At 41.3% G+C, this 72089-nt stretch overlaps 1 protein-coding gene and 1 pseudogene across 1 annotated transcript; both read right to left on the bottom strand.

Annotated features, from left to right (window-relative positions):
* Positions 1-16791: 16791 nt before the first annotated feature.
* Positions 16792-17971, bottom strand: LOC117507725 (annotated as a pseudogene).
* Positions 17972-30703: 12732 nt separating this feature from the next.
* LOC117507724 (odorant receptor 131-2-like) lies at positions 30704-70402 on the bottom strand. The gene is made up of 2 exons (XM_034167537.1): positions 69989-70402; positions 30704-31471 (listed from the first exon to the last, which is right to left on the bottom strand). The coding sequence occupies exons 1-2, from the start codon at positions 70400-70402 to the stop codon at positions 30704-30706; spliced, it is 1182 nt and encodes a 393-aa protein (XP_034023428.1).
* Between the last annotated feature and the right edge of the window lie 1687 nt (positions 70403-72089).

The following is a 72089-nucleotide window of genomic DNA, read 5'->3' as shown; positions in this document are numbered from 1 at the left end:
CCTTCCTTTTCTCTCAAAAATTCTTGAAAGGGTAGTTGTAAAACAGCTAACTGATCATCTGCAGAGGAATGGTCTATTTGAAGAGTTTCAGTCAGGTTTTAGAATTCATCATAGTACAGAAACAGCATTAGTGAAGGTTACAAATGATCTTCTTATGGCCTCGGACAGTGGACTCATCTCTGTGCTTGTTCTGTTAGACCTCAGTGCTGCTTTTGATACTGTTGACCATAAAATTTTATTACAGAGATTAGAGCATGCCATAGGTATTAAAGGCACTGCGCTGCGGTGGTTTGAATCATATTTGTCTAATAGATTACAATTTGTTCATGTAAACGGGGAATCTTCTTCACAGACTAAAGTTAATTATGGAGTTCCACAAGGTTCTGTGCTAGGACCAATTTTATTCACTTTATACATGCTTCCCTTAGGCAGTATTATTAGACGGTATTGCTTAAATTTTCATTGTTATGCAGATGATACCCAGCTTTATCTATCCATGAAGCCAGAGGACACACACCAATTAGCTAAACTGCAGGATTGTCTTACAGACATAAAGACATGGATGACCTCTAATTTCCTGCTTTTAAACTCAGATAAAACTGAAGTTATTGTACCTGGCCCCACAAATCTTAGAAACATGGTGTCTAACCAGATCCTTACTCTGGATGGCATTACCCTGACCTCTAGTAATACTGTGAGAAATCCTGGAGTCATTTTGATCAGGATATGTCATTCAAAGCGCATATTAAACAAATATGTAGGACTGCTTTTTTACATTTACGCAATATCTCTAAAATCAGAAAGGTCTTGTCTCAGAGTGATGCTGAAAAACTAATTCATGCATTTATTTCCTCTAGGCTGGACTATTGTAATTCATTATTATCAGGTTGTCCTAAAAGTTCCCTAAAAAGCCTTCAGTTAATTCAAAATGCTGCAGCTAGAGTACTGACGGGGACTAGAAGGAGAGAGCATATCTCACCCATATTGGCCTCTCTTCATTGGCTTCCTGTTAATTCTAGAATAGAATTTAAAATTCTTCTTCTTACTTATAAGTTTTTGAATAATCAGGTCCCATCTTATCTTAGGGACCTCATAGTACCATATCACCCCAATAGAGCGCTTCGCTCTCAGACTGCAGGCTTACTTGTAGTTCCTAGGGTTTGTAAGAGTAGAATGGGAGGCAGAGCCTTCAGCTTTCAGGCTCCTCTCCTGTGGAACCAGCTCCCAATTCAGATCAGGGAGACAGACACCCTCTCTACTTTTAAGATTAGGCTTAAAACTTTCCTTTTTGCTAAAGCTTATAGTTAGGGCTGGATCAGGTGACCCTGAACCATCCCTTAGTTATGCTGCTATAGACGTAGACTGCTGGGGGGTTCCCATGATGCACTGTTTCTTTCTCTTTTTGCTCTGTATGCACCACTCTGCATTTAATCATTAGTGATCGATCTCTGCTCCCCTCCACAGCATGTCTTTTTCCTGGTTCTCTCCCTCAGCCCCAACCAGTCCCAGCAGAAGACTGCCCCTCCCTGAGCCTGGTTCTGCTGGAGGTTTCTTCCTGCTAAAAGGGAGTTTTTCCTTCCCACTGTAGCCAAGTGCTTGCTCACAGGGGGTCGTTTTGACCGTTGGGGTTTTACATAATTATTGTATGGCCTTGCCTTACAATATAAAGCGCCTTGGGGCAACTGTTTGTTGTGATTTGGTGCTATATAAAAAAATTGATTGATTGATTGATTCGGGTTTTTTGTTTTTCACCGCTGTCATCCCTGAATATGTCAATCGTGAATCACTTTTGTGCGGATTAAAGTTATTAACTGGGACTCCTGTCAGGTTGCGAGAAAGAAACGAGAATCGGCCTCTGTTCTGTTCACACAGCTCCAAACGCTGCGCGGCTCTCTGCCGAGTCATGGTGGAATGATAGAGTCCAGTCGGAATTAATAAATTCAAAGCGAAACCCCGTTTAAATCAAATGAGACCTCTTTCCAAACATTGTAACATAAACAAACTGCAATCAATCAAAACGTTTTTTTTTTCCTCCCAAAATGAGACCTCCTGCGCAGATGTGGAGCTGAGCTCAGCTCAGAGGTATGGAGAGACATTCATGCCAAACTGTCTGAAAGGAAGTGCTTTTGACAAAAATTACAGATTTTATTTATTTTTATTTATGTCCAGAGATCAGGGCTCCAGTGACGAATTTAAAATGTTGTTGACAGAAAACCTGTAAAGTGTTATATGGCTGGGGGGGCCTGGCTGCCTTTTTGTTTCTGTCTTTTGTTTTTCCTTCCAGGTGGCTTGCATTTGGGACTGAGTGGCTGTGTTGCTGAGGTTATCAGGACCTCACCCTGATCACCTGCGGCTCGTCAGGACTCACAGCTGAGGTGCATCTATATGGATTGGAACATGGTGGCATTTAAGACTGGAGTATACAGTGAGTATTTGCCAGAGACTCGACCTTGTGACCAGACGGGTGAGATCGTCGTCTCGGGAGCCATCTCATCATCAGTGGATGCAGAGAACGTCCAGGGTTTGATGCACAGTCTGTGAAAGAGGAGGGGGTGAGGTCTCACGCTCGTCAGCACACTTCCTGAGGTACGTTAGATTTTGTGACTAACATTTATACAGTCAGTAAATGTGGTGTCCCTCACACCTTTATTATATTGAGCTGTATGTTAGTCATGTATCGGCTTCCACTGCAGTGGAGTTATGTGAACTGGATGTTCCATGCCTGCAGGTTGGGAAGCTGATTAGTAATCAAGCTAGGAAGTGTTTGCTGTTTGTACACCTTTAAGTGTTTTCTCTGTGTGTAGAGTGTGGACTCATAATGGTTCCTTCTTTCACAGACTCGGTTTGTTGCGGCCACCTGGGGGGTGTCGGCGGGGTCCTTGGGTCCGAACAGCTTCTGGCTCCGGACCGTTAGCGCTGCTGGGAGCGCACCACGCCAGACCGCACTTTCTGTTATTTTTGTATCACTGTTATGTATTAAATTCAGTTAGCCTTTGTACCGTGCTCTGCTTATTTCATACTGGGTCCTTCAAATGCTGGTCGGTTCTCCGAGCTGCGTCCGACACATAACATAAAGCCTACATTTAGGATACAGAAAATTCACAAGAGGTATCAATAAGTGATTGGATCATTAAGCGGAATCGATATCGATATAATCTTATAATCCCATCCCTTTTCGTGATCAGCGGCCAAGAATGTATACTTAGTGACATTTGTGACTTGTCGTCGTTATGTGTAAATGCAGCATTACAAGTTTTGGATCTTTCCTGGTGTCAGGAGCTCAGCCAAAGTAGGGCCAAAGTCTTGACATTTTGCTGAAATGTTGATGGTTAGTGGCTTTTTTTCCCCAACTTGTAAAATGTAACCATTTTAAGTTTTTGAACTGGGTCCCTGCGTGATTTTTGTTTTGTCCCAATGCATTTCAGCTGGAGGTTGAACATTCAAGCCTCGCAGTAAGGGTTTTTTTATTATTATTTTTATTTTATTTGAGTTACAGTGTTTATGAAGTGTCGTGTGTTGCCCAAAAAAGTAAAAATTAAAAAGCAAAACACTCAGTGTGAGTCTGAGCAAAACACAGAAGGAAGAGTGGACTTATTCCAGAGACTGTCAGTGTGGCTGTGAGGGCAGTGCTGAGCCTCTCACTGAGCAGAGAGAGGCAGCCAACGGCCGCCCCGTGAATAGCCACTCCCCACGTAGGGCAGAGAGCAGGCAACAGGTGAAACAGTGTTTTTAAAAGATAGACAAACACACTGCTTCGCTTTAAACCCGCAGTAAGCTATTTCAGATGATCAGCATGGACTGTTTTTCTCAATCATCTCAATCATCAATCATTTGAGTTCATTAGGTTGCTCTGCTGCTTTAACGAGCATTTTGCTGCTCCTCTGTGCTAACGACAAGCCGAGCTAATTTGCTAACATAGCGTGAACAGTTAAGTGTGAAAGCCGAGAGGGATGCATGACAGCAGCTGTTGTGAAAGTGTAGGTACACGGACCCACAACAGGGGGCGCAATGAACGGACAATGGAGAAAGGTGAATAACAAGTTTTACTGTTGTGAAAAGAGCACAACCAATACAACAATTAATAATTTGGAGTTTTAAGCCGAAATCTGCTGGTGTCGTGTGGGCAGGCTCGAAGGTAGGAGACGTCCGTCCTAGTCGAACCGGAACCACCCAGATCTCCTCTGCCACCGAACCCCAGAAGTACTGGAACCGCCAAGTCCCGAATCCCCAGGTGGCCACTGCCTCCGCTCGTCGGATCCGGTACTGGTGGCGGGAAAGAGCACAAACACACAGGTATGGATGCGACAGCACCCAGTAGACGGAGAGGGGAGAAGCCGCCTCCACCTCTTGTCACAATGAAGCAGGAAGGTGAGTACTTATCCAAGCAAGTAGCTTTCTGTAGTCAGCTGTCCTGAAAAGGTTTAACAAGGTTTATCAGAGTCTTACCTTAATCTCAAGGCGATATCTCGGCACTGAGGTGGAGACGCCGTTCTGCTGATATACCTCTGTGTTGAGTGGAACAGCTGTGTCCAGTGATGGGAGACAGCTGTCACCCTGGCTGCTCCCGTAAGGCGGCAGCGCCCTCTGGTGCCTGGAGCCCGCACTCCAGGCAGGGCGCCCTCTTGTGGTGGTGGGCCAGCAGTACCTCCTCTTCAGCGGCCCACACAACAGCAGCTCCACATTTATGGCAGTGAGGAGAAACTGACTGAAACAGAGACGCTACTTTAAAAATAGATATTTGAAAATTTTGAATCCATTTTGAATCATAAAAGATAAGAATCATGATTCTGATGTAACTCATTTATTTTTTTGTCCCCCCCTGACCCAAAATCAGTCGTGGGTTGCCAGGGTTTTATCCAATCAGATTTCCTCTGCTGTCTCTTAGTGACAGATCTCTGAGGCCCTCAGAATTTGAAGTGATTCCCTCTGCTGTTTAAAATGTATAGAAAATGAATATAAATATGTGGAATAACGTGTGACCTCATATATCCATAACAACACATGAGCAGGTTCTACACACTTCAAAACAGCCATTTTTGTGTTTTGAAGTCCAACTTGAGTGTAATGTGTGGGCGTTTTTCATCCTTGTGTTTTGTTGTGATGGGAACAAGAAATAAGGTGACATACTAAATTTTGGAGGCCGTTTGGAGAGAGAATGTTAATTTCATTCTGGCTTGGAGCTCCTGCAGATTTCGTCTCTGTTCACAGGCAGGAAGGACCATATTACTGTTGCACTTTTTCTATCCAGCAGATACTCAAAGTGCTTTACAATGATACCTGCCCTGTGCTCCCCCAGCCAAGGCCAACACCCATTTTTACAGCTGGGTGGACTTAGACATTTCAGATTTCAAGTTTCTTATCCAAAAACACAGATCAGTGGGATTCAAAACCTAGGTAGATATATTGGCAGGCCTTATCCACCTAACCCTTATCCACTAAGCTACCTGCTATACACCGGAGTTACTTACTGGAAGGGCAGCAGTTTTAAAGCACAGCCAACACTTTTAGCACCCAGTTGGTCTCCTCTCTAATTACAGATCCTAAATATAGATTTAATTTTTATTTAAAACAATACACTATGTAAAATTTACATGATGTGCAGCAGCCAGAGGTAGGCTACTGACATTCATTCAGATCTAGCTGTGCCTGTCTCACTATTTAACATTTAGCATTTAGCATGTAACTCCAGCCCCTACAGCAGCAGACCACAATTCTCACCGCAACATTATTGCTTCTTTTTGTCATGCTAGCTTGCAAAATTTCTCTGTCTTCTGGAAAATAACTACAACTTTCATATTTCACACAGTTAGATCTGTAGTGATTCCCCTTTCTTGACATTGCAGTTTTGCCTCATTAAAAAAGTGGGAAGGTAATGAGGATATTGACAAAACATTCATTTTTATCCCCCGCTGGTCAAAGGCCCCAAGGTGGGTTAATGTTGTGGTGATTGCCATCTCTCTGTCATCTCAAAAAGGGTATAATCATTCTGAAATCTCACAGTTTTAGGTGGAATTTTGTGAAACTTGGTACAAGTGCTTGTTATAGGTTGGTAATACGCTTATTATAATATCGTTCGAGTTGGGCCCATTTGACCAGAGTTATGGCCCTCAATTAACAAATCTAGACTCCGTCAGTTTCATGTGTGGGTGCGTACATTCTGAAATCAACTTCTCTCACATTTTCAGAAGGAATTTTGGGAATCTTAGTACAATTCCTTGTTATTGGTTGGTAATATCATATTATCATATTGTTCCAGTTGGGCTCATTTTACCAGAGTTATGGACCTTGATTAACAAAGCTCAACTCAGATTTCACTTTTAACAAGAGTTTTTGTCATGGAAAGCCGCCAGGGGACAAGTTGGGACATGCCTATCTTGGCTTTCAATGCTTACGAGCCCAGTGAGTATAAGAGAAATTGTGGAGAGCTGGGCATGTCCCAACTTGTCTCCTGGAACTCCGAAACGGAGGTGTTCCTTTGTCTCGCTCGATCAGTGAATCGGTCCTGACGCGCGAAGCCTCCGCGCGGCTTTCCATGACAAAATCTCTTGTTAAAAGTGAAATCTGACAGAAAATGGCTGATGTCCAGCTCTTGTGATAACCAGAGAAATTACTCACAATGGTCCCAGCTCCACACAGCCATCCATTTAGAAATGATGTGGTGTTTTCTGCCTCTCGATGGCGGCTCGGAGCGCGGCGCGCCGTGCGCCATTGTGGGGCGTCCTTAAAGCTGTAGTAACACTCCTTATTCTCTGTGAAGCCCGTAAAATTTTCACCAAAAGCCAGATAAATTTTTCAAATGGTTTCCAGCTGATTGTTTCTAACAGTTTCTGAAAAAATTCTGATGGAAAAAAAGCCCAAATCATTCCGCCATTTCCTCGCAATGAAACAACGACGAGAGGGCTGGACCACTCCTCCCACAAGGCGTGCTCACAGGCGAATGACGCAACCGACAGGCGTGGAAAAACTCATGCATGCGCACGAAGGTTCAAGCTTGGCTGACGTAAAAACATATGAATCAAATCCATATGGTTTTTGAAAAAAATAATAAGGTCGGATACTTTTCTAATAGACCTCGTATATATTTTAAAAATATAAAAATATATTTTGTCATCCATTACTTCATCCAATCAAATTATTTGTTTCTTCTACAACATTTTTATTGCATAGAAATTACATTTTCCGTTGTTGAGTTAGCCCCACCCCAAGTATACAGTCTCTGGACCCCTGACTAGAAGACACCCAAATCTTTGGTGTTTTGGGACCTGTCAGATTTAATTCATTTTCAGCAAAATTCAGCCACATCTTTGGTAAGTACATTAATGTTATGTCAAATAAGAGGTAAATGTACTAATTTTGGTTTATAGATGGATAGTATTTTGCCAAATTATACAATTTCCCTTCATATGGGAAGATGAGTTTTACATATGAGCTAACAAACATAGCTGATCTCATGCTAACACGCCTAGTCCATTAATGCTACTCTGCCACTAGAACTAAGGTTGTCAGATACAAATATTAAGGATTTTGTTGTTAATTTCCCATTTCCCATGATATTTAGATAAATGCAACATAAATTGTTCTGTGGAGCTGATTAATTTCATAAATTTACTTTTTTTTTTTACAGGTGGGCTTAAATGGTACATCCCTTCAAAATGCATGCAAACTACAGTGAGCAAAAACTATATTTCTGAATGTGTGCACAGTAGTAATTGCTGTAATGTTTGATGCAAACTATATTTAGGCTCCATGCATAGTTTTGTGAACATAGCTTACATTTTGAATGGAAAACATTGTCTTTTTTGAAGTGTTCTTTACGGTGGAACCATTTAAGCCCACCTCATGTGTTTCAATAGAGAATTTCTTCAACTACAAGTTAAATACATTTTTCTGTGCAAAAGTGTTTAAAAGTAGCCTAACAGTTCAATGTGTGACTTTAAATTACTGATCTACTTTACTAGATAGATCGATAGAGAGACAGACAGATATATAGATAGATACAATGAATTAATACTAAAATAATAAATTAAAATAATAAAAATGAATACATTTTAATATGTAAATATGAATGTAAAATTTTTTTGAAAGACATGTTCACTGTTATCTATGAAATATATTTGTCATGTTTTGATCCTGAGCGAGTCTTTGATTCTATTTTTCCCCCTTTCTTTTCATCGCTATCTGCTCCTGCTTTGTTTTATAAGTTGGTCATTTTCATCATGTGTTTATTCTATGTTCCATTTTTGCTTTGCCACTTTGTTTCTTTGTTTCTTTTATACTTTGGCCATAAGTTCAGTTACATTCTAGTTTTCTTCAGCGGGTTTGTGTTTGCATTATTGATCATTAGTTTATCACTAGTTTATTTTCTTATTTCTGTTATCAGTTATGTGGCCATGTCGGATTTTGTTTTCTGTTGTCATTATAGTCATTGTTTTTTCTATTGTTTGTTTAACCACTTGTTTCCTAGTCAGTTCCGGTGTAGTTTTGCTTTATTGTTTATTTCTCATTTACTCTGGTTAGTTCTCATGTCCATACCTGACCCGAAGTTCCTGTTCATAGCAGTATTATATTCTGTTTCGCTCTGTTCATAGTTCCCTGTATTTCGTCATGCCCATCTGATTATATTCTCACTTCACATTATTGCACCTGCCTCATGTCTTTGTCTCTCACCTTGTTCTGTCTGCCTTGTGTTTCGATTCACTCACACTCCCTGCACCTGCCCTAGTATCTTTGTTCCTTACATCACTCTCTTCCTCTCTGTTTTGCACTGTGTTTAATCTTTGACCACTAGACATGACCCCTTTCTAGATTGCTCCACACGTGCACCTTGTTAACACCACCTGTTCCTCGTTTCACACCCTGATTAGTCCACCAGCACTTTAACCCTCACAGTCTCACAATTCCCTGCCAGATTGTTGTCTTTGTACACTTTCCAGGACCCCTTCACTGTCCTGATTTTTGCCTTGCCGTGTTCCAATTTCTGCTCTGTACTCCTCAACTATGCCTCTTGCCTCTTCCCAGGTGTCTGTGTTTGCCCGTGCCACTGAACCCTGCTCGTCCATGACTGCGTATCTGCCGGACCGTTTGTACCTCTGCTTTGCTGACTGGTCATATGTGTACCGTACCAAAGCCTGGAATAAAGACCATGATTTCCCTCACACCCAAGCCTAGTCTGGGAGTCTGCCTCACGGGTCCAGCCGCCTCGATGCCGGGCCTCCACCCAGTTTGACAATATTGCTGTTTATTTTTAATTGAATTGCCTGAAGTGCCTGAAATGAAACTAAATTAATCAATTCAGTGTTCTGTGTTGTGTACTGTACTGTTTCTCATGTATGTCATTTGTTCAGATGATGATCTTGTTCAAAAGGGATTTAAAAAAAACATTTTCACTGGTAGTCAAACAACTCCGTAGTGGCAAGGCCCCGGGGGTGATGAGATCCATCCAGAAATGCTGAAGGCTCTGGGTGTGGAGGGATTGTCTTGGAGGAGACGTCTCTTCAACATTGCGCTGAAGTCTGGGACAGTGTCTAAGGATTGGCAAACTGGGGTGGTTGTCCCCATATTTGAGATATTCATGGACAGGATATCGAGGCAGAGTTGGGAGGAGGGGTTCCATATTGGCAGAGATTGGCCCGGAGAATCAGCGCAGCAGGGGCGGTATTGAATTCGCTCTACTGTACTGTTGTGACGAAAAGGGAGCTGAGCCAAAAGGTGAAACTCTCGATCTACTCTCATCTATGTTCATGAGGGTTGGGTCATGACCGAAAGAACGAGATTGTGGGTATAAGTGGCTGAAATGGGCTTCCTTATGAGGGTGGCTGGTGTCTCCTTGAGAGATAGGGGGAGAAGTTTGGTCATCTGTGGGGAGCTTGGAGTAGAGCCGCTGTTCCTTCGTGTTGAAAGGAGCCAGCTGAAGTGGTTTGTGCATCTGGTAAGCATGCCTCCTGGGCATCTTCCTAGGGAAGTGTTCCAGGCACGTTCACCCCCACGGAAGACCCAGGACTTGGTGGAGAGATTATATCTCCACACTGGCCTGGGAACGCCTTGGAATCCTTCAGTCAGAGGTGGTCATTGTGGCATGGGAGGGGGAAGTCCAGGGTCCCCTGTTAGAGCTGTTGCCCATGGGACCCAATCACAGATAAGCAGTTGAAGATGAGTAATGAGTGACATTTTCACTGTCATTTATATAATATATTGTAATAATTATGTTTTTATGCATTAATTATTGCAGTTAACAAGTTTATTTTATCAATTAATGATGTTATGGGCTTATTTGGAACACACTTGGGCTTAGGTACCATGTACCATTTAAGCCCATTCCAGACTTTTGACTTTTTCCCTAAAAATTTCTAAATTACATCTTTTGAATTGTACATCAACTAATTACGAAATTACTAATTACTAAAAAGCTGCGGAGGAGACCATCCTCTGGTGAAATGACCCGAGGTTCCAGCTCACCTGTTGTCTCTGCAAACTCACACCTGCTGCTACAGTTTTATTATTTGAAAAAGCTGTTTCCTTTGATATTTTAACATCAAATGAATGAATAAATAAATATGTTCATAAAGTCAGTGTTCAATCAACAAGACACTTGCACAGGTAGAAGCCCCGCCCCTATTGTGCATAATTTCAAATCATTCACAATCACTAGAATAGTCAAATTCATATTTTCGTAGTTACAAAATACTTCTGTATACCACTTCAACTTGAAGCTATATAACTGGGCATACAAAACATCCTCATATAAAATCAACAATAATGATAATAATAATTTCAGTTCTTGAAGCCAGTCCTTGAAGTGACTGTCCACATAAATCATGTGAGAAGACACACAGAAATGGTTGATTTTTTTTTGGTGGGCTTTTTTAGTAGTTTCTTTTGGCTTAAAGTAAGGCTGTAACAAAAATGAAAAAACGACTTTATTTTACAGAATTTCTTTACAAAATTTTTCAAAATACAGCAGTGTTCCAAAGGGTTATGAATTTAAAAAATTTCCAGGGAACAATGCCCCCGGCCTCCCCTTCAATACTCACACCTGTAGTGCTCACCGTGCGGCTGTGCCACACCGAGTTCTCCCCCATGGAGGGGAGGACATCTCATTTTGGGGGAAAAACAGTTTTGGTTGGTTATAGTTTGCTGGAACTTTTGGAAAGAGTTGTCATTTCATTTAAAACGGCAATTCACTTTGAAGTTATTGATTCCCTAATGATCAGTCTTTCCAGCTTTATTCGGCAGAGAGTCACAGCAAACCCTACAACACACACGGAGTGGAGAATATTATTATTATTATTAATATTATTACTTTTGTTAACAACCCCAATTCCAATGAAGTTGGACAAACTGCTAAACTTTATTGTGTTGTGCAAATATTTGCTCATTTTGAAATGGATGCCTGCAACGTGTTTCAAAAAAGCTGGGACAGCGGCATGTTTACCACTGTCTTACATCACCTTTCCTTTTAACAGTCAATAAGCTTTGGGAACTGAGGACACTAATTTTTGAAGCTTTGTAGGTGGAATTTCCCATTTTTGCTTGATGTACGACTTCAGTTGCTCAGCAGTCCGGGATCTCTGTTGTCATATTTTCAGCTTCATAATGCGCCACACATTTTCAATGAGCGACAGGTCTGGACTGCAGACAGGCCAGTCTAGTACCCGCACTCTTTTACTACAAAGCCACGCTGTTGTAACATGGGCAGAATGTGGCTTGGCATTGTCTTGCTGAAATAAGCAGGGACGTCCCTGAAAAAGACGTTGCTTGGATGGCAGCATGTGTTGCTCCAAAACCTGGATGTACCTTTCAGCATTGATGGTGTCATCGCAGATGTGTAAGTTGCCCATGCCATAGGCACTAACACACCCCCATACCATCACAGATGCTGGCTTTTGAACTTTGCGCTGGTAACAATCTGGATGGTCCTTTTTCTCCTTTGTCCGGAGGACACAATGTTCATGATTTTGAAAAACAATTTGAAATGTGGACTCACCAGCCCACAACACACTTTTCCACTTTGTGTCTGTTCATTTAAAATGAGCTCGGGCCCAGAGAAGGTGGCGGCGTTTCTGGATGTTGCTGATGTATGGCTTTTGCTTTTTAACTTGCACTTGTAGATGTAGCGACAAACTGTGGTAACTGACAATGGTTTTCTGAAGTGTTCCTGAGCCCACACGGTAAGATCCTTTACACAATGATGTTGGTTTTTAATGCAGTGCCGCCTGAGGGATCGAAGCTCACGGGCATTCACTGTTGGTTTTCAGCCTTGCCGCTTACGTGTAGAAAGTTCTCCAGATCTGATGAATCTTCTGATTATATTATGGACTATAAATGATGGAATCCCTAAAGTCCTTGCAATTGAACATTGATAAACATTGTTCTTAAACTGTTGGACTATTTTTTCATGCAGTTGTTAACAAAGTGGTGATCCTCGCCCCATCTTTGCTTGTGAACGGCTGAGCCTTTTGGGGATGCTCCTTTTATACCCCATCATGACACTCACAATTAGTGTCATCAGTTCCCAAACACTGAGTGTTGTTAAAAGGAAAGGTGATGTAACACAGTGGTAAACATACCACTGTCCCAGCTTTTTGAAACGTCTTCCAGGCATCCATTTCAAAATGTGCAAATATTTATAGTTTACAGTTTGAACATTAAATATCTTGTCTTTGTGGTGTATTCAATTGAATATAAGTTGAAGAGGATTTTCAAATCATTGTATTCTGATTTTTATTTACATTTCACACAATGTACCAACTTTATTGAAATTGGGGTTGTACCTGAGGCACAGTAACTTCAGTTTACAAACCGGCAAAGCGGGAGATATTAATGGTTCAGTCTACGCTAGAGACCCCCGTTGTTGGCTGTCCCACAAAAAAGTGAATGACGTGAATGACGAACGAATAAAAACTGTCCGTGTGAAGTGGTGAACAATTCTCTGTTCTGCCCACAACAACAGAAGAATCCTGTTTGGCGACTTTAATCAGCAGAAAAGGTGAGTTACAATTGATATCTTTAAATGGCTTTGACAGAGATTGATGAATAAATTGTGGACCCACTGCTTCTAAGAACCAGCGGGTCCACCATTGACGTAGAGAAATGATTTTCCCGTTACACACCCTCAAAAATAATGTAATGGCCAACTGCAGTGTACGTTTTTCAGGCAGCAGCATAATGGTCTGTTACTCTGTTATAACACCAGCAAAAATCCTGCAGCCTTTGCCATGAAGCTCCAGATTGAGCTCAGGTGCGTCCTGTTTCCACTGATAATCCACTGAGATGTTTCTACAGCTTAATTGGAGTCCACCTGGGGTAAATTCAGTTGATTGAACATTGCACACACCTGTCTCCATATAAGGTCCCACCGTTGACAGTGCATGTCAGAGCACAAACCAAGCATGAAGTCAAAGGAATTGTTTGTAGAACTCTGAGACAGGACTGTTTTGCGGCAAGGGTAGAGAAACATCTCTGCTGCTTTGAAGGTCCCAGTGAGCACAGTGGCCTCCATCATCTTAGTCCCTGGGCCAAGCAGGTTTTCTGTACCACTTAAGGGGATGAAACGACACTTTGAATCCAGCCTCAGCGTCTCATGGCCTACACGCAAATTTATGATCACCATCACAGGGTGGTAGCTGTAGCCAGGTAGGGGTCAATGAAGAATTACACAGAGTTCAAACTTTTAAAATGCTCCAATCATGTTGAAACCTATATCACATTACTGGTCTGATCATAACAATTCCGAAACGGTATAGTTTAGATGATCTGTGACGGAATGTTCTGGAGTTATGGGGTCAAAACAGCAAAAATGGTGACAAAGGTGAATTTCAGTTTGTACAGGGGTCAAAAGTGAAAGTTGCTCCAATTTCAGGAAAAATATGCAAATTATTGTTTGGGTTAATAGGGTTCAAAAAAGGAATAGTTTCCTCAGAGACAGCTCTCACTGAAGTGGTGAATGATCTGCTTGCATTGGATTCGGACACCACTACAGTTCTGTTGCTGTTAGATCTCAGTGCTGCATTTGATACAGTGGATCATCATATTCTACTTGATAGGCTGGAAAATCATTTTGGGATTACTGGGAGTGCCCTTGCATGGTTGATGTCATATTTGACCAGTCGTTCTCACTGTGTTTTGTACAGTAACACTACCTCTAACCTTAGTGACATGACATTTAGGGTTCCACAGGGGTCCATCTTAGGCCATCTGCTTTTCTTCCTTTATATAGCACTCCTTGGGCACATATTGTGGCGTTTTGCGATTACCTTTGACTGCTATGCTGATGATACTCAGTTATACATGCCGATAACTGCTGGTAATCTCATTCACATAAAACCCTTTGAAGATTGCCTTGCATCTGTAAGAAGTTGGATGTCTAGAAACTTCTACTTTTAAACTCTGATAAGACTGAAATGATGGTTCTTGGTCCAGTGAATGAATGAATGAATTTATTTGGCATACAGTCTCAATAGTAACAAAAACAAACAAACAAAAAACTGATACACAAGACAATTCCACAGTGACATGTGTGACCAAAAGGGGGTGAGCAGAAGCAAAGCTTATAAGCGCCCACCCCTTATATACATACATACATACATACATACATATATACTCATTACCAACCCCCAGAGCAAGCACACAGGCGACAATGGTAAGGAAAAACTCCCTCTGATGTATTGAGGAAGAAACCTCAAGCAAACCAGACTCTAAGGGGTGACCCTCTGCTTGGGCCATTCTACAAACACATTTAACACAACACAAACTCAAATCCCATCATCATAAACATATCTAGTGAACACCATATCTTTATATAAATATTTAAATCTGTGAATATTGTGAGACAGTGAGACATCAGCATTAATTTGACCAGTTAATGGTTAGCCGAGGCTCGTGTGTCATACACTAACAAAGTGAGGAACCTTGGGGTAATTTTTGATCCTACATTGTCCTTTGACCTCCACATCCCATCCTATCTATGGCTGATGCTGAGACCCTGATCCATGTGTTTATCTCTTCTAGATGGACTACTGCAATGTTCTATTTTCTAGTCCAGCATTAGGGGTCTCCAATTGGTTCAAAATGCTGCAGCCAGACTTTTGACACAAAGCAGAAAGTTTGACCACATTACACCCATTTTGGCATCCCTTCACTGGCTTCCTGTCCCAGTGAGATCAGATTTTAAGGTTCTGCTACTAACCTATTGTATAAAATTATTCACGGTCTGGCACCTCCCTACTTAGCTGAAATAATTAAACCTTATGTACCGGCCCGAGCTTTGCATTCTCAGGGTGCAGGACTACTTTGTGTCCCGAGGGTGAATAAGAAGTCTGCGGGTCATAGAGCTTTCTCTTATCGTGCCCCTGTTCTCTGGAATGATCTCTCTGCTCAATAAAACAGTCAGATTTTGTGGAGACTTTCAAGTCCAGACTTAAGATGCACTTAATTTCCCTTTCATATGACAAGCATACTGGCATAGTATAGTTCTGTGCTTTTCACTCTTTTAATTCATTTTATTAGGAAACGAGGCATGCAGCGGCCTCAACTTTACCTAAATTCTGCGTCTTTTAGTAAAGCACAAATACCAGCTTAGGGCTGGTATTTGTGCTGGAGACCCTCCTGTCCTCTGCACCAACAGCATTTTCTGTACATTCGTTTTGTGAATTGAGTCTGGTCTGCTTGACGTTTCTTCCTCAGAGGGAGTTTTTTCTTCCCACTTCTGCTCTGGGGGTTAGTAAAGTTAGACCTTACTTGTGTGAAGCGCCTTGAGACAACTCTGTTGTGGTTTCGCACTATATAAATGAAAATAAATTGAATTGAAAAATTTGCACCGTCATGCGTAGTTATCATGTTACAGGGTAACATATGTCACATGTCATAGAATCCAATCCACGCTGACCTTGTTTGAACTTTACTTTGGAGACCAAACATTCAACACAGTCAAAACTATTCCATTTATTAATCCCTTTATTTCAACCAATAATTTGCATCATTTTTTGCTGAAATTGGAGCAACTTTAACTTTTGACCCCTGTACAAACTGAAATTGACCTTTGTCACCATTTTTGCTCTTTTTCCCCCATAACTCCAGAACATTAAGTTATCGATAGTCCAAACTATACCTTTTTGGAATCATTATGATCAGACAAATAATGTGATATAGTTTTCAACATGAGTGGAGCATTTTTAAAGTTTGACCTCTGTGTAATTCTTCATTGACCCCTACCCAGCTACAGCTACCACCCTGGGATCTCTATCATACATTTTTGTGTAATTCATGATACACTGAGGTTGGATTCTAAGTGTCATTTTGTCCCCTTAAGTGGTACTGATTAGGTCAAAATTGATGACTGGCTCATGGACTATCTGTAAATGGAAGAAGTTCTGATCTACCAGGGCTCTTCCTAGAGTCTTCCTATAGTTTTTACCAAAAATTCAATAAAGCATATTTCATCTTGTCATTATGGGGTGTTGTGAGTTTTGGGGAAATAAATGAATTTACTCCAGATTGGATAAAGGCTGTAACATAAAATGTGGAAAAAGTGAAGAGCTGTGAATACTTTCTGGATGCACTGTAGCACCACATCACAACAAAGCTGCCCCAGCAACAAAACTTGTTAATGTTGTGAATGTGAATGAGTAATGTCTGTGGTGTTAAAAAAAATATGCCTTGGACAAAACCTAACAATTAGCCAGTTTTGCAAGGTAACTATGCCAAGCCAATCAAAATTTCAGGAAACTCATGAGTCATGGAGGCTGACTTCAAGAAACAGTTTAATTTTTGCCAAGAAATATCTAGTTTGAGTGGTCAATGCATACTGTTTTGGCACAGTAAATGCTTTCTGAGGTACCTCCTGCAAGTATTGTCTCTTATGCCATATATGAATGGACTCATGGTTCGTGGCAAAATCTGCACGACAATGTAACCAGTAAAGCTGGCGTCTGAAAAATGTCTGGGAAACCATATTCTTATGACGTAATTCAATGTGGGCATAATATATGTACCCATACACAACATGAGCTGAACGCCATGGAGGAGGATCGTGTTCCTGGCTTTTCTGGTGTCTTTGTTGGTCGACTTTGCAGTGAACACAATCTTGAAGTAAGTGTAAACAATAACCAAACCAACAGTTATTAGATACACAGGATTCATAACGTCTCTTTTCCTGATCAAGTGTGTATTTGGGAAGGCAGTCTCCCTGAGACAGAACACTTTGGAGTTAAAAAATGTTATGGGCTCAGTTGCCAAGGTGACAAATAAATCTGGAAGAACAGCAAACATGGTTATTATCCAGATTAGACCGATCAGAATATGTGTTTTCATGACTGTACAGATCTGAGTGTGATGAAGGGGGAAGCAGATGGTGATGTAACACTCCACCGCCATGCAAGCCAGATTCAGAGGAGTGTTTTCAGTGGTGAAAAGAGCAATCAGGATTAAGACACAACAGGAGGTGACATTCACGTTGCTGTACATTGCATAGGAGAGGATGAACAGGATGACTGACACAGTCATTTAGATCATGTCATTGATCACCAGATGAATGAAAAGGATGTACCGAGGATTCGTGTAGAATACCTACAGAGTGAAATCAAAATATATGAAAGGGAAAAAAATTTTTTAGAAAAGGAATAATCCTCAGAATCAACAATACAGAACTGTGTTCAAACATCTGTAGTCTATAAATATTATCTCACTTATTTTTAGTGCTTCATTTTCAAAAGCTGATAATTAACTATTGAATAATTAGCACAAAACATTTTCATAATCATGACGCATAAAAGGTTTGTGACTAAACTTCATGGTTGTTATACTATCAGGCACATTAGACGTGTCAGACCTGGTGTTTTCTGAAGGTCTGAATGAGGCTTGCATTGATGTAGACATTGGAGATCCCCAGAATCACAACAAACGCATTCTTGAACACAGCTTTGGCAAAAGAGTCCCAAGAAGGTGCCACAGTCACATTGGCAGATAACAGGTTCATTTCTTGTTTGTCTAATAAAAGACTAAACATAACTTCAGTTACCAGTGCATGAATTATATTCCTGACATCATTATAATACAGGTCAGCTTGACCAGCATGTGTGGCAGATACACATAATAGAACCCCTGTGAGATGACACCTCAACATGGCAGCAGTTATTACCCTAATTTTACACCACCTGTGTTTTGAAAATATGTCAGCAGAAGAAAATGCTGAAAGAGGCTCTAAAAAAATGTCCTGTGCTGTGCCTGATCAAAATGTGCTGTCAGATTAAAACACGTGATTTCCAAAATTGATAAGAAATAAAATGAATTTCAAAGGACTGTAAAGGAATATTTTCATTATTGCTGAATCATTATTAGGGTTGGGTATCCAGGGCCGGTTCTTTTCGAGAATCGTTAAGAAATGATTTGATCCACCATCATCAATAGCCTTTTTGCTTAACGATTCCCTTATCGGTCCTTCAGAGCGGCCATTGTTTTTGAGGGTGTTTGTCAGGAAATTGATCATTTCTTAACGTTGATTATTGACCCTGCACCAGGTCTGTAAGCAACTGCTTCTGTAACAACTCCACTTTGAAGCTTGAATCAACAAAGCAGTACTCTGACCTGCTGCTTCTTTGCTTCGCTGCTTTACAGAAAAGGCAAGTCTGCTTCTTAACCCCTGTCAAAGCCAAAAGTGACTCATGATGTCAATCATGAGTCACTTTTGTGTGGATTAAAGTCACTAACTGGGACTCTTTTGTCTTGTTGTCGGCAAGAAAAGAGAATCATCCTCTGTTCCATTTGCACAGCTCCAAACGCTGTGCCACTCTCTGCTGAGTAAAGTTAGAGTCTGACTGGAATGAATGCAAGCGCAGTCAGTGATGATTTTGGTGCCAAATGACACCAGAAACTGAAATGTTGGAGTAGTGGTAACTTGAGTGGACGTGTATGTTTGGGTGTAAATAGTGTTTAAATGGGTGTTACAGTAAACAAGCGGCCTCACCGGAGTCTGCCATCCTGGTTCACGGCACCATCGCAGTTCCATCTCGGCCTGCAGTTCTTCAGTGGCCAGCAACCCAGCAGCCCAGGCACGTGAGAGCACCACGGCAGCGTCGGAGGTGCAGGTTGCTCGCAGCAGCGTCACGAATCCATTCCAGCCCGCAGTTCCTCGGAAGATGTAAACCAAGCCCTGCGGCTGAGCCAGATTCCCAGCCCAGCTCTCGTCGCCATCGGAGACCCAGTTCAGTCCGCAGCAGCACCAGAGTTTACCAAATGGGCCCATGAGCACAGTTAAGTGCGGAACCATCAGCGTGGAGCCACCGGTGTGGATTCACCGAGGCCTCAAGCCGCCAGCATGGGTTCACCTGGATATGGGTCCGAAGAAGGCACTGACGGCGGAGGTGGGCGATGACATCAAGAAGTCTCTGGACTTTTTGTCTGAGGAGATTTCTGTTGTAAAAATGCAGCAGAAATCCATCATGGACCTGGTGGATGAGGTAAAGGCTCTCCGGATCCAGAACGCCAAGAAGGACCGGCGTCTGGTGCACCTGGAGAACCATGTCGTGGAGTTAGAACAATACACCAGGATGAATGGCGTCATTATCACCGGGCTCTGTATCAAACCCCGGTCATACGCACGGGCAGTGACCGACGACAGCAGGGGGGAGCCCAGTGAGCAGGATGTCAGCTCTGTAGAAGAACAGGTGGCTGACTTCCTACAATCCAAACGAATTGAAATGGATTTCAATAATATTGAAGTGTGCCACCCTCTGCCCCAGAGAGATGACAGCGATAAACGAGCTGTTATCATGAAGTTCATCAACAGAAAACATAAAATCGCACTGTTAAAACAAGGAAGAAAACTGAAAGGATCGAATGTATTCAATGAACATCTGATCAAACAAAACGCCGACACTGCCAGGAAAGCTCGCCTCTTAAAAAAACAGGGAAAAATTCATCATACATGGACATCAAACTGTAAAATATTCATCAAATTGAACGGGACTCCAGAGCAAGCCAAAGTTATGGTAATCAGGAACATGGAGGAACTGGACATATACCGATAATAAGGTATGATGACTCAAACATAACATAGCACCATGACGCAGATTGGAAGAACGTATTCATCTACATCAACTACATCTGGTGAAGAACGCTCCTGCAGACGACAAGGTCATTATCCTTTGCAACTTCAACGCCAGAGTGGGTCAAGATTCAGTAGCCTGGAAAGAAACCTTGGCAAACACCGCGTTGGAAACTGCAACGACAATGGACGTCTTCTGTTGGAGTTTTGCGCCGAGCAGCAGTTCACCATCACCCACACCGTTTTTCAGCAAAAGAACAATCTGAAAACAACCTGGTTGCATCCTCGTTCTAAATATTGGCACCTGATAGACTACGTTCTAGAGCGCCAACGTGACCTTAAAGACGTCTTACACACTAGAGTGATGCCCAGTGCAGAGTGTCACACCGACCATCGTCTGGTCCACTGCAAACTCAGACTTCACTTCACCAAAGAAACGAGGCGTTCCCAGTAAGAAACTCAAGGTTGGCAGCCTTCAGTCAGCTGAAGTGAAAGCAGACTTCCAGGCTACGCTACAGTCAAGGCTTGAAGAAAGCAGCTGCCCCGATGATGCCTCTCCCAAAGTGTTCTGGAATCAATTAAAAACTGTCATCTTGCAGACCTCTGAAGAAGTCCTTGGATTCTCCACAAAGGAAAACAGAGACTGGTTTGATGAGAACAACCAAGAGATCCAAGAGATGCTGAAGAAGAAGAGATCTGCGCACCAAGCACATCTAGCCCAGCCGACTTGTCCTGTGAAGAAAGCTGCCTTCCGCTACACCTGCAGCAACCTTCAGCGCAAGCTTTGGGAGATCCAGAACGAGTGATGGATTGCCCTCGCAGAAAAGACTCAGCTTTACACCAATAGAGGTGACTACAGAGGGTTCTACGAAGCCCTAAAGGCAGTGTATGGCCCCTCCTATCAGGTCCAGAGTCCCCTGCGCAGCACCGATGGCCAGGTGCTTCTCACAGACAAAGCATCTATTCTGAGCCACTGGTTGGAACACTTTCAGACTCTCTTCAGCGCCGACTGCATAGTACAAGATTCTGCAATCCTTTGCATCCCCCAACAGCCCATTAAACCAGAACTAGATGACCCTCCATCCCTCGCAGAGATTACAAAGGCCACAGAGCACTTGAAGAGTGGCAAGGCTGCAGGAGTTGATGGTATATCACCAGAGATTTGGAAGCATGGGGGCCCCGCCTTACTCGCCAAACTCCCTGAACTCCTCACCTGTTGCTGGGAGCAAAGCAAGCTACCACAGGATCTTTGCGATGCAGTCATTATCACCTTGTACAAGAACAAAGGGGGAAAGTCTGACTGCTCTAACTACTGAGGTATTACTCTGCTGGCCATCGCAAGCAAGATCCTGGCTAGAATGCTTCTAAACAGACTTGTTCCTCCATAGCACAGGACCACCTCCCAGAGAGTCAGTGTGGTTACAGAGCCAACAGAGGCACTACCGACATGGTGTTCGTCCTTCGGCAACTCCAGCAGAAATGCCGGGAGCAGAACAGAGGGCTGTACATGACGTTCGACGACTAGATGAAAGCTTTCGACACTGTGAGCAGAAAGGGCCTATGGCAGATCATGAAACGCCTCGGCTGTCCACCTAAGTTTCTCAGCATGGTCATCCAGCTCCATGAAGACCAGAATGGCCAGGTTCGATACAGAAATGACCTCTCTCAGCCTTTCCCCATCGCCAATGGGATGAAACAGGGTTGCGTGCTTGCATCGACTCTCTTTAGTATTTTCTTCAGCATGATGCTCCAGCAGGCCTTTGAAGACCTTGACGACGCCTACATACAATTCCGCATGGATGGCAGCCTGTTCAATCTGAGGCGCCTGCAGGCCGACACAAAGACACAGGAGCAACTAGTCCGAGAGCTGCTGATGGCTGACAATGCAGCACTTGTTGCACATACTGAACCAGCGTTACAGCGCCTCACTTCCTGCTTCGCAGAAGCTGCACAGCTCTTTGGACTTGAAATCAGCTTGAAGAATACTTAAGTGATGTATCAGCCTGCCCCCAAGGAGGATTACCACCCACCTCACATCACCATTGCCGAGACAGGGCTGAAAAACGTCCATCAGTTCAGCTACCTAAGATGCATCATCTCATCTGACGCCAAGATTGATAAGGACATTGAGAGTAGGCTGGCTAAAACACACTGCGCATTCGGCAGGCTCCACAAGCGGGTGTGGAAGAACAAACACCTGAAGAAAGGCACCAAGATTGCTGTGTACAGGGCAATCGTTCTTACAACACTCTTGTATGGCGTTGAGTCATGGGTTACCTACCGCCGCCACCTACAACTCCTGGAACGCTTTCATCAGTACTGTCTCTGTTTCAACCTCAACATCCATTGGAGAGACTTCATTACAAACATGAAGTTTTGGAGCAGACTGGGATCATCAGCATTGAGGCAATGCTCTTGAGAATATAGTTACGCTGGGCTGGACATGTGGAAGACCATCGCCTACCCAAGATTGCAATGTATGGAAAGCTGTCCACTGGCCACCGGAACCTAGGGGCTCCAAAGAAGCACTACAAAGACTGTCTAAAAAAGACCCTCGCCGCCTGTCGGATGGACCACCGCCAGTGGCCCTCTATTGCTGCTGACCGGGATGCCTGGAGACACCGTGTCAACCAAGCAGTCTCCTCCTTCGAAAGTTCACGCAGAGATGGCATCGAAGAAAAGAGAAGAAGAAAGAACTGTGAGGTCTCAACACCACACAACCCTGATAAGACCTTCCCTTGCAGCCGCTGTGGCTGGGTCTGTCTGTCCCGCATTGGAGTAGTCAGCCACCAGCGAGCCTGCAACAGGCGCTGACGTCCTTCATAAATCTTCATTTGCGAAGTCAAGTATGACTGGTAAAGGGAGACAGCTAGCTGATATGATGGAGAGGAGGAAGGTAGACATATTGTGTATGCAAGAGACCAAGTGAAAGAGAAGTAAGAGCAGGAGCATCTGTGGTGGGTTCAAGTTGTTGTACCATGGTGAGGATAAGAAGAGAAATGGTGTTGGGGTCTTCTTAAAGGAAGAGTATGTTAAAAGTGTGTTGGAGGTTAAGCGAGTGTCTGACAGGATGATGACTGTAAAAATGAAATTAGAAATTTAAGGGGTGATGATGAATATCACAGGTAGGTTGTGAGATGGAGAAAGAAGATTTCTGGAGTGAGTTAGATGAGGTGGTGGAGAGTGTACCCAAGCGTGAAAGAGTGGTGAAAGGAGCGGACTTTAATGGGCATGTTGGTGAAGGGAACAGAGGTGATGAGGAAGTAATAGGTAGATATAGTATCAAGGATAGGAATGTGGAAGGACAGATGGTAGTTGATTTTGCAAAAAGGATGGAAATGGCTGTGGTAAATACCTACTTTAAGAAAAGGGAGGAGCACAGGGTAACATAAGAGTGGAGGAAGGTGCACACAGGTGGACTACATTCTTTATAGGAGATGCAAGCTAATAGAAATCAGAGACTGTAAGGTGGTGGCAGGAGAAAGTGTCGTTAGAAAGCACAGGATGATTGTTTGTAGGATGACTTTAGAGGTAAAGAAGAAGAAGAGAGTGAAAGCTCAACAAAAGATCAGATGGTGGAAGCTGAAGGAGGAAGAATGTTGTGTGAAATTTAGCAAACAGGTGAGAGAAGCACTGGAGGGGAAGGAATCTTGGACAATTGGAAAAGTACTGCAGATGTCATAAGGGAGACAGCTGGGACAGTAATGGGTGTGACATCTGGACAGTGGAAGGAAGACAAGGAGACTTGGTGGAGGAATGAAGAGGTCCAGGAAAGCATAAGAGCATAAGCATAAAAGGTTGGCGAAAAAGTTTTGGGATAGTGGGAGAGATGAAGAAGTAGACAGGAGTACAAAGAGATGCGGCATAAGGTGAAAAGAGAAGTGGCAAAAGCGAAGGAAAAGGCATATTGCGAGCTGTACAATAAGTTGAATAGCAAGGAAGGAGAAAAGGACTTGTACCGATTGGCCAGACAAAGAGACAGAGCTGGAAAGGATGTGCAGCAGGTTAGGGTAGTTAACGATCATATGGTAATGTGCTGAAAAATGAGGAGTGTGTGTTGAGAAGGTGGAGGGAATATTTTGAGGAGCTAATGAATGAAGAAAATGAGTGAAAGAAAAGCTGAATGATGTGGTGAGAGTAAGTCAGGAAGTGCAAGAAATTAGTAAGGAAGAAGTGTGGGCTGCTATGAAGAGGATGAAGAGTAGAAAGACAGTTGGTCCAGATGACATTCCAGCGGAGACATCCCAGTTCCTGCTGCTGAAAAGCATCCCCACAGCATGATGCTGCCACCACCATGCTTCACTGTAGGGATGGTGCCTTGTTTCCTCCAAACATGACACCTGGCATTCACGCCAAAGAGTTCAATTTTGCTTCTCATGGTCTGAGAGTCCTTCAGGCGCCTTCTGGTAAACTTTAGGTCAGCTGCCTTGTGCCTTTTACGAAATTGTGGCTTCCATCCGCCACTCTACCATACAGGCCTGATTGGTGGATTGTTTCAGAGATGGTTGTCCTTCTGGATGGTTCTCCTCTCTCCACAGAGGAATGCTGGAGCACTGACAGAGTGACCATCAGGTTCTACGTCACCTCCCTGACTAAGGCCATTGTCTCCACCAAACGCTTAGTTTAGACGGGCGGCCAGTTCTAGGAAGAGTCCTGGTGGATCTGAACTTCTTTCATTTACAAGAGATGGAGCCCACTGTGTTATTAGGGCATTCAAAGCAACAGAAATGTTTCTGTACCATTCCCCAGATTTGTGCCTCATGACAATCCTGTCTCAGACGTCCACAGACCTTTGACTTCATGCTTGGTTTGCGCTCTAACATGCATCGTCAGCTGTGGGACCTTATATGTAGACAGGTGTGTGCCTTTCCAAATCATGTCCAATCAACTGAATTGACCCCAGGTTGACTCCAACTAGGCTGGAGAATATCTCAGTGGATGATCAGTGGAAACAGGATGCACCTGAGCTCAGTTCTGAGCTTCATGATAAAGACTGTGAGTACTTACATTCATGTGATTTATTTTTATTTTTAAAACCCCAATTCCAGTGAAGTTGGGACATTGTGTAAAATGTAAATAAAAACAGAATACAATGATTTGCAAATCCTCTTTAACCTATATTCAATGGAATACTTGACAAAGACAAGATATTTAATGTTCAAACTGATAAGCTTTATTGTTTTTGTGCAAATGTTTGCTCATTTTGAAATGGATGGCTGCAACACATTTCAAAAAAGGTGGGATTTGGCAACAAAAGACTGGGAAAGTTGATGAATGCTCAAAGAACACCTAATTGGAAACAGCTGAGTGTCATGATTGGGTATAAAAGGAGCATCCCCAAAAGCTTGGGACTCCGGTGAGGGCAGTTGCATCTCCTCCTCTCTCCTCTATCTCTGCTCCAACCTTCAAAGTCCCTACTTCTCCAGACTGTGAATTCTTCAAACTATAATGGATTAACCATGGAATTGATCAGTTGGTCTCTGAACGCAATTGACACCATTTTTTTCTTCAAGAAGATCAGGGCTGGGGGACCCTGCATGCCCTGATGGAACTTACCCTGCAGGCTATGTTCTCAATGCCTGGGAGATGTGGTGAGTCGCATGCTTTGTGCCATTCTCTGTGGAGGGCGTCAAGGATTTATTCGTATTTCGTTTCATAGTAGGAAGGCTGGTACTTATTGGCTTATGTGCTGCCCTGACCCACCCTAAAATTGGCAAGACAGCTGCCACCATAACCACGACCCCTCACTTGTCCGTCATGATTAATGAGTTGGGCAAGGTGAAGCATTCTCAGACTGCGTTAACCCTTGAACTCAGATGCAAATTGGATAACATCTCGGAGCAAATGCACACCTTGCATAGGAAGACTTCAGAGACCGGGGAATATTCATAATTTGGGATCTGGATTGTTCATGTGAGACTGTAAAAGTGTTTTTCAGTGCTCAACCACAAACACGGCAGGCTTATCAGCCTCTGAAAGACAAAATGCCCCATTGTTTTCCTCCAGAAAAATCTCTACGGCCTTGGTGAACATTCGGCTGCCTCCTTATCTCTCTAACTCCAGTACACAAGGACAGAAACTGACTCACACATGGACAAAGATTGAAAGCATGCTCCACCTCCCCCCCACCTTCCATCCTGCCCCATCACACACCCCATCCCGGCCACCGCTCATGCCACCCCTTTTCACCTCCTGGGGCTGTGCAGTCTTAGCTGCGGCAGGTCCCTGTTCCCCCCAAGCTGGCGGCGGCGCGACTCCATGTTGCTGCGGCGACCACACACTCACAGCGCCTCAATTCGGAAAATGGACTGTTTCAAGTTTAGTGCACATAAACAATGTCAAATGTATATGTGTTGTCTTAATTCTGCTGTGTGCCATTATTACGGTAAACAAGTAATTATTGTGGATTAATTGCTGTATCTTGTCTGTGGCATCACCACTTTGTGAACAACTGCGTAAACAAAAATAGTCCAACAGTTTAAGAACAATGTTTCTCCACGTTCGATTGCAAGGAATTTAGGTATTCCATCATCTACTGTCCATAATATAATCAGAAGATTCAGAGAATCTGGAGAACTTTCTACACGTATGCGGCAAGGCCGAAAACCAACTTTGAATGCCCATGACCTTCGATCCCTTAGATGGCACTGCATTAACAACCAACATCATTGTGTAAAGGATCTTACCCGGTGGCTCAGGAACACTTCAGAAAACCATTGTCAGTTAACACAGTTTGTCACTACATCTACAAGTGCAAGTTAAAACTCTGCCATGCAAAGCGAAAGCCAAACATCAACAAGATCCAGAAACACCTCCGCCTTCTCTGGGCCTGAGCTCATTTGAAATGGACAGACGCAAAGTCCAGAAGTTTGCTGTCGTCTGATGAGTCCACATTTCATATTGTTTTTGGAAATCATGGACATTGTGTCCTCTGGAAAAAAAGAGGAAAAAGACCATCCAGCATCCAGACTGTTACCAGCGCAAAGTTCAAAAGCCAGCATCTGTGATGATCTATATGTGGGGGGGAACTTACACATCTGTGGTGGCTCCATCAATGCTGAAAGATATATCCAAGTTTTGGAGCAACATGTGCTGCCATCCAAGCAGATCGTTTCTTCACTGTATGATCCTGTCTCATATTGAATATTGCTGCACAACTTGGTCCATTGCTGGTATGACAGTACTAGGGGTGATCGAGCTTTTTCTGTTGCTGGGCCTAGACTCTGGACATGAGAACCATGACATGAGAACCATGACAGACTTTGATCTTTTTAAAGCTCGACTCAAAACTCGTTTGTTCAGACTGGCTTTTGATACTTATTAAGCAGTGATGGTGCATTTTTTTTTCACTTTATTTTTTGAACGTTAACTGTTTATGTACACTGTCTTTTCCTTGTTTGATTTTAATGGAAAGCACTTTGTGCACCTTGTGTGTTGTAAAAGGCTCTATAAATAAAATTTGATTGATTGATTGATTGATTGATGACAGTACTAAAACCTTTTGAGCAACTTTATAAAAAAAGCCATCAGTGTTTGCCAAAAAGCCATATTCCACTCATTACTGTGAAATTCTAGAGAAATGCCATCTTTTAAGTTTTAATAATTTTATAAGGTTTAAGCGTGCTTGTCTCATTTACAAAACTCTCCATGGCCTAGCCCCTCCTCCTCTGGACGTATTTATTAGACATAGAGATCCTAACCTAAGGACTAGGTCTGCTTCTTGAGGGGACTGTGAGGTGCCCTTTAGATGAACTGCCACAGGACAAAATATCATTTCTGTGAAGGGTTGTACAATCTGGAACAGCCTTCCAACAACTATACGAGACAGTCCCACCCTGAGTGCTTTTAAAAATGAGCTTAAAAAATTACTCAAAAACAATCAAACCTGTCAACACAAGTGCAATGTACATAATTTCATGTTTTGTATTTATTTATTTATTTATTGTAATTATTGTTTGTTGTGTGTCTGATGACTACAGATGGAAAGTAGCTTGGCATATTTACACTATAGCATGAAAATGTACAAAGTGATCATTAATGTGCATTGTCCTCATCAAATAAGGAATAAAGAAAGAAAGAAAGAAACGTCTTTTTCAGGGACGTCCCTGCTTATTTCAGCAAGACAATGCCAAGCCACATTCTGCATGTGTTACAACAGTGTGGGTTTGTAGTAAGAGTGCGGGTCTTAAACTGGCCTGCCTGTAGTCCAGACTACAGGCAGGCGCATTATGAATTGCCCAACTCGCAAAATACGACAACAGAGACCCTGGACTGTTGAACAACTGAAGTCGTACTTCAGGCAAGAATGGGAAAGAATTCCACCTACAAAGCTTCAACAGTTAGTGTCCTCAGTTCCCAAACCCTTATTGAGTGTAAACATACCACTGTCCCAGCTTTTTTTAAACGTATTGCAGGCATCCATTTCAAAAGGAGCAAATATTGGCACAAAACAATAAAGTTTATCAGTTTGAACATTAAATATGTTGTGTTTGTGGTGTATTTAATTGAATATAGGTTGAAGAGGATTTGAAAATCATTGTATTCTGTTTTATTTACATTTTACACAGCGTCCCAACCTCATTGCAATTGGGGTTGTAAATATACTCAACAAAAATATAAACGCAACACTTTTGGTTTTGCTCCCATTTTGTATGAGATGAACTCAAAGATCTAAAACTTTTTCCACATACACAATACAACCATTTCCCTCAAATATTGTTCACAAACCAGACGAAATCTGTGATAGTGAGCACTTCTCCTTTGCTGAGATAATCCATCCCACCTCACAGGTGTGCCATATCAAGATGCTGATTAGACACCATGATTAATGCACAGGTGTGCCTTAGACTGTCCACAATAAAAGGCCACTCTGAAAGGTGCAGTTTTGTTTTATTGGGGGGGATACCAGTCAGTATCTGGTGTGACCACCATTTGCCTCATGCAGTGCAACACATCTCCTTCGCATCATCCGTGAAGAGAACACCTCTCCAACGTGCCAAACACCAGCGAATGTGAGCATTTGACCACTCAATTCGGTTACGACGACGAACTGGAGTCAGGTCGAGATCCCGATGAGGACGACGAGCATGCAGATGAGCTTCCCTGAGACAGTTTCTGACTGTTTGTGTAGAAATTCTTTGGTTATGCAAACTGATTGTTCCAGCAGCTGTACGAGTGGCTGGTCTCAGACGATCTTGGAGGTGAACATGCTGGATGTGGAGGTCCTGGGCTGGTGTGGTTACACGTGGTCTGCGGTTGTGAGGCTGGTTGGATGTACTGCCAAATTCTCTGAAACGCCTTTGGAGACGGCTTATGGTAGAGAAATGAACATTCAATACACAAGCAACAGCTCTGGTTGACATTCCTGCTGTCAGCATGCCAATTGCACGCTCCCTCAAATCTTGCGACATCTGTGGCATTGTGCTGTGTAATAAAACTGCACCTTTCAGAGTGGCCTTTTATTGTGGGCAGTCTAAGGCACACCTGTGCACTAATCATGGTGTCTAATCAGCATCTTGATATGGCACACCTGTGAGGTGGGATGGATTATCTCAGCAAAGGAGAAGTGCTCACTATCACAGATTTCGTCTGGTTTGTGAACAATATTTGAGGGAAATGGTGGTATTGTGTATGTGGAAAAAGTTTTAGATCTTTGAGTTCATCTCATACAAAATGGGAGCAAAACCAAAAGTGTTGCGTTTATATTTTGCAATAATTTCAAACTTTTTTTTACATTGTCCTTATGGGGTAAAGCACTGTGAATACGTCCCAGTACACTGTATGTACCATAAAGAGAATATTTCTTTCAGTGTTTTTGCTATTTGGTAGAACATTTGGTTGAACAGATGTACAGGTAAATTAGATTTTGAATACTGACAAATTTAGACTTGTAGACTGCATTGCACAACAGTTACCTGTACACACACCACCTCCTGCATGTGGTGAGAGGAATGGCTGTGATTCAGTGGATGCAGTGAAAAAGTGTGGATGTCTTAGTTAAAGTTTGTCCTTTTGCCAGCAAAGTTGGTGTGACAGTACTGTCGTCCATGTGCTTCTGCAGGTCAGGCCCACATCTTGCATGTTGCATCGTTAAGAGTTACATGGGCCTTGTGGGGGCTTGGCAGTTGCCCCACAAAGGGGGCTTGAACCCCGTGTATACCTGCTGGCAGGTCTAGTTATTATTTTTCTCCGCTAAAAGTATCTGGAGCTCAGAAACCGCAAAGGTGGTAGGTCTAAAATCACCACTGTTACTCAAATCCAGAAACAGTGAACTAACTGCTCAGCACATCAAGTGCTGTTGCATCAGAAATGTGAGCACGAGAACTCTGGGATACGTATTGGACATCTTATACCAGTGCCTTGCTAATTCCGTGATCAGTTCTGATCTCACACACACACACACACACACACACATGCACACACACGCACATGCACATTGAAAAGCTTGCCTGTTCTTCAGATCCCCAACAGAGTGGCTAACTGGTTCCACGTTGTTATCAGCAATTTGCCAAACAACACGACACAAGAACATGAGCCAGTTTAGCAAGGCAACTGTGTCCAGCCAATCAAAATTACCGTAGATGCAAAGAAAACTGATGAGTCATGGAGGCTGAGTTCAAGCAACACTTTAATTTTTGCAAAGACATACCTAGCTTGAGCGGTTTACTACATGCTCTTTTGACAAAATAAATGTTTTTTGAAGTACATCCTGAATGTATTGTCTCTTATTCCATATATGAATGGACTAATGGTTCGTGGCAAAATCTGCACAACAATGTAACCAGCAAAAATAGAGTCAGTGAAATGTTTAGGAAACCATTGTCTTATAGCATGACTCAACATGGGCATAATATATGAACCCATACACAACATGAGCTGAACGCCATGGAGGAGGATTGTGTTCCTGGCTTTTCTAGCATCTTTGTTTGTCGTCTTTGCAACAAACACAATCTTGAAGTAAGTGTAAACAATAACCAAACCAACAGTTATTAAATACATTGGATACATAATGTCTCTCTTCCTGATTATGTAAGTATTCGGGAAGATAATCTCTCTAAGACAGAGCACTTTGGAGTGAAAGAAACTTAGATGCTCAGTTGCCAAGGTGACAAAAAGATCAGGAAGAACAGAACACGTGCTTATGATCCAGATTACACCGATCAGAATTCGGGTTCTCTTGACCGTACAGATCCGAGTGTGATGAAGGGGCAGACAGACGGCGATGTAACACTCCACCGCCATGCAAGCCAGGTTCAAAGGAGTGTTTTCAGTGGTGAAAATTGCAATCAGCATTAAGATGCAACAGAAGGAGGCATTCATGTTGTTGTACATTGTGTAGGTGAGGATGAACAGGATGACTGACACTGTCAGCTGGATCGTGTCATTGATCACCAGATGAATGAAAGGGATGTACCAGGGATTCGTGTAGAATACCTGCAGGATGGAATCAAAATATAAGAAAATGAAAATCCTCAAAATTGCCAAGACAGGACAGTGTTCAAATATTGGATCAGTATTTTTAGCACTGCTTTTAAAGAACTGATAACCCACAGTCTTATTCTGCTCCCTTATCCTAACATCAGGGTTTTCATCAGTATTTTTAGCAGGGTAATAGAACTGAAAAATCATCTTTAAAAAGCTGGGGGATTAGCAGCCAGTTTTGCATTATGGGCTTATGCCTTCTTTGCCCATCTAAATACGCTAAGAAGCTCTGGAATTAACTTAATTAAAGACCATGATATTTTTATCTTTGACATACCATGTTTCCAAAATATTGGACAATCAGGTACTTTAGCTCAAAATAACATCCAAATCATGAGATCCCAACAACATTTATTGAAACTATAACCGTTACATGTACATTTCTATTATGGATTTGATTAAAGAATTAACAGGCAGTACTGTCAGTTCTTTTATTCATCTTGGCATAGATGATGCAAGCTGAGTCAAAGCTGAATGTTTCTGCCTCATCTCGTTCAATAGAAATTATAAGGAGGTTGTCCAGGGTTTCTTCTTTCAGTCTGTTTGGGGTGGGTGGGTGGCGGTGGGTCTTAACCCTCCTCATAGTGTAAAAGCCCCTTTTTCAATCTGAAAATATAAATTACTTGAAACCTCAGCCTTGGACTGACAGTCTCATCACAGTGCATGTGTATTGATGCACTTACAAGTAAATGCATTTTATTTTCTTTAAAGATGCTTCCTTCCCACTGTCGCCAAGTGCTTGCTCACAGGGGGTCGTTTTGACTGTTGGGGTTTTTCCATAATTATTGTATGGCCTTGCCTTACAATATAAAACGCCTTGGGGCAGCTGTTTGTTGTGATTTGGCGCTATATAAATAAAATTGATTTGATTTAATTTGATTTAATCATGTTTTCTAAAATCTAAATTATTAGAAGTTAGTAACAGGTTTAATGTAATACTAGGGTAAATTACAAAATGATCATATGTGAAATTCGAAATTCCTGTTGTTGAAAAATTTCAATTCAATTTCAATTTATTTTAATTTATATAGTGCCAAATCACAACAGAGTTGCCTAAAAGCACTTCACACAGGTAAGGTCTAACCTTACCAACCCCCAGAGCAACAATGGTAAGGAAAAACTCCCTCTGAGGAAGAAACCTCAAGCAGACCAGGCTCAAAGGGGTGACCCTCTGCTTGGGCCATGCTACAAACATAAATTACAGAACAATTCACAGAACAATTCTCAGATGAATATACAAGAAATGCTATTGGTGCACAGGACAGGAGGATCGCCAACACAAATACTCCCATTTGCAAGGTCCTCTAACAATGCTAACACAGCCACTATTAGTGCCATTTTACACATAACTTTACGCATGCTTTATATCCATAAATATAATTGCAAACACGTGGGTGTGTTAAATGTTCATCAGTGTGCACATCACTCCGATGACTTCTTGTTTTCACACTATTAACAGTTCCCTGCGTCACCTGTACATGTCGGAGATGGCGCAATAGCTGTAGAAACGTGCATATGACAGCCACGATTTTTTCGTGATGCACCACACATTTCCACGCTCAAGTCACTTTTGATACATCTGCACGTGGACATGGAGACGGACGTATACCAGTTTTTTGTCCGTACGCAGGCTTTGTACATGAGGCCCCTGGTGATTTAAGTCATTGATTTGAGTTCATTCATGCTAAATTTTTTAGCACACTCTGTGTGATTTGTATAACAGTTTGAAAATTCATTTTATACTCTGAAATATAGATTTAGTTCACAGAAAATCATCAACCCAAGACCTTTGTCTTTGACTGTACTGTGCATTACTGAAGGCTTTTATCTTTTATTTATTTTTTACCCAAATTGCAGCATTTCAGAAGCTGAGGGTCTGGGTTTGTGACTGTCCTGGATCAAGAGGTGCTTTTGTTTTTTGCTTTTCTGTTTTTCTTTTAAATGAATGAAATAAATATTAAAAAGAAAAAAAAAAAAAAAGAAAGAAAGATCCAGCATTTGGACTCGGCCATCATAACTGTATTTGTATGTGTTTGAAAGTGTTGACCAAGACACATTTAATAATCTTTGTAGTAACATTCATGTCTGTGGGTCCACGGCCTTTCAGATCAAGAGACGCCTAATAAGGGCTGATCAAGTCATGAGGTCGATGGACAGAGGTGTTTCATGATGCTAATGATGTTGCAGGACAATGAGGGTGCAAGTTATAAGAGTCCTGGTGCTTCCAGTCTTACTGTGGTTTTGAGAATTTGAAGTTATCAGTTGCCAAAGGGGGATGAGTGCATTTCTTTAGTATCAGGGGCTTCATTTTCAAACATTTAGATGCAGATTTGTGCTTCAACAGTGTGTACAAACATTTCAACACAAAATATGGAATTCATCAACATGTACTTGGACGAATGTGTCTGAATATACACACAGCTCTGATTGTGGTTACACACATGATCACGTGGCAGAGCAGAGAAACTGCAAAATTTCCTAAAATGTTTAAGTACACAACTCATTATTACAACCCCTGGCAAAAATTATGGAATCACCGGCCTCGGAGGATGTTCACTTCAGTTGTTTAATTTTGTAGAAAAAAAAGCAGATCACAGGACATGACACAAAACTAAAGTCAATTCAAATGGCAACTTTCTGGCTTTAAGAAACACTATAAGAAATCAGGAAAAAAAAATTGCGGCGTCAGTAACGGTTACTTTTTTAGACCAAGCAGAGGGAAAAAAATATGGACTCACTTCAATTCTGAGGAAAAAATTATGGAATCATGAAAAACAAAAGAACACTCCAGCACATCACTAGTATTTGTTGCACCACCTCTGGCTTTTATAACAGCTTGCAGTCTCTGAGGCATGGACTTAATGAGTGACAAACAGTACTCTTCATCAATCTGGCTCCAACTTTCTCTGATTGCTGTTGCCAGATCAGCTTTGCAGGTTGAAGCCTTGTCATGGACCAATTTCTTCAACTTCCACCAAAGATTTTCAATTGGATTAAGATCCGGACTATTTGCAAGCCATGACATTGACCCTATGTGTCTTTTTGCAAGGAATGTTTTCACAGTTTTTGCTCTATGGCAAGATGCATTATCATCTTGAAAAATGATTTCATCATCCCCAAACATCCTTTCAATTGATGGGATAAGAAAAGTGTCCAAAATATCTACGTAAACATGTGCATTTATTGATGATGTAATGACAGCCATCTCCCCAGTGCCTTTACCTGACATGCAGCCCCATATCATCAATGACTGTGGAAATTTACATGTTCTCTTCAGTCATCTTTAGAAATCTCATTGGAACGGCACCAAACAAAAGTTCCAGCATCATCACCTTGCCCAATGCAGATTTGAGATTCATCACTGAATATGACTTTCATCCAATCATCCACAGTCCACAACTGCTTTTCCTTAGCCCATTGTAACCTTGTTTTTTTTCTGTTTAGGTGTTAATGATGGCTTTCGTTTAGCTTTTCTGTATGTAAATCCCATTTCCTTTAGGCGGCTTCTTACAGTTCGGTCACAGACGTTGACTCCAGTTTCCTCCCATTCGTTCCTCATTTGTTTTGTTGTGCATTTTCGATTTTTGAGACATATTGCTTTAAGTTTTCTGTCTTGACGCTTTGATGTCCTCCTTGGTCTACCAGTATGTTTGCCTTTAACAACCTTCCCATGTTGTTTGTATTTGGTCCAGAGTTTAAACACAGCTGACTGTGAACAACCAACATCTTTTGCAACATTGCATGATGATTTACCCTCTTTTAAGAGTTTGATAATCCTCTCCTTTGTTTCAATTGACATCTCTCGTGTTGGAGCCATGATTCATGTCAGTCCACTTGGTGCAACAGCTCTCCAAGGTGTGATCACTCCTTTTTAGATGTAGACTAACGAGCAGATCTGATTTGATGCAGGTGTTAGTTTTGGGGATGAAAAATTACAGGGTGATTCCATAATTTATTCCTCAGAATTGAGTGAGTCCATATTTTTTTCCCCTCTGCTTGGTCTAAAAAAGTAACCGTTACTGACTGCCACAATTTTTTTTTTCTTGATTTCTTATAGTGTTTCTTAAAGCCAGAAAGTTGCCATTTGAAATTACTTTAGTTTTGTGTCATGTCTGTGACCTGCTTTTTTTCTACAAAATTAAACAACTGAATGAACATCCTCCGAGGCCGGTGATTCCATAATTATTGCCAGGGGTTGTATGTCGAGTTAGAAACCGATGTGTTGCCTCATTGGTGACAAAACTACAAAAAGAAACTTGTGTGACATAAACAGCAGCTTCTGACCATGAATAAGCACATTGATCTCAGTCTGCCACTACAAGGAACAAAGAAAATAGTTCCCCGTCTGCAGTTTTGTATTAAAAATGCTTCCATATCAAATTTCAAGAGGAATGATTTCATATTAATAAAGAAACTCACCACAACTCACCTTTGAATCCCATATAAAACACATTTGTAAAACAGTCGTACACAGCTAAACTTAACCCCACACTCTCCCTTTCCAACTCCAAAAAGCTCATCCATGTCTCTCCAGACTGGACTATTGCAATGCATTTCCCATTGGGATTCCTGGCAAGAACAAAGACTTCAGTATGTCCAGAACAGCGCCACCAGGGTCCTGATGAGAGTGCGTAAGCATGAGCACATCAGTCCCATCCTCTGTTCACTTCACTGGCTTCCTATTTCTGACTGGAATCACTGACAGATTTTCACTGCTTACTTGCTGTGGTAACCCCGAGTGCAAAACAAGGGAGCAGCTGAAGGAACTTACTTACTTTTCAATGTTTATATGGTAATGCCCCATCATACTTCAACGAAACTCCTCACTGCTCACTGTCCTGCACATTCTCTTCGCTCCTCCAACACTCACCATAGAATCTTTTAACCCAATGATTTAACTGATTACATTTTTACTTCCCCTGTTGTTTCATGATTTTTTTTTAAACTGCCAATTTTGTTTGTTTTTAATGGATTGTTCATTTTAATTACAACCCTAATTCCAATGAAGTTGGAATGTTGTGTAAAATGTAAATAAAAACAGAAAACAATGATTTGCAAATCCTCTTCAACCTATATTCAATTGAATACACCACAAAGACAAGATATTTAATGTTCAAACTGATAAACTTTATTGTTTCTTTTGCAAATATTTGCTCATTTTGAAATGGATGACTGCAACACGTTTCAAAAAAGCTGGGACAGTGGTATGTTTTCCACTGTGTTACGTCACCTTTCCTTCTAACAACACTCAATAAGCCTTTGGGAACTGAGGACACTAATTGTTGCAGCTTTGTAGATGGAATTCTTTCCCATTCTTGCTTGATGTATGACTTCAGTTGGTCAACAGTCCGAAGTCTCTGTTGTCATATTTTGCGTTTCAAAATGCGCCACACATTTTCAATGGGTGACAGGTCTGGACTGCAGGCAGGCCAGTGTAGTACCCGCACTTTTTACTACGAAGCCACGCTGTTGTAACACGTGCGAATGTGGCTTGGCATTGTCTTGCTGAAATAAGCAGGGATGTCCCTGAAAAAGATGTTGAACACACCCCCATACACACCCATCACAGATGCTGGCTTTTGAAGTTTGCGCTGGTAACAATGTGAATGGTCTTTTTCCTCTTTTGTTGAGAAACATTGTTCTTAAACTGTTGGACTGTTTTTCATGCAGTTGTTAACAAAGTGGTGATCCTCACCCCATCTTTGCTTGTGAACAGCTGAGCCTTTTAGGGATGCTCCTTTTATATCCAATCATAACACTTAACTGTTTCCAATTAACCTGTTCACCTGTGGAATGTTCCAAACAGGTGTTCTTTGAGCCTTCATAAACTTTCCCAGTCTGTTGTTGCCCTGTCCCAACTTTTTTGAAATGTGTTGCGGGCATCCATTTCAAAATGAGCATCACGAAAAAATCGTGGATGTCATATGCACGTTTCTACAGCTACTGCGCCATCTCTGGTGGTTGGCTCTCACTGCGGTATTGTATCACTTCCTGTTCCGGAGCACAGCGGTGTTTTTCTGTATCTGTAGCTGTTTAATCTGTGCAGTTAGATTGATCCTAGTTATCTAGATTACGATTGTTTCCCAGTGTAATCTTTACGTGCCTTAACTAAAGCACTCCTTCTGCTGAATCACCTCTAAATTATTTACACATTATTCACTTTGCGTGTTTTTAGGAATCTGCTAGCTTAGCGTAGCTACTAGTTCTTAGACGATTTAGCATGGCGGCTTCTCCTGTCTCTCCCGCACTTTTCTGCTCTGGGTGTGAAATGTTTAGTTATTCCTCGGCCTCCTTTAGCAGTAACGGTACTTGTAATAAGTGTAGCTTATTCGTAGCTTTGGAGGCCAGGCTGGGCGAATTGGAGACTCGGCTCCGCACCGTGGAAATTCTACAGCTAGCCAGGCCCCTGTAGTCGGTGCGGACCAAGGTAGCTTAGCCGCCGTTAGTTACCCCTGGCAGATCCGAGCAGCCGGGAAAGCAGGCCGACTGGGTGACTGTGAGGAGGAAGCGTAGCCCTAAACAGAAGCCCCGCGTACACCGCCAACCCGTTCACATCTCTAACCGTTTTTCCCCACTCGACGACACACCCGCCGAGGATCAAACTCTGGTTATTGGCGACTCTGTTTTGCGAAATGTGAAGTTAGCGACACCAGCAACCATAATCAATTGTCTTCCGGGGGCCAGAGCAGGCGACACTGAAGGAAATTTGAAACTGCTGGCTAAGGCTAAGCGTAATTTGGTAGATTGTAATTCACCAGTCGGCAGTAATGACACCCGGTTACGCCATCGGAGGTCACTAAAATTAACATTAAATCGGTGTGTAACTTTGCAAAAACAATGTCGGACTCTGTAGTTTTCTCTGGGCCCCTCCCCAATCAGACCGGGAGTGACATGTTTAGCCGCATGTCTCCTTGAATTGCTGGCGTCTGAGTGGTGTCCAAAAAATGAGGTGGGCTTCATAGATAATTGGCAAAGCTTCTGGGGATAACCTGGTCTTGTTAGGAGACACGGGCATCCATCCCACTTTGGATGGAGCAGCTCTCATTTCTAGAAATCTGGCCAATTTTCTTAAATCCTCCAAACCGTGACTATCCAGGGTTGGGACCAGGAAGCAGAGTTGTAGTCCTTACACACCTCTCTGCAGCTTCTCTCCCCCTGCCATCCCCTCATTACCCCATCCCTGTTAGAGACGGTGCCTGCTCCCAGACCACCAACAACCAGCAAAAATCTATTTAAGCATAAAAATTCAAAAGAAAAATAATATAGCACCTTCAACTGCACCACAGACTAAAACAGTTAAATGTGGTCTATTAAACATTAGGTCTCTCTCTTCTAAGTCCCTGTTGGTAAATGATATAATAATTGATCAACATATTGATTTATTCTGCCTTACAGAAACCTGGTTACAGCAGGATGAATATGTTAGTTTTAAATTAGTCAACACCCCCGAGTCACACACTAACTGTCAGAATGCTCGTAGCACGGGCCGGGGCGGAGGATTAGCAGCAATCTTCCATTCCAGCTTATTAATTAATCAAAAACCCAGACAGCGCTTTAATTCATTTGAAAGCTTGACTCTTAGTCTTGTCCATCCAAATTGGAAGTCCCAAAAAACAGTTTTATTTGTTATTATCTATCGTCCACCTGGTTGTTACTGTGAGTTTCTCTGTGAATTTTCAGACCTTTTGTCTGACTTAGTGCTTAGCTCAGATAAGATAATGATAGTGGGCGATTTTAACATCCACACAGATGCTGAGAATGACAGCCTCAACACTGCATTTAATCTATTAATAGACTCTATTGGCTTTGCTCAAAAAGTAAATGAGTCCACCCACCACTTTAATCATATCTTAGATCTTGTTCTGACTTATGGTATGGAAATAGAAGACTTAACAGTATTCCCTGAAAACTCCCTTCTGTCTGATCATTTCTTAATAACATTTACATTTACTCTGATGGACTACCCAGCAGTGGGGAATAAGTTTCATTATGCTAGAAGTCTTTCAGAAAGCGCTGTAACTAGGTTTAAGGATATGATTCCTTCTTTATGTTCTCTAATGCCATATACCAACACAGTGCACAGTAGCTACCTAAACTCTGTAAGTGAGATAGAGTATCTCGTCAATAGTTTTACATCCTCATTGAAGACAACTTTGGATGCTGTAGCTCCTCTAAAAAAGAGAGCTTTAAATCAGAAGTGCCTGACTCCGTGGTATAACTCACAAACTCGTAGCTTAAAGCAGATAACCCGTAAGTTGGAGAGGAAATGGCGTCTCACTAATTTAGAAGATCTTCACTTAGCCTGGAAAAAGAGTCTGTTGCTCTATAAAAAAGCCCTCCGTAAAGCTAGGACATCTTTCTACTCATCACTAATTGAAGAAAATAAGAACAACCCCAGGTTTCTTTTCAGCACTGTAGCCAGGCTGACAAAGAGTCAGAGCTCTATTGAGCTGAGTATTCCATTAACTTTAACTAGTAATGACTTCATGACTTTCTTTGCTAACAAAATTTTAACTATTAGAGAAAAAATTACTCATAACCATCCCAAAGACGTATCGTTATCTTTGGCTGCTTTCAGTGATGCCAGTATTTGGTTAGACTCTTTCTCTCAGATTGTTCTGTCTGAGTTATTTTCATTAGTTACTTCATCCAAACCATCAACATGTTTATTAGACCCCATTCCTACCAGGCTGCTCAAGGAAGCCCTACCATTATTTAATGCTTCAATCTTAAATATGATCAATCTATCTTTGTTAGTTGGCTATGTACCACAGGCTTTTAAGGTGGCAGTAATTAAACCATTACTTAAAAAGCCATCACTTGACCCAGCTATCTTAGCTAATTATAGGCCAATCTCCAACCTTCCTTTTCTCTCAAAAATTCTTGAAAGAGTAGTTGTAAAACAGCTAACTGATCATCTGCAGAGGAATGGTCTATTTGAAGAGTTTCTGTCAGGTTTTAGAATTCATCATAGTACAGAAACAGCATTAGTGAAGGTTACAAATGATCTTCTTATGGTCTCGGACAGTGGACTCATCTCTGTGCTTGTTCTGTTAGACCTCAGTGCTGCTTTTGATACTGGTGACCATCAAATTTTATTACAGAGATGTAGAGCATGCCAGAGGTATTAAAGGCACTGCGCTGCGGTGGTTTGAATATATTTGTCTAAGAATTACAATTTGTATCATGTAAATGGAGAATCTTCTTCACAGACTAAGTTAACTATGGAGTTCCACAAGGTTCTGTGCTAGGCACAATTTTATTCACTTTATACATGCTTCCCTTAGGCAGTATTATTAGACAGTATTTGCTTAAATTTTCATTGTTACGCAGATGATACCCGCTTTATCTATCATGAAGCCAGAGGACACACACCAATTAGCTAAACTGCAGGATTGTCTTACAGACATAAAGACATGGATGACCTCTAATTTCCTGCTTTTAAACTCGATAAACTGAAGTTATTGTACTTGGCCCCACAAATCTTAGAAACATGGTGTCTAACCAGATCCTTACTCTGGATGGCATTACCCTGACCTCTAGTAATACTGTGAGAAATCTTGGAGTCATTTTTGATCAGGATATGTCATTCAAAGCGCATATTAAACAAATATGTAGGACTGCTTTTTTGCATTTACGCAATATCTCTAAAATCAGAAAGGTCTTGTCTCAGAGTGATGCTGAAAAACTAATTCATGCATTTATTTCCTCTAGGCTGGACTATTGTAATTCATTATTATCAGGTTGTCCTAAAAGTTCCCTAAAAAGCCTTCAGTTAATTCAAAATGCTGCAGCTAGAGTACTGACGGGGACTAGAAGGAGAGAGCATATCTCACCCATATTGGCCTCTCTTCATTGGCTTCCTGTTAATTCTAGAATAGAATTTAAAATTCTTCTTCTTACTTATTAGGTTTGAATAATCAGGTCCCATCTTATCTTAGGGACCTCGTAGTACCATATCACCCCAATAGAGCGCTCCGCTCTCAGACTGCGGGCTTACTTGTAGTTCCTAGGGTTTGTAAGAGTAGAATGGGAGGCAGAGCCTTCAGCTTTCAGGCTCCTCTCCTGTGGAACCAGCTCCCAATTCAGATCAGGGAGACAGACACCCCTCTCTACTTTTAAGATTAGGCTTAAAACTTTCCTTTTTGCTAAGCTTATAGTTAGGGCTGGATCAGGGGACCCTGAACCATCCCTTAGTTATGCTGCTATAGACGTAGACTGCTGGGGGGTTCCCATGATGCACTGTTTTCTTTCTCTTTTTGCTCTGTATGCACCACTCTGCATTTAATCATTAGTGATCGATCTCTGCTCCCTCCACAGCATGTCTTTTTCCTGGTTCTCTCCCTCAGCCCCAACCAGTCCCAGCAGAAGGAACTGCCCCTCCCTGAGCCTGGTTCTGCTGGAGGTTCTTTCCTGTAAAAGGGAGTTTTTTCCTTCCCACTGTAGCCAAGTGCTTGCTCACAGGGGGTCGTTTTGACCGTTGGGGTTTTACATAATTATTGGTATGGCCTTGCCTTACAATATAAAGCGCCTTGGGGCAACTGTTTGTTGTGATTTGGCGCTATATAAAAAAATTGATTGATTGATTGATTGATCTCCGACATGTACAGGTGACGCAGGGAACTGTTAATAGTGTGAAAACAAGAAGTCATCGGAGTGATGTGCATACTGATGAACATTTAACACACCGACGTGTTTGCAATTATATTTATGGATATAAAGCATGCGTAAAGTTATGTGTAAAATGGCACTAATAGTGGCTGTGTTAGCGTTGTTAGAGGACCTTGCAAATTGTGCAATCCGACGTGAGCATGTACTCAGGGAACACCAGGGTTGACTTCCAAATTAGGATAATTGGCTCTGAAAGCGATTTTGATTACCAAGACCACTGTGGCTGGGTTAGGGTGAATCGTAAATGGTAAATGGACTGCATTTATATAGCGCTTTTCCATCTGCATCAGATGCTCAAAGCGCTTTACAATTATGCCTCACATTCACCCCGATGTCAGGGTGCTGCCATACAAGGTGCTCACTACACACCGGGAGCAATAGGGGATTAAAGGCCTTGCCCAAGGGCCCTTAGTGATTTTCCAGTCAGGCGGGGATTTGAACCCATGATCTTCTGGACTCAAGCCCAACACCTTAACCACTAGACCATCACCTCCCGTTCTGTGCACTCTGTTGCGCACAGAACTTTGGTCAGCCCACAGCGCAATATGGCGAGGAGCCAGGGGTTGTCTGTGCCCAAACAGGTGCTGACCACACTGGGCTTCATGGCATCAGGGGCATTCCAGCGTGACCTGGCTGATCAATCAGACGTGCCAGTCAACTTTGCACCAAGCCACCAGCTCTGTGGAACGCAGTCATCCGAATGTCATCCAGGTACATTCCAACATTACAGCGCATTTTGCAGCGATGCCGGTTTTCCCTAATGTAATCGGAGCTATTAACTGCACACATTTTGGTATAAAGGCGCCATCACGATGAATTTGTTTCTGTTAATAGGAACATTTTCATTCCATCAATGTTCAAATCATATATATGAGACGCAAAATGTGCATCAGGCAGTTGGCCAGTGAGCATGGGGGGCTGCTTGTATTAAAGTAGTTTATTCGTGTAATTGTTCTGAATGAAAATCAGTACGGACACCTTTGTTCTTACACCAGATTCAGGGTTTTGGCATACGGCAACTTTTAGTAGTAAGTCCATGCAAGTCTTTGTACATGAGGCCCTAGGACTCAAATCAGATCTCTGAGGTTGTCTCTGCAGGAACGAGCAGCACCAGTGGTGCCGAACAAACCTCATGTGAATTATGTCACTTTACATCTGTGTTTGTATGTATTTCTTGTTTCATCGTTAGAACAATTAAAAAAAATCTCACTGTCTAATATCGGAAGCTGTGAACACAGATCTGCTGTTGTGAACTTTTCCAGTCTTTCATCAAAAATACACAAAATACAAATCAGCCTCATCATATGATCCATCTGTAGATCGTTGGATAAATATAATGAACATTCTGCACAAAGTGGTTCAGCTTGATGAAGACATTCAGTACTCACCTCAGGCAAAAGATCAGCATGTCATGTTGAAAGATAAAAATCCATCAATTATTAATTACAACTGAAAGTAATTGTTATAACTGTGCAGTTTGTGTGTCAGCAACAGCATGTGAATATTCAAATTTGTCACAAAGTTGACCACTGCTTTATCTTTTCAGTGGACACAATCACTGAGGTTATTGTTTTGTTAACCTTTAAACATCTCTCAAAATTATTTGTGAACATTTCCTGCTTTTTCATACAAAAATCACAGTGCTCCACAAATAATCACAGATCATGTAAAATAAATATTAATGCACACACAGCTGGAAGTGCAGCAGTGAGAAACAAACACACCCAACTGTTTTGTGACAAATTTACAAACTACTGTTGTCTGACTAACAAAGAAAATGCTTTCAGTCAGAATTCATTCAAATGTGTTAAATTGAAGACAAACAGATGAAAAATCTTTTCAGAAACGTTTGCTGCAGGACTCCATTAAGCCGTCCTGGGATTCTTACCCCAGCTGTTGCATTTGACCAGAAGTGATCAGGAGAAAGCTCCAGAAAATCTCTGTGTGGTGTGTATGTCACAGGAGTCAGCATACAGTATATATTCACACACCCACACACACACACACACACACACACACACACACACACACACAACACACACACACACACACACACACCACACAACAACACACCACACACACCACACACACACACACACACACACCAACACACACACACCACACACACACACACACACACACACACACACACACACACACACACACATTGGAGACCTTGATTATGTGCACTACATGTCTCCAACCACTGGATTCAGGCTTTTACCGACACTTTGCAGATCAATACGTCCACAACAAAAACATTTCGGTGGGGTTCTGAAAACAGCTCCAGTTAGATTCTGAATTCATTCAAGACATTGTACGATGTGTAAAAGATTTACATACATATGAACCCCACATAGTAGCTTATTCACCGTATGATTGGCAGCAGTTAACGGGTTATGTTTAAAATCTCATATCAGCATTCTTACACACAGAAACTGCCTCACACAAAAAGCACATTTAATAAAAAAAAAAAAACATTATAGTCTTAACCTTTACTTATAAATGAAGTCCACATGTGCCGCTCCTTCTGAACAAAAGCATTGATGACTTGTAAGTGTTCCTTACTTCCTTCAGTTTAAAGTCTCTCTGTCTCAGTGGAGATCACTGTCAGGGAAGAAAGTCATCCTTTCTGGCTTTCAATGTGAGTGGTTGACGCTCGTGTTTGATGGGAAAGTTCTTCAGTTCATAATATCTCATCTGAGTCCAGACAGTCACAAGTTCAAAAAAGAAGGCAGCAGAAAAGGCATTTTCTTGCTGTGTCCCAGTCATTTGAAAAGAGCAGGGTCTTCTGTCCTGCATTCTGAAACAATCCTTTTAGCTTTGGTCTTACTTTAATTATGACCTCCTACTTTGATTGAAAATCCAGTTTAGAAATGGTTTCAGTTTGGTTAAGTAATCCTCAATTCTGACAAGTAAAATAAATGGACCGTGGCTCTTAAATTGCTAACTGTAAATTGTAGCTTGCTGTTACTTATTCTGCAGCTGAGGAGTTGCTGCAAGAAGATCCCTGGGATCACTAGTGCCCCCTGACATGAGGCAGGAAAAACTGCGTGCCTACCTGCTGCCTTTTTGCAGTCATTTTATGATCGCTCTGCAACCAGAAACATGTTACACATGTTACAGTTGTTGACAAAACAAAACACTGTACATTATGTACATCAGCTAAACTATGGAATTTAAGTTCATACAGCCAAAGTGTTTGGCCATTTAATGGCAAACATGCAGAGAGACAGTAATACAGTCTCCACTGCACAGCATGCCAGCAGTTATTCGGTTATTGCACAATCTATGGTGAGGCACAGCTGGCTGCTCCTCACCACATGTCTCTTTTCAGTATTTGAATGACAATGTGTAAATTCTGTGATTTTGAATAAAAAATGTTAAAACTGGTGAAGTTAAAAAGAAATTAATTTGACGTTTTCAAATCCCGCAAAACTTTGAAGAGTTCGCCGCGGTGCGAGATCTTAGCAACATTGAGAACTGCACTGAGACGCTCTGATCAGGCTGCAGGTTTAAACCACTGCCACGGACAACACCGTTAACATCGCAACATAAAACTATTTTTATATTGTGCCTAAAACTCTCATGAATATATTCTCTAGGTTTATAGACGTTGTTATTGCATTTGTTTTATGTAAACATGCGAGAATCACAGGCTGTCTCTCCGTTATTTTCAATGGGAGCTGGCTGTGAGCTACGCTCGCTTCCTGATCATGTCGTTCTGGGGGAAAGTGAAGTGTTGCTCTTTAACGTCTGATTATTGTTCTTTACAACACTGTTTGTCCTCTTTGTTCCAGACTAATATATTATGTCTGAAATTCGGTTTTGCGTTTATATAATTCCACGCAGATTAAACGTAGCAGACACGGATTATTTGTTATAAAGCATAAAAAAATACATTTTTGTAGTATAATATTCATTACAATTGTCATCATGTGGATTCTCTATATTGTTTGACTGCAGCGAATCTCTGGCGCACAAGGGATTATGGATATGTCAATAGGGCGAATTGATGTTGAAATAAAGGAATTGAATTGTTTTGACGTGTATTGAATGTTTGGTCTCCAAAGTAAGGTCAACAAGGTCGACATCCATTGAATTCATAACAGGTGGTATATGTTCCCTGTAACGGTGATAACTAAGCATGACAGATGGTGCACAGTATTCCTTATTAGACCCATATTGCATAATTTTTTTACTGAAATTGGAGCAACTTTAACTTTTGATCCCTGTACATACTGAAACTGATCTTTGTCCACCATTTTTGCTATTTTTACACCCATAACCCACAACATTCTGTCACAAATAGGACATACAAAACCTTTTTGGAATCATTATGATCAGACAATAATGTGATATAGTTTTCAACATGATTGGGAGCATTTTTATATTTTGACCTCTGTGTAATTCTTCATTGACCCCAAGCTGGCTACAGCTACGCCCTGGGATGGTGTCATACATTTTTGTGTAGGCCATGGTACACTGAGGCTGGATTCTAAGTATTGTTTGGTCACCTTCCGTGGTACCAATCAGGTCAAAATTGATGACTGGCTCCTGGACTATACCACCTGCCTTAAGCTGGGCAGTCTCCAACCAGTAAGGTGCTGTCTCGCCATGGTCTGCTTGCTCCACCATGTGCATGAAGTGTTGAGTAAACCTCTAAAGGCAGGCCACAAATTCTGCACACAGGCAACAAGAACAAAAGAAGAAAGAAGACTCCAGCTATTGTTCTGCAAGGTGGAACGTCACATTGTCGGTTTTGCTGTTAAGAACACCCTGGTCGCGTGAATTGAGCCACCATCAACTGGCAGTGAGCGAATCCTTATCCTCAGGCATTCAACAACTTCAGGCCACCATTGTCAGTGCTTACGCTCCACCCTCTACCCAACCCAGAGGAAAAAGAGCAATTCTACGAGTCCCCACACGAAGTGATATGTGGGATTCCCAGCTCAAAAGGCCTGTACGTACTTGTAGACTTCAATGCCAAAGAGGGTGCTGATCACAAGACCTGGCATACCTGCCTAGGCGTCTATGGAATGGGGCAAGATCAATTACACCAGCCAGCAACTGATGAAGCTGTGATGCTGTCATGGTCTATGCGTGACCAACACCTTCTTCAAATGCAAGGGTATCCACCAGGTGTCGTGGAGACACCAGCCGTCCCACCACTGGCACTAGTTGAATCTAGTTATCATAAGGCATGCAGACCTTGCCAGCATTGTCCTCACACGCAGATACCATGGTCCAGACTGCGATACGGATTACTCCGTCATGGCCATCGAGGGTGCTGTTGCTCCAAGGAACCTGCACCACTCCCAAGTAGAAGGGTCACCCACGCATCAACATCTGCTGTGTTGGCAGCTCAGAGAAAACATAGCAGTTCAGCCAGTTGCAAGAAGCCCTCACTGAAGATATACCAGAAGATGAAGAAGGTCTCATTGATGCCAAGTGGTTCCACCTCCAAGATGCTTTGTACAACTTGGCCATCAATGCCTATGGGAAAAAGTAGTGCAAAAATGGATACTGGTATGACACCCACTGGGAGGAAATGGAGACAATGACTAAGGCGAAGTGGAGAGCCCTCCTGACCTACAAGGCAGCGCCCAGTCCCAACACATTAGAAACCCTCAAAGCCGCCAAGAGAAAGCCCAGACAAACACCACCCGCCACTGCAAACTCATACTGGCTGAACCTCTGTAGCAGTATACAGGACAGCTGCTGATACTGAGGATGCAAGAGGCATGTGTGAGGGTATCAAGAAGGCAACAGGCCCATCCACCTCCAAGTCTGCCCTACTCAAGTCAAAGACAGGCAAAGTATCACAGACCAGGGGAAGCAGCTGCAATGCTGGGTTGAGTACTATCTTGAGCTGTATGCAACCCAGAACATTGTCACACTCACAGCCCTTGAGGACATCCCAGATCTGCCGGTCATGGAAATGCCAGACACACCACCAACCATGGAAGAGCTTGGAAAAGCCATAGATTGCCTTGTTAGTGGGAAGGCCCCAGGGAGTGACAGCATCCCATCAGAAATCTTAAAGAGTGGCAAACCTGTGCTGTTAAAACATCTGCATGATCTTTTCTGACCATCAGTCTGAATGAGACAAACGTCATGGTGCAGGCCACAATTGCTCCCCCGAGCATTGAACTTGATGAGTATAGCATTGAAGTCATGGAACACTTCACATACCTTTGGTCGACCATCTCTAACTCACTTTCCATTGATGCAGAGATGAACAGCAGGATTGTGAAGGCAGGGGTAGTTATGGCAAGACTAAGCCACAGAGTCTGGAACACCACCAGCCTTACTGAGAAGACAAACCTGTGCGACTACCAGACCTGTGTGCTACGCCAGACATGAGACAAAGCTCAACAGCTACCATCTGAGGTGCCTTAGATGAATTCTGCACATCAGATGCCAGGACAAGGTGCCCAACACAGAGGTCATGGAACGTGCCAACATGAGCAGCATGTCACCATTCTTGGTGAAAGGCGTCTTTGTTGGCTTGGCCATGTCAGGAGAATAAATCCAGGCCATATTCCTAAAGATGCACTGTACAGTGAGGTGGCAGAGGGCACTCGTTGGCTGGCTGACCATGCCTGTGCTTCAGATGTCTGCAAGAAGGACATGAAAATGTGCTTCATAATGTCAACGCGTGGTGACAGTGTGCAGAGGACTGTGCAGCCTGGCACCTTGCTGTCAGAACAGGTGCACAGAAGGCTGAGCAGGAGAGGAACCAATGCCTTGCTGAGCAATGAGCTAGGAGGAAGGAGCGACAGCGCCAGCCTCAGCAGGTATCACAGTACACATGGAACAAATGCAGCAGAGATTGTCTTTCGCACTTCTGACTGAAGTCATTCACACAGATGCAAATAGAAAGAAAGGACAAAGTCTGCAAGCCTCTCGCCCTGGTACATTTGTGATATCAAGTGTGTCAGTGGCATGGCCCAAGCAGAGGGTCACCCTTTTGAGTCTGGTCTGCTTTAGGTTTCTTCCTCAAATCATCAGAGGGAGTTTTTCCTTACCACTGTTGCCTGTGTGTTTGCTCTAGGGGGTTTGTAAGGTTAGACCTGGCTTTTGTGAGTAAGGTCGAACCTTACCAAAAGATAAGGTTGGTAAGGTTAGACCCAGAGGTGTCAAGTAACGAAGTACAAATACTTCGTTACTGTACTTAAGTACACTTTTTAGGTATCTATACTTTACTCCATTACTTATTTTTCTGCCTACTTCCGACTTCTACTTATTACATTTTCACACAAGTATCTGTACTTTCTATTCCTTACATTTTTAAAACAAACAGCCTCGTACTCTTGGCTTCAGTGCCGGTGGATGTGTGCTGACGCCTCAGCGCACATCCACTGGAAGCTCGAGGCGCCAGTGCACATCCAACCGGCGTGGCTTTACCGAGGTGCCAGCGCGGATTTATCTGACCATGGGTCCGAAGAAGGCACTGACGCGGAGGAGGGAGACGATATCAATAAGTCCCTGGACTTTTTGTCTGAGGAAATCTCTGTTGTTAAATGCAGCAGAAATCCATTATGGAGCTGGTGGAAGAAGTGAAGGCTCTCCGGATCCAGAATGCCGAGAAAGACCGGCGTCTGGTGCACCTGGAGAACCGTGTTGCAGAGTTGGAACAGTACACAAGGATGAACGACGTTATTATTACAGGAATTCATATTAAACCTCGATCCTACACACGGGCGGTGTCAGAAGACAGCGGAGGGGAGGCCAGTGAGCAGGAGGCCAGCTCAGTGGAACAACACGTGGCTGACTTCCTGCAATCTAAAGATATTCAAATGGACTGTAATAACATTGAAGCGTGCCACCCCCTGCCCAGGAGAGAGGATGGAGACAAGCGAGCAGTTATAATGAGGTATGTCAACAGAAAACATAAATGGCATTGTTAAAACAGGGACGGAAACTCAAAGGAACAAACGATTCATCAATGAACATCTGACCAAAAGAAACGCAGACATCGCCAGGAAAGCTCGTCGCTTAAAAAAATCAGGGAAAAATTCAACAGACATGGACATCCAACTGCAAAACATTCATCAAACTGAATGGAACACCAGAACAAGCGAAGGTTATGGTAATCAGGAACATCAAGGAACTGGACAAATACAACCAATAAGGTATGAGGACACAAACACATCACAACACCATGACACAGACCAGAGGAACCTATTCATCTACTACATCATCTACATCTGGAGACAAGAAGGATATAACTCACAGGATTGCTGATCATGGAAAACTAGAACTGAGAACATTTAAATACACAGACCACAATGTACTGGACTTGGAGCACGATATAGACCCGGACAATAATTTCTTCTCAAATATCAATGACAGTTGTTGCTATTATACAGATGAACAGTTTAATCAGATCATTAAAACGGATAACAAATTATCAATAATCCATTTCAACAGCAGAAGTCTGTATGCAAACTTTAACACATTAAAGAATATTTAAGTCAATTAAAAAAAAATTAACATAATTGCTATATCAGAAACATGGATCAATGAAGATAAAGGAATGGATTTTGAACCAGTCGAAGCCAGTGGTTTGCAGATTGAAGCAATGCTTCAACCTATTGTTTCGTTTATTCTTTCTTTCTTTCGCTTAATTTTCCCCCACTAAAACCCTAAAGAGCATACTTCTGTGAGTATTATTTACCTTTTCTATGTTAAACCGACCTGTTATGGTCTTCTGAAACAGTTGATAGATGTATTTTATAACTTAAAAATGGGAGCGACACTAACACGTTAGCATGTCTATGGCATTTTCAATGTTAAAAGTTAGCATGAAGCAGTTCCAGCTGTCTTCACGTTCGGGTGCATTTGTTTCATATTGTAATATTTCTTAAATTTATTTTTGTTTATATATTAATAATTTAATGATAATTATTATATACAATTTCAGAGAAAGAGACAAAAAGAACCTGAATAGAAACACAACAGAAAATAAAATATAAAAGCAACTAACAATGAACATACATACATACATACAGAAATAAATGTTTCCTGTGAACACCTAGTGACTCTTACACCTCCATTTCATCCCTGTTTTATTTAAGTTTAATGACAGTTTGTTTCGGTCAAACCATATTTTCAATGTGTTAATTTCTTCAGTGATTTCCTCCAGAACTATCTGCCAAAGTAGAAAACTGCTGCATCCTAGTAAGAGCAGAATACTACTGGAATGAATCTGAATAAGGAAAGTTTTTTTTTTTCTCACTAAATGGATGCTGCACTCACTGCAGTTTATTGTCTGGAATAGTCCCAGATTGCATTTCAGAGCTTCTAGAATTGAAACATTTTCGTGCAGGTGGTGTTGGAGGGTAATTTTGGGTTTTGGGTCTTGGGCCACATGTAGAACTAATCAGTTTTTAAATTAAGCTTTCAATTCATATAGTGGCATCTACCTTTTTTTTTTTTAAGGTTACTTTATACTTTTATACTTTAAGTAGGTTTTGGAGCACATACTTTTTCACTTTTACTTGAGTAAAGAGGTCAAGTTGATACTTCAACTTTTACAAGAGTGTTTTTAAACTGCAGTATCTATACTTCTACTTAAGTAACAAATGTGTGTACTTTTGACACCACTGGTTAGACCTTACTCTCACAAGTAAGTGCCAAAGTGTGTGGCACTTCCCTTTGACACAAGGGAAGTGCCCCCCCCCCCAAAAAACCACCACAAATTGTGGTGAGGATTTCGCGTCTACTGCCTACAACGTGCGTAGAATGTCTCAAACCTAAACCTACTTCTATGTAGGGATGGGTATTGATAAGATTTTATCGATATTAATTAATTAATTAATTAGTTAATTCTAGAATAGAATTTAAAATTCTTCTTCTTACTTATAAGGTTTTGAATAATCAGGTCCCATCTTATCTTAGGGACCTCGTAGTACCATATCACCCCAATAGAGCGCTTCGCTCTCAGACTGCAGGCTTACTTGTAGTTCCTAGGGTTTGTAAGAGTAGAATGGGAGGCAGAGCCTTCAGCTTTCAGGCTCCTCTCCTGTGGAACCAGCTCCCAATTCAGATCAGGGAGACAGACACCCTCTCTACTTTTAAGATTAGGCTTAAAACTTTCCTTTTTGCTAAAGCTTATAGTTAGGGCTGGATCAGGTGACCCTGAACCATCCCTTAGTTATGCTGCTATAGACGTAGACTGCTGGGGGGTTCCCATGATGCACTGTTTCTTTCTCTTTTTGCTCTGTATGCACCACTCTGCATTTAATCATCAGTGATCGATCTCTGCTCCCCTCCACAGCATGTCTTTTTCCTGGTTCTCTCCCTCAGCCCCACCAGTCCCAGCAGGGGACTGCCCCTCCCTGGGCCTGGTTCTGCTGGAGGTTTCTTCCTGTTAAGAGGGAGTTTTTCCTTCCCACTGTAGCCAAGTGCTTGCTCACAGGGGGTCGTTTTGACCGTTGGGGTTTTACATAATTATTGTATGGCCTTGCCTTACAATATAAAGCTACTTGGGGCAACTGTTTGTTGTGATTTGGCGCTATATAAAAAAATTGATTGATTGATTGATTGATATCGATGTCATTATCGATTCTGCTTATCGATCCGATTCCTTATCGATACCTCTTGCGAATTTTGTACTAAAAGTAGGCTTTACAGGTTTTCTATGTATTTCATTGAGTCTTAAAGTAAATAAATATGATATTGGTCACTGTATCCTTGATCTCTGGACATAAATAAAAATAAACAAAACGGTGTTTTGCTTTTAAGTTATTAATTCCGACTGGATTCTATCGTTCTAACTTGACTCGGCAGAAAGCCGCGCAAAGTTTGGAGCTGTATGAACAGAACGGATTACAATTCTCGTTTCTTTCTCGCAACAAGACAGGAATCCCAGTTACTAACTTTAATCCGCACAAAAGTGACTCACGATTTCACATATTCAGGGATGAAGGGGTGAAAAACAAAAAAAGCTGAAACCCAAAATTACCTCCCAACTGTTGTATGGCTGGGGGGGCCTGGCTGCCTTTTGTTTCTGTCTTTTGTTTTTCCTTCCAGGTGGCTTGCATTTGGGACTGAGTGGCGTGTAGCTGAGTTTATCAGGACCTCACCCTGATCACCTGCGGCTCGTCAGGACTCACAGCTGTGGTGCATCTACATGGATTGGAACATGGTGGCATTTAAGACTGGAGTACACAGTGTGTATTTGCCAGAGACTCGACCTTGTGACCAGACGGGTGAGATCGTCGTCTCTAGAGCCATCTCCCATCAGTGGATGCAGAGAACGTCCAGGTTTGATGCATGGTCTGTGAAAGAGGAGGGGGTGAGGTCTCACGCTCGTCAGCACACTTCCTGAGGTACGTTTGGTTTTGTGACTAACATTTATACAGTCAGTAAATGTGGTGTCCCTCACACCTTATTATATTGAGCTGTATGTTAGTCGTTTAAATCAGCTTCCACTGCAGTGGAGTTTTGTGAACAGGGTGTTCTATGCCTGCAGGGTGGGAAGCTGATTTGCAATTAAGCCAGGAAGTGTTTGCTGTTTGTACACCTTTGAGCGTTCTCTCTGTGTGTGGAGTGTGGACTCACACAATGATTTCTTCTTTCACAGACTCGGTTTGTCGCGGCCACCTGGGGGGTGTCGGCGGGGTCCTTGGGTCCGAACAGTTTTCTGGCTCCGGACCGTTAGCGCTGCTGGGAGCGCACCGCAATCCACCACGCCAGACCGCGCACTCTTTTGTTGTTTTCGTATCACTTCACTGTTATGTTTATTAAACTCTGTTATCCTTTGTACCGTGCTCTGCTTATTTCATACTGGGTCCTTCAAACGCTGGTCGGTTCTCCCGGGCTGCGTCCGACACATAACACCCAACACCACAAAAATGTTTGAATTCTAGAAGCTCTGAAATGCAATCTGGGACTATTCCAGACAATAAAAAATCACTGAAGAAAATAACACATTGAAAATATGGTTTGACCGAAACAAACTGTCATTAAACTTAAATAAGACAGGGATGAAATGGAGGTGTAAGAGTCACTAGGTGTTTACCAGGAAACACCTTATTTATTTCTGTATGTATGTATGTATTTATTTATTTATGTATGTTTCATTGTTAGTTGGTTTTATATTTTCTGTTGTGTTTTTTATTCAGGTTCTTTTTGTCTTTTTCTCTAAAACTGATATAATCATTAGATTAGTTGTTATTACTATTATTGTTGTGCTTGCTATTATTAATATATCTATCACTGTTTCAGAAGACCATAACAGGTCGGTTTAACATAAAAAAGGTAAATATACTCACAGCCATATGCTCTTTAGGGTTTTAGTGGGGGAAAGCGAAAGAAAAAAAATTAATCAACAAAGCAATGATCGAAGCACTGCTTCGATCTGCGAATCACTGCTTTGATTGGTTCAAGATTCAAAGCAAAGCTGCACTGCAGAAAAGTTGATTACAGACCCCCTGCAGGGTCTGTATTCAATGTAGAGAAATTAGATTTTCCTGCCAAACACCCCCAAAAACAAATGGCCACTCTGAAGGAACCAATAAGGGAATCGTTAAGTAAAAAGGTTATTGATGTCGGTGGATCGAACCATTTCTTAACGATACCCGAAAGGAACCGGTTCTCATACCCATCCCTACTTCTACGTATCTTCTATATGCTATTCTGGAACCACTCCTAACCCAAACAGTTCAACTGTCAAACCCCACTAAGGTCCTTAGTCTGGGACTCATAACATAAGATCACTATCCTCAAAATCATTGTTGATTAATTATCTAATTATTGACCATCACTTAGATATAGCTGTCCTCCCCTTAAATGAGGCCTGCCCAGGAGCATATACATTAGTCACATCCCTGGTGATGCGAAGCAAGGCGGGGGTGTTGCTCTTATTTATAATCTAGGTTTAGCTTATAGTTTGGGGGTCATAAATATAACTTGTTTGAGCATCTGATTCTCTGCTCTGTTCGGGATATTACGCATTGCCAAGGTTAGAATAAAAAAAAATCAGCCGTATTACTTTGTCACTGTATATAGGCCTCCTGGCCCATATTCTGAATTCTTAGATGAATTTGATGCGGCTCATTTTGAACTCAGTCCTCGACATACCCATTTGCCTGCAGGCCCGGCGACGATTTGGCCCACTTTCGGTCCACTACTTGCCAGTGAAATTTATCAAATGATGGCCCGCATCGGGCCACTACAAAAATATGCAAAACTCTATTATTTTACCATATTTTGCGGTGGCAAAGTCGAATTTCTCTCATCTCCGTGTCATCAAACTTCACTGAGTCCACCATGTTTGTTTTGGTCTCGCATCACGCTCCATGCTCTCACAGAATCTCGCGCACATTGAAATGTATGTTGTCAATGCGTGGAGCGTGCATTTGACCGTTTCCTTCACCGATCGTTGGCAGTGTTCGTTAGCATCTTTAAATGCACGGGAATCTGCAGGAAATGAAGACGAACAAGACACAAATCTAACAGAATGCTTTGAAATTCAAATTGAAATATGTTTCAACAACAAATACCCAAACCCAGACAACAACCAGGAAAGAGTTTTGCTGAAGGAATTGGCCTGAAACAGGAAGCTTAGTGATGATGAGTTAAGGGAGAGAGACAGTCTATATGAAAGAAGCAAGAGGAGAGAAGGTTTTGTCATGAACTGGCCACAGAAATGGCTTTGTCATCATCAAGAGAAGAATGAGTTTTCTGCCAAATCTGCAGGCCTATCTGTCGTATGCTGACAAGTAACTAAAGTATATGCTTGGTCCTGGTAGACCCTGGCTGTTTTGAAGCTAGTTTAAAGTTTAACCAGCTTGCCTTGTGGGAAACCCCACGCTGACAACATTAGCAAAGGAGCCAAGCATAATTTTTTTTTAATTTTTGATTTAGAGATTAGTTTTGATATGGACCGACATCTGTAGTTTACATTTCTGACTGTGTGTTAGCCAACTCTGAGGGTTGTTAAAAAAAATGCCCTCTAAATTTTATGGGAGTCACTTTATTTTTTTACACTTGAGAATGCCCTCTGATAAATTCTATTTTTTTAACTTCACGGTCCATAGACTATTTTATGTTTTTTTCTGGATTGGTTTATATGATATAGGCAGTTTTATTTGCAGGACTTCAGGGTGGAATATCATGAACTCTCGAGCGCAAAACCATGGGCCAGTTCTCCTACACTGTGGGCCACTAACTTCTAAATTCTACTGCCCCTGTATGCCAGTGGGGCAAATTTGTTTATGTCAAGCCCTGTAACTTGTCAAGTCGTGCAGATAACATTCTGATCATTGGTGACTTTAACGCTCATATAAATAAGCCTTCTGATCCCCTCTGCAAATCATTTATGCAAATTATGGATGCATTAGGATTTCGGCAAGGATCAACAAAAACAAGCATAACTCAAAGTTCTTGTTCGACACGGTGGCAACACTTATTCATGGACAACCACCTGAAGTTCACTCTCCTTTTACACCACAAGATTTCTTGGATTACCTTGAGAAGAAAATATAAGACATTAGGTTAAACATATTCCAGCATGCCTTAACCCAGCCACTACCCCCTGCTAATGAGGTGGGTGCCATTACTGAGGTATTACTGAGATTTACAGAATTTGAGAGTATCTCTAGGCATGCTGACGAAGCTTGTCACGTCAACAAAAAGCACATTGTTTTTTGGAGCCTATACCAACAAAGCTGTTAAAGGACCGGTGGCCCACTCTTCGACCGACTGTGCTGGAAATTATTAATCTTTCTTTAACTTCTGGATCTGTTCCTAAAAGTTTCATTTCTGGAGTGATTAAACCATTACTTAAGAAACCTCATCTTGACCCAAGTGTATTGAAAAACTGTCAGCCAATATCAAATCCATCATTTTCCTCTAAAATTCTGGAAAAAATGGTGTCACGGCAGCTCGTGGACTATCATACTGAGAATAATCTCTTTGAGCCACTTCAGTCTGCTTTTAGAAAATATCAATCCACAGAGACGGCTCTTACTAAAGTGGTGAATGATCTTCTGCTTGCAATGGATTCGGGCACCACTACGGTTCTGGTGCTGTGAGATCTCAGTGTTATGTTTGATACCGTGGATCATCATATTCTACTTGATAGGCTGGAAAATCATTTTGAGATTACTGGGAGTGCCCTTGCATGGTTGATGTCTTACTTGACCAGTCACACTCACTGTGTTTTGTATAGTAACACTACCTGTTGTGGGCTGGGGTGTTTGGCTGGCTTTGTTTTTGTTTTCTGTTTCTCCTTCCAGGTGGCATGCGTTCAGGACTGAGTGGCTGACGTGTGGCTGAGTATTAGGACCTCACCCTGAACACCTGAGGCTTGTTATCACGTGTAGGTCATCAGGACTCACAGCTGTGGTGTATCTGTCTTGATCAGAGCTTGCTGCACTTAAACCTTGAATGCACAGTGTGTGATTGCCAGAGACTCGACCTTGTGAGCAGACGTGTGAGATCGATGTCAGGAGACAATCTCACCATTACGGACGCAGAGACCGCTCCAGGTTTGACGCCACAGTCTGGTGAAGGAGGTTGGGTGAGGTCTCACGCTCTACAGCACACTTCCTGAGGTAATTTGGTTTTGGTGACTTTCATGAAGTAATGACAGTGGATTTGGTGTCCCTCACACCTTGTTATATTGAGCTGTCACGTTATGCTAATCCCCTAATCAGTTTCTGCTGCAGTGGAGATTTGAACTGAGTTGTTCCGTGCCTGCAGGGTGAGAAGCTGAGTTATATTAAAGCCAGGAAGTGTTTGCTGATTGTGTGCACCTTTGAGCTGTGTCTCTCTGTGTGGAGAGTGTTGGACTCACCTCATGATTTCTTCCTTCGCAGACTTGGTTTGTCGCGGCCGCCTGGGGGGTGTCGGCGGGGTCCCTGGGTCCGAACTGCTGTGGCTCCGGACCGTTTGCGCTGCTGAGAGCGTGCCGTGTTTCCACCTCACCAGACCGCGGACTTTTTGGGTTGTTATCACTCCACTCACTTTAATGTTTATTAAATTCTGTTACCTTTTGAACCGTGCTCTGCTTATTTTATGCTGGGTCCTGTCAAACGCTGGGTCGGTGCTCCGACCGCGTCCGACACATAACACTACCTCTAACCTTAGTAACATGAAATTTGGGGTTCCACAGGGGTCCGTCTTAGGCCCCCTGCTTTTCTCCCTTTATATAGCACCCCTTGGGCACATATTGCAGCGTTTTGGGATTACCTTTCACTGCTATGCTGATGATACTTAGTTATACATGCTGATAACTGCTGGTAATCACATTCACATGAAATCCTTAGAAGATTACCTTGCATCAGTGACAAGTTGGATGTCTTGTAACTTCCTACTTTTAAACTCTGATAAGACTGAAATGATGGGTCTTGGTCCAGTGAGACATTGGCATCAATTTGACGAGTTAACGCTTAGCCTAGGCTCGTGTGTCACACATCACATTGACAAGTGAGGAAACTGGGGTAATTTTGAATCCTACGTTGTCCTTTGACCTCCACATTAGAAATATTACGAGGACTGCTTCTTCCACCTGCGAAATATAGTGAAGATTCGTCCCATCCTGTCTGTGGCTGATGCTGAGACCCTGATCCATGCGTTTATCTCTTCAAGATTGGACTACTGCAAAGTTCAAAGTTCTGGTTTACCATAGTCCAGCATTAGGGCTCTCCAACTGGTTCAAAATGCTGCAGCCAGACTTTTGACATGAAGCAGAAAGTTCGACCACATTACATCCATTTTAGCATCCCTTCAACTGCCTTTCTGTCCCAGTGAGATCAGATTTTAAGGTTCTGCTTCTAGTCTATAAAATTGGTCCCTGGACTGGCATTTCCCTACCTAGCTGACCTAATTATACCTTACGTACCAGACTGAGCTTTGAGTTCCTCAGAGTGCAGGACTACTTTGTGTCCCTAGGATGAATAAGAAGTCTGCGGGTTCATAGCCAAGCCACATTCTGCACGTGTTACAACAGAGTGGCTTCGCAGTAAAAGAGTGCGGGTACTAGATTGGCCTGCCTGCAGTCCAGACCTGTCGCCCTTTGAAAATGTGTGGCTCATTATGAAGCACAAAAAGAAGACAACGAAGACCCTGGACTGTTGAACAACTGAAGTCGTACATCAAGCAAGAATGGGAAAGAATTCAATCCTCAACCCTAATTCTAATGAAGTTGGGATGTTGCCATAACTAATAGCCCAATTCCATAGCCTTAGAGTGTGCATATCATGAATGCTTGGTCTTGTTGGATTTGTGGAGAATCTACTGAATCTACTGGTACCTTGTTTCTCATGTAACAATAAGAAATATACTCAAAACCTGGATTAATCTTTTTAGTCACATAGCACTACTATTATTCTGAACACTACTGTACATCCAAATTTTGTCAGCTTTTTTCTGAAAAAATTAGAAACTTTATTTTTGAGTGGCACCCTTTTATATATATTATATATATATATATATATATATATATATATATATATATATATATATATATATATATATATATATATGGGTCTTTGGACCTCTACTGGTGGTTGGCTCTCACTGCGGTATTGTATCACTTCCTGTTCCGGAGCACAGCGGTGTTTTGCTGTATCTTTTAGCTGTTTAATCTGCGTAGTTAGATTGATCTAGATAACGATTTATTTCACAGTGTAATCTTCACATGCCTTAACTAAAGCACTCTCTCTGCTGAATCACCTCTAAATTATTTTCACATTATTCACTTTGTGTGTTTTTAGGAATCCGCTAGCTTAGCGCAGCTATTAGCTCTTAGCCGGTTTAGCATGTCAGCTTCTCCTGTCTCTCCCGCACTTTTCTGCACTGGGTGTGAAATGTTTAGTTATTAAAGTAAATTAATTAATTTAATTAATTAATTAATTAATTAAAGTATTTTCAGAGGGTCATTTTCAAAATCAGGAGCTTCATGTGGATTCATGTCCGTCTGTGTTGGTGAATTGGACTGAAATGAACAGGTCAGACTTTATATTTTTTCTCTGTGTGAATGAATTAGTCATTCAGGATACAGAGCGCAGGTTTCAGTCAATCGGTGGACAACATTATGGACGGATTTAGACTTATGAGTAAATTACAAGAAACGTGTGCCAACAATCACATAACTTACCTACAACTTCTGTCCAGCATGTGCGGGATGTATGAGTCATACGCTGACATGCGTTGAAAATTTTCAGCATGCCCAATTTTTTTATTAGAACATATATCAGCGGGCTTCAACGTGCTTCAATGTGCCAGCGTTTTTTAATACAATTGGCATATGCTGGCTAAATCGTCAAGGCACCGGTGACGGGTCCTTTACGTGCAGGCAAGAAATAGTAGAAGAGCGTTTTAGCAAAAATGGGTGTTTTTTTTGAGTGGCTCCCGGCTGTAGTAACAAGGGATACAGAAGAAATAATGTTAGCTATCATGTGCTACCGCTAAAAAATAAGGAAAAGCTCGGTCTGTGGGTAAGAGTGATGAAAATGAAGGACCCACCTGTTGCCAGCTTCTCCAAAGTGAATGTGAGATAATCTTAAGCTCAGTTATATCAATATAAATATTTGCAAGTTTGCTTATCTGTCTAGTGGTAAATGTGAGTTGTCTATTGAACAATTGCAGATGGAAAATTTTGAAAAAACTGGTCAAAATAAGATGCTCAAATAAATGTTTGTCAACAAATAAGCAGTTATTCTTTTTGACTTTCAATGAAGTAATCAGCACCAAGTACAGTTTATAATTTGATTTTATTTCTATCAAGCAACCACATCCAAAACCTTTCATTTGTCAATTGTCATTTTACAAATGTGAGGTCAAGTGTGGATCCTCGTGGAGAAGCTGGACCAGATCCCCACTCAGTGCAGCATGGAAGCCTTGATAAATGCCATTCTCTTCTGGGAATCTGTTTATCGCCATAAGCACAGGCTGGAATCACCTTTCTGCATTTCCTCCCAAGTTTTTCATTGACCCACCAGGTAAAATTGTGGTATGCTGTGTATCTGTGCAATCTGAAACAATAAAATTCAAAAACATTTCTTGGACAATGCATCAACAGGTGTCAGAGTGAAATTTGCATATATGGATTCTTTTGGCGATCACTGCTAATATTATTACGATAATACCATTTTGTCATTTTATAATATTTATTATTATATATAAATGCATATTTATAATATTCAATCAAACTCACCTGATCTGTAATTACACCTAAGAGAGAAATTATCCACAAGTGAGGCTTTTAGCCTTATTGAATCTTGAGGAGCATTGATACCAAATTAAAGTGGGGAAAAAAAATCACATTTCATGTTCATCATTGAAGTGGTGAATTACAAACACAATCTGGGCTGTAGACGAGACATTGACAAATAATATACAATTAAACAATGTGATACAATTATTATTATTATTCCACTTCACACTTTTTAAAAGTAATCACCATGGCAATTTTGGTCCTATATTTTGGACATAAAAATGTCAATGTCACAGTGATGCAAAAGGTTGGTGAATTATCTGTCACAGCAAGAAGGTCAGGGGTTCAATTATGCCTGTGGCCTTTCTGTGTGGAATTTGCATGTTCTCCCCATGTTTGCGTAGGTTTCCTTCGGGTGCTCCGGTTTCCTCCCACATCCAAAGACATGCAGTTTAGGTGGATTGGAATCTTTAAATTGTCCATAGGTGTGCGAGTGGGTGTGAATGTATTTGTTTGTCTGTTTGTGACCCTGTGGCAGACTGGCGTCCTGTCCTGGGTGTACCACTCCTCGTGCTCTATGATTGCTGCAGCCCCCTGCGACCCTTAATTGAACAAACGGTTGAAGATGTGTGTGTGGTGTGTGTGTGTGTGTCTGTGTGTGTGTGTGTGTGTGTGTGTGTATATATATACAGTGAGGAAAATAAGTATGTGAACACCCTGCAATTTTGCAAGTTCTCCCACTTAGAAATGATGGAGGGGTCTGAAATTTTCATCTTAGGTGTATGTCCACTGTGATAGACATAATCTAAAAAAAAAAAAAAAAAAAACAACAAAATCCGGAAATCACAATGTATGATTTTTTTAAAATAATTTATTTGTATGTTACTGCTACAAATAAGTATTTCATCACCTGTGAAAATCAATGTTAATATTTGGTGCATTAGCCTTTGTTTGCAGTTACAGAGGTCAAATGTTTCCTGTAGTTTTTCACCAGGTTTGCACATACTGCTCCACCGTCAGCTTGTGGGGGGGCAGCAGCAGCTAAAACCGCGCCGCCCCCGCAGAAGGGAAGGGGGGTGACGTGACCAGAAGCACGAGTAGGGAGTGTGTGATTGGGGGTAGGAGGGGGTGGGGAGAGGGAGTGGGGCATGCTTCAGTCCTATGAAAAACAGTTTATTGTCTTTGTGGGTTGAGATAAGAAAGGAGCCAAATAATCAACAAGGCCTGAAGACATTCCTCTGGAGGAAAACAGTCAGGCAATTTGTCCTTCAGGCTTGATAAGCCTGCTGTGTTGTGGTTTGAGCAGTGAAAAACACTTTTTACAGTTCCACTTGAACAACCAAATCCCAATTATGAATTAAGAATATTCCCAATTATGAATTAAGAATATTCCCCGGCCTCCGAAATCTTCAACTTCATCTGCAAGGCACGCATCTGCTCCAAGATGTCATCCAATTTGTGTCTGGGTTCAAGAGTCATCGCAGTTTGAGAAGGCAAGGCCTTGCCCACTTCGTTAATCATGATGGACAAGTGAGGGGCCGTGGTTCTTGATGCCGCCATCTTGCCAATTTCTCGATAGATCAGGGCAGCACATAAGCCAGAAAGTACCAGCTCTGCTACCATAAGACCAAATATGAATAAATCCCCAACGTCCTCAACGGAGAAAGGCGCCAAGCATGCAATATGCCAAGACCCCAGGAGTCGAGAACATAGCCCGCAGGATGCGTTCCATCTGGGCAGGTAGGATCCCCTGGTCCTGACCTTCTTGTAGAAAAGATGGTGTCAATAGCGTTCAGAGACCAGCTGATCAATTCCATGGTTAATCCAATAGTAGTCCAATAGAACCAGTATCCAATATAATTTGAGGAATTCACAGTCTGGTGAAGTAGGGACTTGAAGGTTAAAGCAGAGAGCAGAGATAAGGGAGAGTGGAGGAGATGCGACCGCCCTCGGAGTCCCAAGCTGAAGTATATATATACTTATCAAATCAAATCAAATCAATTTTATTTATATAGTGCCAAATCACAACAAACAGTTGCCCCAAGGCACTTTATATTGTAAGGCAAAGCCATACAATAATTACAGAAAAACCCCAACGGTCAAAACGACACCCTATGAGCAAGCACTTGGTGACAGTGGGAAGGAAAAACTCCCTTTTAACAGGAAGAAACCTCCAGCAGAACCAGGCTCAGGGAGGGGCAGTCTTCTGCTGGGACTGGTTGGGGCTGAGGGGAGAGAATCAGGAAAAAGACATGCTGTGGAAGAGAGCAGAGATCAATCACTAATGATTAAATGCAGAGTGGTGCATACAGAGCAAAAAGAGGTGAATAAAAAGAAACACTCAGTGCATCATGGGAACCCCCCAGCAGTCTAAGTCTATAGCAGCATAACTAAGAGATGGTTCAGGGTCACCTGATCCAGCCCTAACTATAAGCTTTAGCAAAAAGGAACGTTTTAAGCTTAATCTTTAAAGTAGAGAGGGTGTCTGTCTCCCTGATCCGAATTGGGAGCTGGTTCCACAGGAGAGGAGCCTGAAAGCTGAAGGTTCTGCCTCCCATTCTACTCTTACAAACCCTAGGAACTACAAGTAAGCCTGCAGTCTGAGAGCGAAGCGCTCTATTGGGGTGATATGGTACTATGAGGTCCCTAAGATAAGATGGGACCTGATTATTCAAAACCTTATAAGTAAGAAGAAGAATTTTAAATTCTATTCTGGAATTAACAGGGAGCCAAGGAAGAGAAGCCAATATGGGTGAAATATGCTCTCTCCTTCTAGTCCCTGTCAGTACTCTAGCTGCAGCATTTTGAATTAACTGAAGGCTTTTCAGGGAACTTTTAGGACAACCTGATAATAATGAATTACAATAGTCCAGTCTAGAAGAAATAAATGCATGAATTAGCTTTTCACCATCACTCTGAGACAAGACCTTTCTAATTTTAGAGATATTGTGCAAATGCAAAAAAGCAGTCCTACATATTTGCTTAATATGCGCATTGAAGGACATATCCTGATCAAAAATGACTCCAAGATTTCTCACAGTATTACTGGGGGTCAGGGTAATGCCATCCAGAGTAAGGATCTGGTTAGACACCATGTTTGTAAGATTTGTGGGGCCAAGTACAATAACATCAGTTTTATCTGAATTTAAAAGCAGGAAATTAGAGGTCATCCATGTCTTTATGTCTGAAAGACATTCCTGCAGTTTAACTAATTGGTGTGTGTCCTCTGGCTTCATGGATAGATAAAGCTGGTATCATCTGCGTAACAATGAAAATTTAAGCAGTGCTTTCTAATAATACTGCCTAAGGGAAGCATGTATAAAGTGAATAAAATCGGTCCTAACACAGAACCTTGTGGAACTCCACAATTAACCTTATTCCATGAAGAAGACTCCCAATTTACATGAACAAATTGTAATCTATTAGATAAATATGATTCAAACCACTGCAGCGCAGTGCCTTTAATACCTATGACATGCTCTAATCTCTGTAATAAAATTTTATGGTCAACAGTATCAAAAGCTGCACTGAGGTCTAACAGGACGAGCACAGAGATGAGTCCACTGTCTGAGGCCATAACAAGATCAAGACTTATATCAAATCAAATCAAATCAAATCAATTCTATTTATACAGCGCCAAATCACAACAAACAGTTGGCCCAAGGCGCTATATATATACTTATACTTTATTCAGATATCTTTAACAGGATTTTTGAAAATTGTGGTAACAATGAGACTGGCCTGTAGTTTGAAAAGACATGTTTGTCGCCACTGGTATCACTTTAGCTATTTTCATTTTGGAAGGAAATTTCCCAGTCATTAATGACAAATTACAAATATAAGTTAAAGGTTAACAATACAATCAGTAATATTCTTTATCAAAAACATATCAAAGTTGTAACTGTCCATTGATTTTTTTCCTTTTACTTCATGAACTACGTCAATAATTTAATTTTCATGTGTTTCTATAATATACATTGACTCCAGACTTGTTAGTTATTTTTTATAGTTGTCCAAAGAGCATGTTTTTGAGGATATAATGGAATTTGATGTTTTTTTACCCACATCTTCAACAACTTTTTCTTTTTAATGATTTCATTTAAAAGCTTCCAGGTGTCTTTAATGTTGGTTTTATTTTTTTTCAATAAATTGCTGTAGCACTGCTTTTTGCAAGATCTCATAATGTTAGTTAATTTGTTTTTGTAGTATATCTTGCATTTTCTTTCAGCTTCATTTGTTCTGAGTTTTATAAACACTGGACAGTGTCAACTTGCTATTAACCAAGTCTCAGTAATTGCAATAACTGAAAAATGTTTATTGGATATTTTTAAACAGTCCTGAATTTTTTAAAAGTTCATAAGAAGAGTTATACTATTAAAATGTATATTGGAGAATATCCCATTTGTCAAAGAATAGTCCTTAAATTGTTCTTCCGTAAAATATTTACAATGATGCATAATATTTTTAAGTAAAAAAACAATCCGGATCTATGTTATATTCAGTATTATGAAAACTATGTTCAGTGTAATGAAAATGTTTTAAATTGAGCTCCTGTGCAAAAGTAAATTCAAAAGAATCAGCTGACATTATATAAAAATAATAATTAAAAACAAATCCATGAACCAAAAAAGCAGTTAAATTAAGACTAATTTCATCATCATCATCATCATCTATTTTATTTGAGCAGAGGATAAGAAATACAGAAAACAGAAAAAAAAACCCAGAAAATTTAACAATAACATAAAAAACAAAAAAACTGAATTTACTATTAACTCAGGACATTGAATCTGCTCAAAAAGGAGTGGGAGGAAGAAAACTTATTTAATCCCACCCCTTTATTCAAATTTAACATAAAGTGCATAGCTGCTTCCCGTCAATTAGATAGAAAATTAAGAAAATAATACATTTAAATACTTGTAAATTCCCACAATAGATACCAACAGCAGCAAGAAAACAATACCAATATAATAAACAAGCGACAAGCACATACCAACAATGGTAAGAAATCAACGATACCAGTTATGGCAAAGAAAACAAACATATGATGCTCATACCAACAATGGTAAGAAAACAACAATACCAATTACGGTAAGAAAGCAAACATATAAAAAACATACCAACAATGATAAGAGACAACAATACCAATTATGATGAAGAACCAAACATATGAAAGAAAGAAACATATAATGCACAAACCAACAATTGTGATACAGAGTCATGAGCCATGAATGTAAAATGGCTTTTATTGTTAAGTCTCAATCATTCTATACCGATCCCAGACCCTCTGTTTATAATGTGACTTGAATTCATGAATGCTTTGGCATTGCTTGAGTCTGACGTCCAAACCATTCCATAACTTTGCTCCACATACAGACACACAAAAAATTTTCCGAGTGGTTCTAACTTTTAATAATGTGAATTTGGCAAAACCTCTAAGATTATGAACACACTCTTTAACTGAGAAGAACTTTAGAATGTTACTTGGCAGTGATTTGTTAAATACCTTAAATAAAATCTGTAATGTAGAATATTTTACAAGATCATGAAATTTAAGCAATTTTGATTGCATAAAAAGATTATTGCTATGTTCTAAAAATCCAACTTTATGTATGATCCTTATTGCTCGTTTTTGTAGTATAAATAGTGGTTGTGTTGAACATTGATAGTTGTTACCCCACACTTCAACACAATATGTTAAGTATGGGAGAACTAAAGAACAGTATAATGTACGGAGTGCATTATGATCAAGAAATTGCTTTACCTTATTCATAATAGAGAGGCTTTTTGAAATTTTCATTTTTATGTGTCTGATGTGGGCTTTCCATGTTAATTTACTGTCTATTATTACTCCTAAAAATTTGTTTTCAGCTGAGTTTTCAATTTGGACACTGTCTATACATATTTGTAATTTAGATTTAACCTTATAATTACCAAATATCATTGCTTTTGTTTTATTTAAATTTAATGATAATTTGTTACTGTCCATCCATTTTTTATTTTACTTAGTTCGTCATTTACAGTATTTATAAGTTCATTGTAATTATCACTACTGTAGAATATATTTGTATCATCAGCGAATAATATTAGTTTCAGTGATCTAGATGCATTAAAAATGTCATTAATATACATATTAAACAATTTGGGACCCAACACTGCCCCCTGGGGGACACCACAAGCAATGCCAAGACATTCAGATTTGTAATTTCCCATTTCCACGTATTGGACCCTAGCTGTAAGATAACTTTTTATCCAATTTCCTGCAACTCCTCTGATACCATAATTCTCTAATTTGTTGATTAAAATTGAATGGTTAATTGTATCAAATGCTTTTTTAAGATCAATGAATATTCCAACAGCATATCTTTTTCTGTCCAATGCATTAGTAATTTCTTCTATTGCCTCAATCACAGCCATTGAAGTGGTTCTTTTCTTTCTAAAGCCATATTGACCTTCGTTTATTAACTGATATTTTTCTATGAATTTTTCCAAACGAGAGTCAAACAATTTTTCTAGGATTTTTGAAAACTGTGGGAGTAAAGAAATTGGTCTATAATTGGTAAAAATATGTTTGTTGTCATTTTTGTACAGTGGTATAACTTTTGCAATTTTCATTTTTTCCGGAACACATCCAGTTTGGAATGACAAATTACAGATATAGGTCAGAGGTTTTGAAATGTTGTTGATGACTTTTTTGACTAATACCATGTCTATATCGTGACAGTCTGTAGACAGTTTGTTTCTGCATTTATTAACAATGTCTTTTATTTCCTGTTCATTTGTTGCTGAAAGAAAAATTGAATTTATGTTTCTTTTTATAGTTTCATTAGACTGCTGAATTCCTGGATTTAGGATTTCAGCTGCCAAATCAGGGCCAACATGTACAAAAAATGTATTAAAACCATTCACTATATTATTCATGTTGTAATCATGAACATTTTTATCAATAAAATAATCTGGATATCTTGTATTGGAAGATCCTGGTTTAATTAGGTTGTTCAAAATGTTCCAAGTTTCTTTGATGTTGTTTTTATTTTTTTGTAGAATTTCATCATAGTACAACTTTTTACTTATTCGGATGACTTCTGTTAATTTGTTTTTATATACTTTATATCTTATTTCAGCTTCTTTTGTTTTTGAATTAATACATTTTTTATAAAGGCTGTTTTTTTTTTGCAGGCTTTTAATATTCCTTTAGTTAGCCAAGGACATTTATTGTATCTATTATTTTTATAGTATTCTTTAAGGGGACAATGTTTTTTATACAACGTGCATAAAATATCTATAAAATTGCTATATGCACCATCTACATCTGACTCACTGTAGACTGTACTCCAGTCTTGTATACTTGAACTGCTGTTGAAGGCATTTATTGTTTCTTCTGTTCTTATTCGTTTATGGACTACTTCTCTGTCATGATTAGCTTTTTTAAGGTCACAGTCATAAACAATAAAAACAGGTAAGTGATCAGTGATATCACATATGAACAGGCCACTTCTAACTTGATTTTCGATAATATTCGTAAAGATATTATCGATTATTGTGGCACTGTGAGATGTTATTCTACTTGGTTTTGTAATTGCTGGATAAAGGGACATACTATACATTGTGTCAGAAAAAGCATCTATTAATTTCAGTTTTTCAGGATTCAAAAGATCTATATTAAAATCCCCACAGACAAATATATTTTTAGTACTTATTTCCGAGAACATTTTTTCCATTTGTTCATTAAAAATGTCAATACTTGAACCAGGTGACCGATATACACAACTTACAATAATATTTTTCCTCTTTTTGTTGTCTATTTCGACTGTCAGACATTCCATTACTCCATCTATTGTTACTGACATACTTTCTACAACCGTAAACTGAATTGTTTTATGAATATATAATGCAACACCACCTCCTGTTTTGTATTTCCTGTTTACATAATGCAACTCATAATCTTCTAAATCAAAATCAATACCTTTTTCCTTTTGTAACCAGGATTCTGATATGGCAATAATACTAAATGGTGATATAAACTGTTGCAAATATTCCTTTATAGAGTTAAAATTAGTGTACAAACTTCGGCTGTTGAAATGTATGATTGACAATTTGTCGTCCGAAGTCGTAACATTTGTATACTGGTCTTGTGTATAGTAATCACAGTTCATATTTATTGAAACAAGAAGGTTGTTGACCGGGTCAGTTTCATTTTCCTGATCTTGTGTGTTGTGCTCAGTATATTTAAATGTTTCCAGTTCCTTTTGTTTAAATTGTAAGATTCTCTGTAACAAATCTGTATCTTTGTTGTTCTTTGGTGTAATATGTTTGTTGTAATGTTCATGGTGGTGTATAGAGTCTCACATTGTTACCTTTATCTTTCAGTTATATTTGTCAAGCTCTTCTATATTTCTCACCACCATAACTTTTGCTTCTTCTGGTGTACCATTCAGTTTGATGAGAATCCTACAATTTGTTACCCACGTTTGCTGAATTCTTTGCTGTTTCTTTAGGTTTCTTGCTTTCTTGGCTATATCGGCATTCTTTTTGGTTAAGTGATCATTCATGAATACATTTGTTCCTTTTAGTTTGAATCTTTGCTTCAAGAGTGCCCTTTTGTTTCTTCTGTTGGCAAATCTTACGATGACGGTTGGCCTCTCTCCGGTTTGTCTCAGAGTGTGACACGCCTCAATGTGCTCCAGGTCCAACTCTATCCCTCTACTCTGGAGGTAGGATGCCACCTGTTGCTTCACAGAGAGCGTCTCCTGCTCACTGGGCTCCTCACCACCACCAACAACCGCACGCGTGTACGAGCGCGGCTTAATTTGGATTTCTGAGATGACCACATCGTTCATACGAGAATGTTGCTCCAGTTCCTCCACTCGCTGCTCCAGCTCTGTGATGCGCCGGTTTTTCTCCTCATTCTGGAGGCGCAGCTGTTTAACCTCCTCCAAAAGTTCCAAGAGCTGTGTCTGCTGCGTTTTGACAGCAGACACATCCTCAGCCAGAGAGTCAAGTGACTCTTTCAAGTCTCCGTAGTTCAATTTGGACGGCATCTTGTTAATAACTCCAACCTTACTTCAAGACAATTCCTCTTGTATTTCCTCACAGGTTTGGCATCCTGCTCAGTCCTGTCTCTGCCGGGGTTTTTATGGCTGTTAGTGCGCTTCAGTCACTTTTCCCAGCCGGTATTAACTTTGGACACTTGACTTGGCTAACTAGCGTGTAGCCCCGTTAGCTCGCAGTTAACCTCGGCTCCACTCCTTCCTCCTTCCTCCGGGCTTCTTCTCAAACTGCCTCTACAAAGAAGCTGCGACTCTGCTTAGAAACTGGTCCTCTGCTTAGAAGACTGGTCCCATCTGTGTTGCGTGGCATCGACCAACTTCTGGCACCAAACAAAATGCAAATCGAAGCCGTCTTCACGCTAAATGCTGGTAACATGGAAGCAAACGTAGTACTACACACTCAGTTCAACACACGAGCTGCATCATGTTTCTGCTGAAGCTTCACATCATGATGTTCAGGAAGATTGCTCAGAATAAACAATAAAGAATATGCAGTTGCTTAAAGTTATCCAAATTTTATTCCAGATGTGGCTCTCAGGGTCTAAGTTTATCTCAGAATCATGCAATTTCTTTTCCATGAAATCATTTCCCATAGTTGATTATACCCAAGTTCATACAACAACACAGGCATAACAATCATAATGTTGTGAAAGTGTCGTGACACGGACCCACAACAGGGGGCGGTAATGAACGGACAATGGATAAGCCAAAAGTAACAATTTAATGTTGTGAATCGCACAACGACGTACAGACAATAACAATATGGTGGACTGTCAATCATACACCAGGTGACGTGTGGGCAGGCTCGACGATAGAAGACGCCTGGCGAGAGAAGAGCTGGATCCCCACACAGCTTCCACCACCAACGGAGCTGAAGAACACCGGAGCCGCCAAGCCCTGCGCCCCAGGTGGCCGCTGTCTTCAGCAGTCAGACCCGGTACTGCTGGCAGAAGACAGAGACAGTCCTGATGAGTGTGAGGTCGCACACTCAGTAATCCCACAGTCAGTGTTCAGTAAAGGAGGGAGAACCTCCACCTCCAATCACACACTCGTGCAGCTCCTGTCTAACCACTTATCTGATTGGAGTGTGAAGCGAAGGCGTCGCTGATCACACCAAACGCCAATCCCACAGATAAGGCAAACACCACAGGATAACGGCTGCAAAAGAAGTTCAGATTATTACTCAACGTTTTTGAGTCAGCAGAGAAAAGTACCTGAATGGTAGCTGATTTCTCTCCGAGGAGGTGGAGTTGCAGCCCGGCCTTTATGGTGATGGTGATGATGATGAATGAGTGACAGCTGGTCCTGAGGATGAGTGACAGCTGTCACTCCCAGTGGCTCTGGCGCTCTCTAGTGCTTGAAGCCCGCACTCCAAGCAGGGCGCCATCTGGTGGTGGTGAGCCAGCAGTACCTCCTCTTCAGCGGCCCACACAACACATAAACAAATACCAGTCTCTTAAAAATTCCAAGTCCGAAAGCTTCCTTACCATCATGACTTTAGCTTCCTCTGGAGTTCCATTTAATTCAATCAACACTTTACAATTCCTCGTCCAAGCCGCTTGAATTTTCTGTTGTTTCCAAAGGATTCTGGCTTGTCTTGCTATGTCAGTGTTTTTTTGTTTTTTTGTCAGGTGTTTGTTGATGTACACATCTGTTCCTCTCAGCTTTTTAGACTGCC

The sequence above is a fragment of the Thalassophryne amazonica genome, chromosome 3 (assembly GCF_902500255.1).
Source record: "Thalassophryne amazonica chromosome 3, fThaAma1.1, whole genome shotgun sequence".
Lineage (NCBI taxonomy): Eukaryota > Metazoa > Chordata > Actinopteri > Batrachoidiformes > Batrachoididae > Thalassophryne > Thalassophryne amazonica.
This window is presented reverse-complemented; position numbering and strand designations above follow the sequence as displayed.

Coding starts and splice junctions, on each gene's coding strand:
- LOC117507724 (XM_034167537.1), bottom strand. CDS start 70,402: ATGCCGTCCAAATTGAACTACGGAGACTTGAAAGAGTCACTTGACTCT. Junction 31,472..69,988: donor GAGAGAGGCCAACCGTCATC/GTAAGATTTGCC, acceptor TCCATCCTGCAG/GTATTCTACACGAATCCCTG.